Here is a 72,089-nt window from a genome sequence, read left to right on the forward strand (position 1 = left end):
TTCTATTCTGTGTGCCGTCTCCTCATTCTTCGTTTCCTGTGAACCCAGGGGAGTGCCGTCTCCCTAGAGGACTGAGCACCAGATTATTGAATACGAGAAGGCCTGGGAGTGCATACAATTTCTACTTTGACCTGTACCCTGGATCACCGTACCAGAGGCCTCCCCTTTAGACTAGAAGAAAAGAACTTTCATTTGAAGCAACGTAGGGGGTTCATCACAGTCAGGACAGTGAGGTTGTGGAATGCACTGCCGGGTGATGTTGTGATGCTGATTCAGTTAATGACTATAAGAGGGACTTGGATGATTTCTTGGACAGACATAATATCAAAGGCTATTGTGATACTAAACTCTATAGTTAGTATAGGTATGGGTATATAGAATTTAATTAAAAGTAGGGAGGGGTGTGTGTATGGGGCTGGGTTTTCATTTGGAGGGGGTTGAACTTGATGAATTTTGTCTTTTTTCAACCCAATGTAACTATCTAACACTGCTCCAGGGGCTGATATGTGAGGACTGGTGATGTGATACAACACTGACACTGGTCTATTAGTCTCATAGGTTTCCCAAACTGTAGGGTCAGTTCCCAGGAGGGACGAGGGGGAGTCAGAGAAGTGGAAGTATTTAGAAATGTAAAGTTCAGTATTTAAATACCAAGTTGAATTAACAAGCAAAACCGTGTTTTTATATATATATATATGTGTGTACACAACGTTGTTTTGAAGCCCAAACAAACGCCTGACTAAAAAGGTGAGGCTCAAGCTCAATAAAAGTGAAGTTCAGAGAGAAATCTAGTGTTTCCCTGGTCTGTGAATGACAACAACTCTCTCCCCGGCAGCTGTAAGTCTGTAGCCACAATCACGTGTGTAGAATCGTTATCAGCTGTACCCACTGTACATGAGGCAAATGTTTCCCAATCACTCATGGAAAACGCTTCACAACTGCGTTTCAATTCTATTAATAAGGAAAGCGCTCAGCGGCATAAATTCAGTAAAGCTGCTAATTGCGAGGTTTAGTGGTTTGGTAAAACATTTCGTGCTATTTGAGGCGGGTCGCGCAAACACAAGAAGACCCCAAGAAACTACATCAATCTAACAGCGACCCACGCCCAGCACACGCTGACGTATATAATAAGAGCCGCCTCATTAGAATACGGGGCGCCAAAGTTTTACGTTTCCTTGTCACCGCCCACTTCTGAGGGGAACTGAAAACGTCACAGCACCGTCAACCAATAGGAAGTTTTCAACTAGGAAGTGAATGAAAACATACGAGGGTCCTGCTGTGTGCAGTCCAGGAAGCTGAATTAACCAGGTAAAGACGAGTGATTCGCTAATGGTTGTGAGTCGTTTGCTGATACAGAGACGTGTTGTGCCAGTGGATCAGTAGTGCGACTATATGGTCTGTGGGGTATTTGCTGTCTCAGAATTGCTGCAGGGGGTCCAGTTGCAGTTTGTGGCTGAGTTATTTGTCATTAGGCCAATAAATGTCTGTAATTGGTATAAGCGGAGCTGGGGGAGCAATGAATTACATTATTTGTCTGCACTTGTGATAATAACCTGGGGCTTCTCTGTGTAATATCTGACTGATGGGCTTGATCTGGTGGCAGAAATAGATTGATGATCTGTGCCATTGTATGAGTGCAGGAGGGCTGCTCTGTGGCTCAGTATAACTGCAAGAGGGCTGCCCTGTGGCTCAGTGTGACTGCAGGAGGGCTGCTCGGTGGCTCAGTATGACTGCAGGAGGGCTGCTCTGTGGCTCAGTATGACTGCAGGAGGGCTGCTCTGTGGCTCAGTATGACTGCAGGAGGGCTGCCCTGTGGCTCAGTATGACTGCAGGAGGGCTGCCCTGTGGCTCAGTATGACTGCAGGAGGGCTGCCCTGTGGCTCAGTATGACTGCAGGAGGGCTGCCCTGTGGCTCAGTATGACTGCAGGAGGGCTGCCCTGTGGCTCAGTATGACTGCAGGAGGGCTGCCCTGTGGCTCAGTATGACTGCAGGAGGGCTGCCCTGTGGCTCAGTATGACTGCAGGAGGGCTGCCCTGTGGCTCAGTATAACTGCAGGAGGGCTGCCCTGTGGCTCGGTATGACTGCAGGAGGGCTGCTCTGTGGCTCGGTATGACTGCAGGAGGGCTGCCCTGTGGCTCGGTATAACTGCAGGAGGGCTGCTCTGTGGCTCGGTATGACTGCAGGAGGGCTGCTCTGTGGCTCGGTATGACTGCAGGAGGGCTGCCCTGTGGCTCAGTATGACTGCAGGAGGGCTGCCCTGTGGCTCAGTATGACTGCAGGAGGGCTGCCCTGTGGCTCAGTATGACTGCAGGAGGGCTGCCCTGTGGCTCAGTATGACTGCAGGAGGGCTGCCCTGTGGCTCAGTACGACTGCAGGAGGGCTGCCCTGTGGCTCAGTACGACTGCAGGAGGGCTGTCCTGTGGTTCAGTACGACTGCAGGAGGGCTGCCCTGTGGCTCAGTATGACTGCAGGAGGGCTGCCCTGTGGCTCAGTATGACTGCAGGAGGGCTGCCCTGTGGCTCAGTATGACTGCAGGAGGGCTGCTCTGTACCATTGTATCACTGCAGGAGGGCTGCTCTGTGGCTCAGTATGACTGCAGGAGGGCCGCTCTGTACCATTGTATGACTGCAGGAGGGCTGCTCTGTGGCTCAGCATGACTGCAGGAGGGCCGCTCTGTACCATTGTATGACTGCAGGAGGGCTGCTCTGTGGCTCAGCATGACTGCAGGAGGGCCGCTCTGTACCATTGTATGACTGCAGGAGGGCTGCTCTGTGGCTCAGCATGACTGCAGGAGGGCTGCATAGGTGCCAATGAGATATGGCTTCTATTTTCCTCTTGGATACAGGTCGACAGGTACCGAGTGCTTTCTGGCTGACACATCATTTTATGCAGTTGGCCACTGAAATCAGGTAAAACAGATAAGTTGATAAGCCCAAACATATTTCATGCAGTTGGTTATCCTGAAAAACTATTGATAGTTTGTGTAGGATTGTATGGCCATGGTGTATGGTGTAACCCAGGAATGATAAATTGTGCAGTTGCTCATTTGGAAACAGGGAACACATAGAAGAGATAGAAGAGAGGGTGTGGGGTGATTCCTGCCATTGAGATGTGTAAGATATCCCTGAAATACTTGTATGCAGGGCAGTAGGTTTGGAAGCAATAGGTATTGAGTCCTAGCTCTGGGTTGCAGTGAATATAAGCTTCATCATACTGAAATAAAAGCTTCCTAAATACAATCAATTAACCATTCTGTACCATTTCTTAAATAATCAGGTTTATCTTCATTATCCCTCTCTCAGCATCTGTTTCTCTTCATTCTCTCTTCATGCAGCAGTTGGGTGTCAGATATTCATTGACAGTTAGATCCAATATATCTTATAGGGGGCTCCTTTCCTAGCAGATGTATTAGAGCTCACTCAAATAACTGATTCCAGTACAATCAACATCAAACAAAATAACTGCCTTTTGCACAAATTCTGCATGTAGAGAGACATGATGTCTGGTGAGTTTAATAGAGTGAGCTCTAATACATCTTCTAGGCATAAGGAGCCCCCCTATAAGATATATTGGTTCTAACTGTCAGTGAATATCTGACACCCAACTGCTGCATGAAGACAGAATGAAGAGAAACAGATGCTGAGAAATGTAAACTTTCAGAAACAATACAGAATATTTCATTGATTGTATTTGGGAAGTTTCTAATTTTGGATTGAGGCTTATATTAATTTTCATTTTTGCACTAGTTCCCCTTTAAAGGAGAACTAAATCGTAAAAATGAATATGGCTAAAAATGGCATATTTTATATAGTGAACTTATTGCACGAGGCTAAAGTTTCAGCTTGTCAATAGCAGCAATGATCCAGGACTTCAAACTTGTCACAGGGGGTCACCATCTTGGAAAGTGTCTGTGACACTCACATGCTCAGTGGGCTCTGAGCAGCTGTTGAGAAGCTAAGCTTAGGGCTCGTCACTAATTATCCAGCAGAAAATGAGCTTCCCTGGCTGTAATATAAGCTGATGCTACAGGTTTGCTGATTATTAAATTCTGATGCTAATTGCACTGGTTTCTGTGCTGCCATGTAGTAATTATCTGTATTAATTACTAATCAGTCTTATATTGTGACATTTCTATTCTATGTGTACTGTATATTGTGAGTGGCTCCCTAAGCTCAGTAAGTGACAGCAGCACAGAGCATGTGCAGTGAATCAGCAGAAAAGAAGATGGGGAGCTACTGGGGCATCTTTGGAGACAAAGATCTTTACTGCTAAAGGACTATGGTTGCCTGGGGTTGGTACAGAAGCCCAAAACATAACTTACAACATTTCTACCTACTTCTTTAGTAACTTTCCTTGTCCTCTAAAGAGTGATGTAGCTGCATTTGTACAATATAAAATTAAATGGGCATGTTAATATTTCTGCCTGTTGTACCTTACAATGAACAATGTATCCAACAATTCTTAATTGTGAAAAATGCAGCTGTAAACAGAAGCAGAGGGACAGAAAAGTGAATTTCATACATTTTGTCTGCAGTGTATAGTATACAAGAAGCTTTTCCATGCAGACAGATTTCTCTGATCTTCCTGACTCTCTTCTCTAAAGGCAATGGAACATAACCATTTTGAGGGTTTTGGCTTCTTAATGTTTCACTGGTGGGTGGCAAAGGTCCAGAATTTGTTCCCATTCATTGTAATGACAACTGCCTGAACCCATAAAGGTGTAGTGTGTGTAAATGATGCCCCATTAAACGTCGTAGTCATAAATTCTAAACTCTCCTAAGATAACTATAGTTCTGAACATTTTTATTTATATCAAACTCTCCCAATCACTTCAGGAGACCTTAAAGGGAATCTGTCGTCATTTTAAAATTTTTTTTTTTTTTTTTTGCATTTTTATAAAAAACACACATCCATAAACACTGTCTGGCAAATAAAATGTTAATCCACAAATCCATGCATAAGTTATTTTAGTTTGTATTTTGTCATGGGGGCTTCCATTTCTGCTCATTACACATTCATCCTGTGCTGCTCTAACAGCAGGCACAGCATTACCTGTGTGCTTGGAGGCAGCCACTCTGTAATGAAAAGCCAGGTCCCTGCACTACGACATGAGAATCCAGCTGTACACTCCCCCTCCCCTCTCTGCCCATGCCTGTGATGTTTGGAGGAGAGCGGTCACTTATAAAAAAAAAAATATATATATATATATATATATATATATATATATATATATATATATATATATATATATATATTGTGAAGTTTGGGGGGATCACAGCGGGATTGTTAGCATAAATGCAGGCCACTCCAAGGTGAAAAGAAAAACAGTCCGTTTATTTTGAAAACAAAGAGCTTCCAGCAGCAGTCAAAATGTAACAGAAAGAAAACAGCTTCATTCAGCAACATAAAGTCCAGCAATAAACAAAATAGCTTACTTCAGCGTTTTTAAGTTTCCAGTACCCCCAAGGTACTATCCAGGCTTGGTCTGTGGGGAAAACACCAGGAAAATATCCACCTGGCTATCAGGCCCCACAGGTCTCTGAAAATACAGCCATTCCAACCCAACAGCCCAGCCCTCCTGTGCAGCTCCTTCTCTCACACCCTGCACACCTGCTGCTGATTCCCTTAAACACCCCTTGGCTGTCCAGCCCACCTTCTGGCTGCTTAACCCTCTGGTGTTTCTTAAAGGGAACATTCTTAAATGGATGGCTCAGAACCTAAAAACCGGGGATACATATCTGCCATCCACTATAAATCCCGTCCGGCTTGTACATATCCCCCCCCTCTGCCTCAACCCAGGGGAGGTGGAGGCACTAGTAGAGCCTAGACAATGGACTCGGGACAGAGCATCCGCATTCATATGCTGTTTCCCGGGTCTGTGCTCTACAGTATATTTGAACTCCTGGAGTGCCAGGAACCATCGGGTTACCCTGGCGTTTGCCCCTTTTTTCTGTTTCATCCAGGTGAGTGGGGCATGATCAGAGATCAGACGGAATCTCCTACCTAAAAGGTAATAACGGAGGGAGTCCAAGGCCCATTTAATGGCTAGGCATTCTCGCTCAACTATTGCATAGTTTTTCTCCGCTGCAGTCAGCTTTCTACTGAGAAACACTACAGGATGCTCTTCACCATTAATGACCTGTGATAGGACAGCTCCCAGACCTACGTCTGAAGCATCCGTCTGAACAATAAATTCCTTTGAGAAATCTGGTGCCACCAAAATGGGGTGCTGACAAAGAGCGGACTTGAGTTCGAGGAATGCCTTTTCAGCATCCATGTTCCACTCAACTATGACTGACTTTCGACCTTTGGTCAGGTCAGTCAATGGGGTTGCTACTGTGGCAAAGTTGGGGACAAACCTACGGTAGTACCCAATCATTCCCAGGAATGCTCGTACCTGTTTCTTTGTTTTAGGGCGGGGCCAGTTCTGGACAGCATCTACCTTATTTAGCTGGGGTTTTACTAGCCCTCTACCTACAATGTACCCAAGGTATCTTGCCTCTTCCATCCCTATGGCACACTTTTCAGGATTCACTGTGAACCCACCATTTCTCAGGGAGTCAAGAACTGCCTGGACTTTAGGCAAATGGGACTCCCAGTCCCTACTAAAGATGACAATGTCATCCAGGTAAACGGATGTGTACCTCTGATGGGACCTCAAAAGCTTGTCCATTGCCCTTTGAAACATAGCTGGGGCAGTTTGTAAACCAAAGGGCATTCTTTTATATTGAAAATGGCCATCTGGAGTGGAGAATGCTGTTTTCTCTTTTGCCGTCTGGGTTAGGGGTATTTGCCAGTACCCCTTGGTGAGGTCTAAAGTGGTGATATAACGGGCAGGACCTAACCTCTCTATAAGTTCATCTACCCGGGGCATAGGATAGGCATCAAATTTGGAAATTTCATTGAGTTTTCTGAAATCATTGCAGAATCGCAGAGTACCGTTGGGCTTGGGTACCAACACAATGGGGCTTGACCATTCACTCTGTGATTCTTCAATAACCCCTAACTCCAGCATTTTTTTTACCTCCTCTGAGACAGCCTTCCGGCGAGCTTCTGGAATGCGGTAAGGTTTGAGACACACCTTTACTCCCGGCTCTGTAATTACGTCATGCTCTATGACATTAGCGATCCCAGGCAAATCAGAGAAAATATCTTTGTTTCTCTGCAGAAACTCCCTAACTTGCTGGGTCTGGGCTTTTGACAATGCTGTAGCTACCAGGACATTGTCAGCACCAACCTGAGACTCAAGTTTCCCACTAGCCAGTGCTGAAACTGGTTCTCTATCCTTCCAATGCTTTAACAAATTGATGTGATAGATTTGGTAGGGCTTTCTCTTACCAGGTTGGTGAACCTTATAGTTTACCTCACTCACTTTTTCTACAATTTCAAATGGGCCCTGCCATCTGGCCAAGAATTTGCTCTCTACAGTGGGGATCAACACTGCTACTCTATCTCCCACCTGAAATTGCCTCACCTTAGCGGTAGAGATGTCGCGAACTGTTCGCCGGCGAACTTGTTCGCGCGAACATCGGGTGTTCGCGCTCGCCGGAAGTTCGCGAACGTCGCGCGACGTTCGCCATTTTGGGTTCGCCATTGTTGGCGCTTTTTTTTGCCCTCTCACCCCAGACCAGCAGGTACATGGCAGCCAATCAGGAAGCTCTCCCCTGGACCACTCCCCTTCCCTATAAAAACCGAAGCCCTGCAGCGTTTTTTCACTCTGCCTGTGTGTGCTGAAGAGATAGTGTAGGGAGAGAGCTGCTGCCTGTTAGTGATTTCAGGGACAGTTGAAAGTTTGCTGGCTAGTAATCGTTTTGATACTGCTCTGTTATTGGAGGGACAGAAGTCTGCAGGGGTTTGAGGGACATTTAAGCTTAGGTAGCTTTGCTGGCTAGTAATCTACCTTCTACTGCAGTGCTCTGTATGTAGCTGCAGTGGGCAGCTGTCCTGCTTCTGATCTCATCTGCTGACTGCTGCAATAACAGTAGTCCTTGTAAGGACTGCTTTTATTTATTTTTTTGTTGTTTTACTACTACTACTACTACTACTACTACTATAAGAGCCCAGTGCTATTAGTCTAGCAGTGTTGGGGAGTGGGACTGGTGTGCTAATCTGCTGCTCCTAGTAGTTCAGCAGCACCAACTTTAATTTTTTTTTTTTTAATATTCATTTTTTTTTATTTTACTTTTTTTTATTTTACTACCGCTGTAGTAGTGTATAAGTTGACCTTTTAGGCATTATTTGCCCTGTAGGCATTATTTGCACACTGTTTTCTTCAACCCGCCATCTAGCTGTGTGACCTTGTTCACATTCTGTCTAAATATCCATAATATTACCGTCTCCAGAAAAAACACCGGAGTCACTTTTTTCAAGCAGCCATAATATATTTTACGTAATCCGTATCCATCGCTACCTAAGCTAAAATGTCCCTCAAATCCCTGCAGACTTCTGTCCCTCCAATACAGAGCAGTATCAAGCAGATTACTAGCCAGCAAACTTACTATCATCTGTCCCTGAAATCACTAACAGCTCTCCCCCTACACTATCTCTTCCAAGCACACACAGGCAGATTTTTCAGATACATTTTTGCCCTTGATCCCCCTCTGGCATGCCACTGTCCAGGTCGTTGCACCCTTTAAACAACTTTAAAATCATTTTTCTGGCCAGAAATGTCTTTTCTAGATGTTAAAGTTCGCCTTCCCATTGAAGTCTATGGGGTTCGCGAACCGTTCGCGAACCGCTCGCATTTTTGTGCAAGTTCGCGAATATGTTCGCGAACTTTTTTTCCGACGTTCGCTACATCCCTACTTAGCGGACCGGTTGTATACCCGGCGCTGAGCTTCTTGGGCACTTTGCATGTGTTCCTTAACCAGTGGCATCACTCCAGCGATCCTTTCCCTCATTTTAGAGATATACTCCAAAACACTTTTGTGGGGTGTAGCTTCACTCTCCCAAGCCTCCTTTACAATATCAAGCAGTCCCCTTGGCCTGCGCCCGTACACTAACTCAAAGGGAGAGAACCCTGTGGTTGCCTGAGGCACCTCCCGAATTGCGAATAAAATAGCAGGTAACAGACAATCCCAATCCTTACCATCTTTTTGTACCACTCGCTTAAGCATGGTTTTTAAGGTCTTATTAAACCGTTCCACTAAGCCATCTGTCTGAGGATGGTAGACAGACGTACGTAACTGCTTTATCTGGAACAATTTGCACACACCTGACATCACCTTTGACATAAATGGGGTACCCTGGTCAGTGAGTATCTCCTTGGGAAACCCTGTCCTTGAAAACATCAGAAACAGCTCATGGGCAATGGCTTTAGATGTGGCATTCCTTAAGGGAATAGCTTCCGGGTATCGGGTGGCATAATCAAGGATTACCAAGATATACTGATGCCCTCGGGAAGATTTTACCAGGGGGCCTACCAAGTCCATTGCTATACGTTCGAATGGTACTTCAATAATGGGTAAAGGCACCAAGGGGCTGCGAAAATGGGAAGCCGGAGCCGTTAACTGGCAGGTGGGACAGGATGCACAGTAAGTTTTTACCTCGGATTTTAAACCTGGCCAGAAAAAACGGTCTGTGATTCTTGCTTCGGTCTTCTCTGCCCCCAAGTGTCCACCCAGTGCATCATCATGCGCCAGGTCAAGTACCATTCGTCTGTATGGCTTTGGAACTAACAGTTGTTCCACCACCTCCTCACGGACCTTGGTGACTCTATAGAGTAGATCGCCATTTACAGCGAAGTGCGGCCAACGCTTCTCTGCACCTGGTTCTTGGGAAACCCCATTTATCACAACCACTTGTTCTCGGGCATTAACCAAGGTAGGATCCTGCATCTGGGCAGTGCTAAAGGCTCCCCTTGACACATCTATATCAGGAGATACGGGGCTTAATGAATCATCCTCATCATCCTCCCCAAGCATTACCTGTAATGGGAAGAAATCCCCCCCCTCAGAGGACGGCTCGGGCCTCTGACCAGGATCCTCAATTACCTTATTACCCTTTTCCAGAGTTTGGGGCTGTGACACAATATCATTTTTACATTCATGCATTATATCATTTTCAGAACCCCTTGGGTTTTGGGAACCCACCCCCACGTCAGTGGTTTTCTTCTCCATACTGTCCCATAATTCCCAGAACTTTGGAAAGTCACGCCCCACAATAACGGGGTGTAGCAGTTTACTCACCACTGCCACCTCATGCACCACGGATTCCCCATCAACAGTGATGGTCACTGGGACTAGCGGGTAAGACCGGGTATCTCCGTGAATGCAAATTACCCGGAGTGACTTGGACACTGGTTCAAATTTGCCAATAACACTGTCCAATACAAGGGTCACCATGCTCCCCGAATCCAAGAGAGCCTTGACTGGAACCTGATTAATGTAGACAGTGCACTCAAACTGCCCCTCAACTGAGTCAGGGCATGCAGTGCAAACTTTGTGGGCATAACAGGACAGTTGCTGGAGAGCCCCACACTCCATGGGCTCATCCTTCAATGGGCATTGTGCTCTAGTGTGGCCCCAGGTTTGACACCTCCAACATTGCACATTCCCCCCCTTCCAGGGTGAAGAGGTATCTGTGGGTACCCCTTGTCGGGCAGGGGGTGACACGTCTCCACTTTCTTTCACATTGAGCCTAGGACTCTGCGGGGAACTTTTCCGGGCTGGCGTAGATTTCTCTGGACGTGAGCTGGTGAACGGTCGATGACCGGTGGGAGCAAGTAGTTCCTCGGTAGCCGTGTACCTCTCAACCATTTCGACCAGCTGATCCGCAGTTTTGGGGTCCCCATGACTCACCCAACGCTGCAGGTCAACAGGGAGGGACCGAAGATAACGATCTGTCACAACCCGCTCCACCATTTGGGGTCCATTCAGATCCTCGGGTTGCAGCCACTTGGTAACCAAATGGATAAGGTCATGCATCTGTGATCTAGGCGGTAGTTTAGTTTGATACTTCCACTTGTGTACCCTCTGAGCTCTTACTGCAGTGGTTACCCCTAGGCGGGCCAGGATCTCTGCTTTTAGCCGATCATAATTCATGGCGTCATCTGGGTTAAGATCGTAATACGCCTTTTGTGGGTCGCCAGACAGAAATGGAGCTATTAGGCCGGCCCATTTATCTCGGGGCCACCCTTCTCGCTCTGCAGTCCTCTCAAAGGTGGTAAGAAAGGCCTCCACATCATCCGTGGGACTCAGCTTTTGGAGAAAATGACTTGCCCGGGTGGTTACCGGGTTCCCCTGGGCCATGACAATGGACTCCCGTCCAGTAGCAAACTGCTGGACAGCCTCAGCCAACACCTTGGCTTGATTAATTGTAGCCTCTTGTAAGGCAGTTGCCTGTGAAGTTGCAGACTCTCGCAACGCCAATAATTGAGCATCTGTGGAGTGCTGGTGGTTAATGGTAGCTTCGTGTAAGGCAGTTACTTGTAAATTTACAGACTCTCGCAAAGCCAATACTTGAGCCTCCAGGCTCTTTTGCTGGGCCTCTATAGCCTGCTGCTGCACCTCTGTAGCCTGTTGCTGCACCTCTGTAGCCTGTTGCTGCACCTCTGTAGCCTGTTGCTGCACGACCATGCTCTGCTGAAGCTGCACTGTAGCGCGAGACATTTGCTGCAACAGTTCCTCCATCTTTAGCAAAAATAGGTTACTGTCTCTTTAAATGTCAGTTTTCAGAAAAAAACGTTTTCTTTTTTTTTCTTTGGTAGTGCCTGCCCGCATCCGAGCACCAGTTGTGAAGTTTGGGGGGATCACAGCGGGATTGTTAGCATAAATGCAGGCCACTCCAAGGTGAAAAGAAAAACAGTCCGTTTATTTTGAAAACAAAGAGCTTCCAGCAGCAGTCAAAATGTAACAGAAAGAAAACAGCTTCATTCAGCAACATAAAGTCCAGCAATAAACAAAATAGCTTACTTCAGCGTTTTTAAGTTTCCAGTACCCCCAAGGTACTATCCAGGCTTGGTCTGTGGGGAAAACACCAGGAAAATATCCACCTGGCTATCAGGCCCCACAGGTCTCTGAAAATACAGCCATTCCAACCCAACAGCCCAGCCCTCCTGTGCAGCTCCTTCTCTCACACCCTGCACACCTGCTGCTGATTCCCTTAAACACCCCTTGGCTGTCCAGCCCACCTTCTGGCTGCTTAACCCTCTGGTGTTTCTTAAAGGGAACATTCTTAAATGGATGGCTCAGAACCTAAAAACCGGAGATACATATCTGCCATCCACTATAAATCCCGTCCGGCTTGTACAATATATATATATATTTATATATTTATATATTTATATATATATATATATATATATATATATATATATATATATATATATATATATATATATATATATATATATATATATATATATGTGGATTATGATGTAAAACAATAAACAGCGAATTTTTCTTCACATCAATACAGTGAGTGCTGATCCTTCTTATTCTATGTATCCTGAATTAGATCGTGCACCACGAACCATTTGAATGATCGGAGTGCTGGTACTGCGGGACTATATATATATATATATATATATATATATATATATATATATATATATATATATATATATATATATATATATATATATATATATATATATATATATATATATATATATATATATATATATATATATATATATATATATATATATAATTATTTTTTTTTTTTTTTTTTTTTAAACGTAAGTGGGGGCAGTGATCTTATTTCAGTCCTGAAGTGGTGTCAGTGGGAGCTTATCTTGATTCCTGCCTATTGTTCAATTGACAGGCTCAGCAGACAAGGCTCTATTTACATTACAGCAGCTTGTAGGAGGGAGGGGTAATGACATCACTCCAACTTGCAGTGCAGCAGTAAAGTGTGACTGAAGTTTATCAGAGCACAAGTCACATGACCTGAGGGCAGCTGGGAAATGTCAAAATGTCTAGCCCCATAGCAAATTTTAAAATTCGATATAAAAAAAATCCATTTCTTGTTTTGAAAAAACGGATTTCAATGCAGGATTCTGCTGTAGTAGCACTATTAACTGATACATTTTGTAAAAAAACATGTTTTTCCACGACAGTATCCCTTTAATAGGTTAAGTCCTAGGTTTTCTGAAAGTATTGTTTTATTATAAAGCAGCCCAAATATTTCACATTTCAACCCTCCAAACAATAATAATCTGCCCCCCCCCTTAGGTGTCTCTGGATCCAGGTTTGCCCACCCATATTCTCTAGCAATGTTAGTTTGGTGCCCTCCTTACAGGCTGCTAAAAGGAAGCAGCGTATCCTTCCAACACACTTTAAAGATGTGCGACTGCCTAACTGAGAGATTTGACCTTTGGTCACCTCATACTCCAAACTTTTACTGCAAAATGCACTTTTTTGCTCCAGGCCTACAAACTTTAGCCTTTAGTTGGTGGACCAAACTTAACGACTTTTAATGGGCCTCACACCTCACAGACATTGTGAGGACTACTCACCCTGGTGGCCTAGTGGGCCGGCGGGGACGCCCGCCACGAAGGTCTTCTTCATCTAATGTGCTGGTTTCTTAGTACGTGCGGCGCGCCTCTGCTATATTTATAGGCGCATTGGCGCTGGTGTAAGGACGTCAGCGCGCAATGGCGCCAAATTCAAACTGTTTAAAGGGGATTTGTGAGAGTTCCTGGTGCTATTCCTGTGTTCTGATACCTGTTTTGACCCTGCCTGCCTGACTTTTCCTGACTTCTGTGATCCCAACTTCTGCCTGGTAACCGACTGTTCTGATATCTGTATTCCGACCGGTGCCTGTCTCGACCATTCTTGATTGATCTCCCGGCTTTGACCTCCACCTGTCTGACTCTGTTTGAATTCTGCCTGCCCTGACCCGGCCTGATTTGACAACGCCTTCTGTCTACACTTTGTACTGTGACCTTCTGCCCAAAAGACTTTGCTTTACCGTCGTGCCCCTTTGCTCGTCCAGAACCCTTCACTTGACACCTCTCTTATTAAGACCTGGCGGCATCCGATTAGCCGAGGGCTCCTCCCAAGGTGAAAGGCGGCTGTTAAAGGCAGAACCAAGAGCCGAGAACAGGGTGCTTAGCATTGGTTCTGGATTTCGGGTGCTGATTGTGACCGACATTTAATAAAAAAATCATTCAGTGCCAGCAATTGAACAATTTCGATTGCACCAACTTCTGCTCTGTCCTATTTCAATGGCATTTAGAACTCAAAGACCTAAAATCTTCTTTGAATACTGGTGCCTAAAGCTTGGAAGGTTGAACCAGCCCTTGGATATGGAATGCCATTTAGACATGGGTGGAAATCTATCTGGTACAATGTTAAGAGATCTTCTAGAAATGTCACATTAGTAGAAACCAATTATTAAAGGAAAACTATACCCCCCAAACAATGTAGGTCTCTATAAAAAGATATCACATAAAACAGCCCGTGTAAAATCCTGCTTCATGTAAATAAACCATTTTCATAATAATATACTTTTCTAGTAGTATGTGCCATTGGGTAATCATAAATAGAAAATTGCCATTTTAAAAAATAAGGGCCGCCCCCTGGGATCGTAGGATTCACTGTACTCACAAACATACCAACAAACCATACATGTTAGGTCACATGAGCCAATTAACAGACAGAGTTGTGTCTTTTGCTTCCTCACTTCTTCCTGTTACAGTTAGAGTTGAAGTATTTCTGGTCAGGTGATCTCTGAGACAGCACATAGACCACCACGAAATGGTGGCTCAAGGCAAGAGATGTAAAAGGACAATATTTACTTATATATTCCAGTTTGGTAAGATTCTTTAATATGCCACTTAATGTGATATGAACTATCTGTTGGTTAAGTGATCATTTTGGGGGTATAGTTTTCCTTTAAGTCCTACTTAAAGGGCATGTCAACCCCCAAATATTATTTAAAATATTCAGTGCTCTTCAGGTATTTGTAAAAACAATTGCTGTTCTGACGATTGAATCATATATATTATGTTTAATTGCAATCAAACGTATTCAATGGCTGTTTAAATTGATAAACAAAATCAATCCACTGAGATGTAAATGTTGACTATTTGCAATAAAGAAATAGTGAAAGAAAAAAAAAAAACAATTTCTGTTGAAAGTCTTGAGTTCCCCAGCAGCACAGACCATTCTATTAATCAGTTGCAATGTCTTACATTGTATCAACAGTCTGAGCCAGTGCAGATAACAGACAGGGGTAAACACTGCTTTAAGTACACAATAGAAGGAAAGAAATGTGGTGTTTCTTTTGACAGAGGACTCAACAGCATTACTTTGAGGGTTTACTGGTGTATTTATATAGACCTTTCTGATTAATCGTACTTAATTGTAGCCTTTCCTTCTCCTTTAAGGACTGGAGCCCAAAACTGCACTGCATAAATTCATAAATTCAAATAGTTTATATTCCTATTAGGCTAGGGCCACATGGGGATGAAATCAAGGACCTAAAGAGGCAAAATTATTTATTTTCATCCCTTGAGTTATTGCCCTTTTTATGCAAGACTTTATTTACTATTGGCCATAGAATGACACTGCCTGGAGTTACACAGCTGGTTATCTACATAAATCCCCAGATCCTTCCCATTTAGCGTGTAACGTTGTATCTCATTTGCCAGTTTGTTGCCCAGTTTTCCGATTTAATCAAATTGCTTTGCAAAGTGACGGCACCCTGCATGGGACTTATAGTTTTGACCAAAACACCTTTAATAAAAATACCAAAATAAGGCACAATTAATTCATCAAATCTGAATCCTGCAAAAAAAAAACACAAAAAACACTCATTTGGTGCATCCCTAGTATGAGGCATGGCTTAGTAAATATGGTACTGGCTGCCAGGACTGGGGTCATGGAGAAAAATATCTTCAGCTTAGAAACTTTTGGGTTGGTTGTTCGGTGTACATGTTGCCAGGAAGAGAAGTGATCTGATCTAGATATCAAGGAATATTCCAGCCACTGTATTATGCAGGTGTTACAGCATCTGAGCACATTTTTCCTTAAAGGAATTGTTCAGCGTAAAAATAAAAACTGGGTAAATAGATAGACTGTGCAAAATAAAAAATGTTTCAAATATAGTTAGTTAAGCAAAAATGTAATGTATAAAGGCTGGAGTGACTTGCGAGGGGGGCACATGGTTCATATCTGTTGCTTTTGAATCTGAGCTGAATGCTGAGGATCAATTGCAAACTCACTGAACAGTTATGTCCCATGTGGCCCCCCTTATAGTCACTGACTAACTCAGAGTTAGAGAGCTGAAAAGCAGGAAGTAGTGTTCTGGCTATTATGTTACACATCCAGTCACTCCAGCCTTTATACATTACATTTTTGGCAAACTAACTGTATAAGAAACATTTTTTATTTTGCTCAGCCTATCTATTTACCCAGTTTTTTATTTTTACACAGAACTGTTCCTTTAAATGTTGGTGCATGTTTTGATGTTACTGTAAAGTCACTGATTCCTTCATATATAGGTTAGGTGCAATAACTACTGTATTCCTATTTATTTGTCTTATTTCTACATTGCAGATTAGGCTGATAGTTGGTGATTATGGCATCCATCATGTACTTGATTGTCATCTTCATTCTCTCTTCCATCTATAAAGAATCTCTTTCAGGTAAGTGCTTTTTATATACAGAATTTCTTTATCTTAGTAGTAGGTGCTGAATTTCCAAACCTAAAGAGAGAGTTCTCAATAGCAACCTGTTAGTTTTACTCCTTCCCATCCCTACAGCTACAATGCCATTACTTAACCTGAGGTGTGAAATGTAACTTTTAATTGATTGCGTGAAAAAGAAGTCAAGGATAGTGTTAGAATAAAGGAGAATAGTGCAGGTTCTGCTAATATTACTCAATGATTTAGAGATCAGTTATTGAACAAAATCTTACAGAAATATAAAATATAATGTATCATATTTTATATCGTACCGTATATCGTATTATATTTTATATATATTTTTGGCTCTTGGAATCTACTTTCGTTGGATGTTCCGGACTGGTGCCTGCCTAATGTGATGTGTTGCTTTAGTGGAACAGACCAGGTAAACGCAGAAAGAACTCTGCTGCAAAAATTCCTTTTTATTGACGCTACGGGGCACACTTACTTAGCTCGAGTGAAGGATTAGAAGCAAAAATACTTAGAATTTCTATGTATTTTTTTGGCTACTTCGAGCATCGAATTGGCTACTTCGACCTTCGACTATGACTTTGAATCGAATCAAACGATTCGAACAAAAAATCGTTCGACTATTCGACCATTCGATAGTCGAAGTACTGTTTCTTTAAAAATAACTTCGACCACCTACTTCGCCATCTAAAACCTACCGAGCAGTCATTTCTTATCAAAGGAAAATCGTTTGATCGATGGATTAAAATCCTCAAATGGTTCGATTTTCAAGGATTTTAATTTTGAACGAAATGCGGTAAATCCTTCGACTTCAAATATCGAGGGTTAATTAACCCTCGATATTCGACCCATAGTAAATGTGCCCCTACATGTTTCGAGCAAAAATGCCCTATGTCAAGTGGCTTAACAAAAGGCATTTAGGCTCGAAACATGTAGTGTCAATAAAAAGGAATTTTTGCAGCAGAGTTCTGTGTTTATCTGGTCTGTTCCACGAATAGACTTTGAATTTATTGCCAGTACCGAGGACAGGGTACAGGAACTGACCACAAAGGTTACAAAAAGTGACGGGAGAAACATCACATCCAGTGGAAACAAGGAAACTTCTGGCTTGTAAATCCTGTTAGGCTAGGGCCACAAGTAGATTTCCGTTCCTATGTGGGCAGTAGCCTCCTCTTCCTTTCGAATCCGGAACCATTGTGTCGGCTCTTGGCTGATTTTTTCGCAAAATTCAAAGTCTCTTCTTCACCAAAATCGGTGGTGAAGTGTGTTCCTATCAGAGCCAACACAATGGTTCCAGATGGTTCCGACATTAGGGGCTTAAATGGCTCTGCATATTTCAGCAGGCAACTATTGACGCCTACTGACACATTTAGTATTTTACTCTGTAACTTCCCAATGATATTCGTTCTGTTTCTTTCGTGCCTATGAAACAGAAAATAACGTGAAGTTTCAAATTCATTTCTCCACATTTGTTGATAGGGGTAATAATGGAAGTGGGATACATATCCATGGGAGTCATTCTATATAAACCCAGCAGTGTGGGCACACATTTTTATTACATTGCTGCCCTGAAGGAGGATACATTGGGTACAGGGGGTATTTTTTCCTTATATATTTAGTTTATGTACATTCTTTCCCATAAAGGGTTATGCCCAGTTTATAGAGCAGATCAGTGATGCTGTATACATTCTGAAGGTCAGATATTAACTAAATTGTCTGACAGCATTTTTATTTGGTTCTAAACAAGCAGGAGATATTTGTTGATGATTGTATATAGTTATGAGATGAACAAGGTATGGACAATGACAAGAATTCCTCTGCACTTGAACCATAATCAATATGCTGAGGACATTGAGACATTTTGTTCATCAAAGGGGAACTATTGCGAAAATTAAAGTTTCATCATACCGAAATAAATAAAATCAATTAAATATTCTGCAATAATCAAGTTTATCTTCACTATCCCTCTCTTGGCATCTGTTTTTCCCATCATTCTGTCTTCATGCAGCAGTTGGGTGTCAGATATTCATTGACAGTTAGATCCAATATATCTTATAGGGGGGCTACTTTCCTAGCAGATGTATTAGAGCTCACTCATAATTCCAGTACAAACAAAATAACTGCCTTTTGCATAAATCCTGCATGTAGAGAGACATGATGTCTGGCGATTTTAATAGAGTGAGCTCTAATACATCTTCTAGGCAAAAGGAGCCCCCCTATAAGATATATTGGATCTAACTGTCAATGAATATCTGACACCCAACTGCTGAATGAAGACAGAATGCAAAACAGATGCTGAGAGAGGAATAGTGAAGATAAACTAGATTATTTCAGAAACAATGCAGAATATTTAATTGATTTTATTTAAAATGTTTCTTATTTCGGAATAATAAAGCTTATATTAAATTTTCATGAGAGTTCCCATTTAAGACACTAAAAAAACATAACAGAGATTGTTTGTCCATATATTGCAATATATTTAAGCTACAACTACATCACAGTCATCCCTGGTTTGGCCAGTCCTACACTCTCTCTCAACTTTAATTGATTCATTGAGAATTCTGCTGCTTCTTTATACATTTTTCACATTTTACCTGAAACTTTCTTTCTAGGGTTAAAACCCCCCCAAACGTTTGCCCTGAACAGTGGTTTGTACATAATCCCACCATTGGGCAAGTGCCAAACTACACCGGCAAGTCTGTGTTAGCCAATGTAACTTACCCTGTTTTGTGGCTTTGCCAGTGATATGACATTACATTTGAAAATTCTTAGTTTTTTTCATGATTCTTAGTTTTTTTCATGATTTTGTGCTAATTTTAAGCTTTATATTTTACAGTCAGATTTAAGGTTTCTTCAACACAATCAGTTGTTGCTGCATTGGGGTCAGATGTGGTGTTACCTTGTCGTCTGACCCCCGAGATGAACGCAGAGAAGATGGAAATCCGTTGGTTTAAGCCTATGTACCAGCCGTATGTTCATCTTTATATTAATGGGAAAGACGATTACTCGATCCAAATGCCTCAGTTTACTAACAGAACAGAACTGATAAAAGAGAACATCACTAGAGGAGTTTTCCCTTTGAGGATCCGTAATGTCACAGCTCAGGATTCTGGGGAATATTATTGTTTTGTTGAGTCCAGTGACCATCATGGTAGAACAATAGTACAGCTAAATGTTACTGGTAAGTAGAGTTTTATCTTCATTCTTATTTTATTGTGTGAAATAATGGAAACAGTGCTAAGATTGATTTCAACCTTCTGCATCTGTAACTAAATAGTCATGCACGGCAGAACAAGAAAAGTGAATTTTGGCCACCCCTCTGTTAAAGTACCCTTAACATCATATACAATTAAAAAAAAATGTTTTCACATATAGGGGGTTATTTACTAAAATCAAATTATTTTTTTTTTGTAATTTTTAAGAAAAACAAACTCAGCCAAACTCTCATCCTCGAAATTTATCTTATTTACTAGTATTTAACTTGAGAAAAAATATGAAAAATGTGCACATCAGTTCGAATTGTGCAACTTTTTTGGATTGTTGTGCGACAAACTTGAATTTATCGAGTTTGATGCTGGAAACAATTGAACTCTTCGGATTATTTTACAAAATCCACAATAACTTGGATAGGGACATCTGCCATTGTCTTATACATGAACTCAGCAGGTTGTAGATGGAGTAGTTTCAGATTCTGACTTTTAGCAGCCTTGGGGTATAATAAGTCTTGAAAAATTCAAGTTTGCTCACTTAAAAGCCCCACCAGAAAAATTTGAGCTTTAATAAATAACCCCCATAAAGTTTGTAGCGGTTGATCCAGCCCCTACAGGCAAGTTTATTTTTTATTTGAGAACCAATATCCTATTTTATAGGAGAGAGGTTGTCATTCTATGGCTACACAGCTGCTTAATAAATCTCTTGAAATGACTCTGAAGCAAGCAAACTGTTTTTACAGTACACTATATTTCAAAGAATATAAAACATTTTCTTTTTTATTGTTAGCAGGGATTAGACATGATCATAATGGAACTAGAGCTCACTGTTTTCTGGGTCACTAGGGGGCCTATTTATCATGTTGCATAAACATTGGAGACAAATCTTGTCAGAGATGTTGTCCATTGCAATCAATCAGCAATTGGATTTCAACAGGAACCTACAAGTTAGAAACCAAAAGCAAACATCTGCTTGGGCAAAATACCTGGCTATTTGCCTCAAATGTTTTATGCAGCATGATAAAAAGGCCTTATGTATGTAGTAGTTGGCTGGCACAAACCAGACCGCACGCCAATGTTGATGCAATTTAAAATATTTTTTTACCAGAAAAACATCTCAAAAGAGCCTTATGCGTTTCGTGCCTTGTGGGCACTTAGTCATAAGCTTTGACAAAGTGCCTACTATGCACGAAGCGCGTAGGGCTCTATTAAGATATCTAGAAATAAGTCAAATCAACTGGACTTGTGTTTTTTTTCCTTGAAGACGTTTCACCAGTCATCCAACTGGCTTTTTTAATTCGGAATTGAGAAAGCCAGTTGGATGACTGGTGAAACATCTTAAAGGGAAAAAAAAACACAACAAGTCCAGTTGATTTGACTTCTTTCCAGGCCTGTGCCAAGGCAGCCGGCCACTTTGCCCCCATTGACTGCAGAGGCTTCATTGCTCATGCGCGTGCGTCCAGTAGTGCGCATCCTTGTCAGTTTTTTTTTTTCATTCTTGAAGTGGACAGAGAGCGTACATAGAACCCGTCTGGTAGTGCGCATGCGCGCCCGATTTTATTAATTCTTGGAGGGAGAGAGTTGCAGTGGCATGGTTGTCCTCAGTGTTTTGCATGGCATTATAAATAAGCCCCTAGTTGTATTATTGATCCTCTGAGCAGCACCCTTGGGAAATTTTCCTGTGATGGGTAGGTGTATCTGGGCATGGGTGGGTAGTTAAACAGGTGCGGTTATGTTGAATTAACTGTCCACAGCAAAGATGGAGGCAGTTTATTGCCAAAAGATTAACCACAATAGTGCAAGCTACAACACTATTTATTCTGCATAATGCTTTACCATACCTGAGTAAACCGCTCTAGAAGCTCTGTTTGTTTAGGATAGCAACTGCCATATTAGCTTGGCGTGACATCACTTCCTGCCTGAGTCTCTCTCTGCTCACTCATAGCTCTGGACTCAGATTACAGAAGGGAGGGTAGGAGGGAGAAGGAGAGAGGAGCAAACTGAGCATGCTCAAGCCCTGGCCCTGGAGGTTTAAGCTGAAAACAGGAAGTCTGATACAGAAGCCCATGAGTACACAATAGAAGGAAAGAAATGCTGTGTATCTTTTGACAGAGGACTCAGAGCAGCATTACTTTGAGGGTTTACTGGTATATTTATATAGACCTGATAAAGCTTACGTAGTCCTAACCTTTCCTTCTCCTTCAAGGTCTTAATGAAATATGTTGCCCATCGCTTTTTTTTTTTTGGTAACATATTATTCAGTGATTTTGTCTATGCATTCTTACTCCGTTGGCACATCCATGCTGGCACTGCATTAAAGAGGTTGTTCACCTTTAAATTAACTTTTAGTGAAATCATCATTTCTTTCCTAGAAATGTACAGGCAATTGTACAGGTAAATGGTGATCATCCATTGGAACTGAAGAAGGCAATTTCCGCATATGTATAAAAAGGGTTTTTTTCACCAAAAGGGCAGTCATGTTGTGGAATTCATTGTTGAAGGGAGCAATACCGTGTTTTGTCTATAACCACAGATTTGTAATAATTCAATCCCTTTTTTAAAATATAACAATGCTAGAATTCGGATCTGAGACCATATTGGGCATGAAACTCAGGGGCACTTTTTAATACCTTTTTACTTTTCAGTATCGGGTGCATTGTTTATGTATACACAAATGCCTTTGATATTCTCTATATTCTCTATCCTTATCAATTGTGCTTAGTGATGTAATTTGTCGCGTGATTCACTGTATTACATGTCCCTCCTATTGTAAAATACAAGTATATTAGAAGTCACAATCTGAAAAATTAATACATTTGTATCTTAAAGACTTCTATACCATAGATGCATTTAAAGGAGAACTAAAGCTAAACTAAAGAAGTAGCTAGGAATATTGTACATTATGTTTTGTGCTTCTGTACCAGCCCAAGGCAACCACAGCCCTTTTGCAGTAAAGATATGTGTCTCCAAAGATGCCCCAGTAGCTCCCCAACTTATTTTCTGCTGATTCACTGCACATGCTCTGTGCTGCTGTCACTTACTGGGCTTAGGGACCCACTCACAATATACAGTACACATAGAATAGAAATGTCACAATATAAGGCTGATTAGTAATTAATACACATAATTACTACATGGCAGCACAGAAACCAGTGCAATTAGCATCAGAATTTAATAATCAGCCCTGTAGCATCAGCTTATATTACAGACAAACCTAATTTTCTGCTGGATAATTAGTGACGAGCCCTAAGCTTAGCTTCTCAACAGCTGCTCAGAGCCCACTGAGCATGTGAGTGTCACAGACACTTTCCAAGATGGTGACCCCCTGTGACAAGTTTGAAGTCCTGGATCATTGCTGCTATTGACAAGCTCAAACTTTAGGCTGGTGCAATATGTTCACTATATAAAATATGGCATTTTAGCCATATTCATTTTTAGGGTTTAGTTCTCCTTTAAAGACTGTTTTGGACATCACTATGCACCACCTGATGCACTGGCTACACAGTTATAGGCAGAGAGGGGAGAATGTGAGGAGGACAGTCACATCCAGTAAGTGCAAAATATAAAATGAAATCCTACCTCTACAGTGCCATGTTTGGGGCAAATACACCTTTTTCTTTGCTTTACACCCCCCCCCGCTCCTCAGTGTAAAAATTCAGATATCCTTAAACTGCACATTCCAGACTTCAATTTAAAGTTATTTGCATAAATTACAGTTTCACCGTGTAGGAATGACAACACATTTTATACATGCCCCCCCTCATTTCAGGGCACCATAATGTTTGGGACAATTGGCTTCACAGTGTTTGTGATTACTCCGGTGTGTTGTATTGTTGTATAATGCAGGGATAAAATACCTAGGATTGTTTCTACGATTTGGAGTCTGTAATTGACATTGTTCAACATGAGGAGAAAAGCTGTGCCAACGAAAGTCACGGGAGCTGAAAAAAAGTATTAAACCATAAGAGACTTTGATCAAACCTTAAAATTACCAAAATCCACTTCCTGTAATATCTTTAATAAGAAAGAATGCACTGGTGAACTCCAATCGCAAAGGGATTGGTAGACCAAGGAACACTTTCATTGCTGATTGAAGAATCCTCACTGTGGTAAATAAAAATCCTCAAATGCTCAAAACACCTGCCCAACAGATCTGAAACACTCTTCAACTACAAACCAGGATGGCCAGATTCAGTTTGCAAAAAATTACTTAGTAGAGCCTGCAGGCCTCTGGAAAAATGTGTTGTGGACAGACAAGACCAAGATTAACCTGTATCAGAGTGATGGCATCGGAAAGTGTGGAAACGAAAAATATCTGGAAAGATTCACATTCATCCTGGTCATGATATACAGTATCTAGTAGAACTAAGTCAAAGACAACTTGACTTTTATAGTTCAACTGAGTGATAGGGAGTCTCAAGGAAAAGGGACACTATTTGTTGGACATTTTTGACAGAGAAACCAGATGGTTTTAAAGAGGCCATTTATGCCAAAGTGGAGAAACCATCCCTGAACAGAGGAGGGGGCCTACAACACCACTTGTCAAAAACGTAGAATGCTACTTTCACATCTATACCCCGGTGGCTTAACACTAATTCATACTTCCAATCATGTACATTGAAAGATTAACACCTGCCTCAATGAAAATCATTGTGACTGGATCACACTTTCACACATGTGTGAGTTTCAGCCAACACGTTACTAAAGTCCAATGGAGCCGATGTGATTGGATGTCTGTGACTTTAAATGCTGGGGAATTCCCTACCACTCCATTGAACTGAAGAAGCTGATTGGATGAAAACTCTAAAAGACCAGTTGACTTTGACTTAATTCTACTGGATACTGTAAATGTGGAGGCAGCTTATCTGTTAGTGATTGGGTGGTTACTCATACATGAATGCCACACTTATCTTCACTTATGAGAGAACTGCTGATGGCAGTTGCACAATGAATTCTGAGGTGCATAGAAACATCTTATCTGCTCAAGTTCCATTAAATGCCTCCAAACTCATTGGACAGTGCTGCATGATCCAAAACATATTGCTCAGGCAACACGTGGGTTTTTCAGAATGTAAAATTCTTGAATGGCCAAGCTAGTCAGTCACCTGACTTAAATCCAATCGAGCAGTCCTTCCATATGCTGAAGAGGAAACATAAAAGGACAAGTCATTGGAACAAGCAGGAGTTGAAGTTGACTGTAGTAGAGGTTTTATGGAGCATCCCAGGAGAAGATACTCAGTACCTGGTGATGTCTGTGAATTGCAAACTTCAAGCAGTCATAACATGTAAGGGATATGCAACAAAGTATTAATATCACTGCTTTAATATACCTACCGTTACTTTGTCCCAAACGTTATGGTGCCCTGAAATGAGATGATTGCAGAGAAGGAAATTGTTTTGACAAAGTTGAATTTTTAAATAAACATGCAGCCTATAGGAGATGGCCTTCCCATAATATGGAACTTTTTGGAAATAAATAATTCAACTGCATCGCTATTTAATTTCTCTGTTTTCAGCTGTTGGAAGTCTCCCTGTCATCTTCTCCAAAACATATGAAAGTAATGACACTGCCATTTGTGAGTCCTATGGCTGGCTTCCAGAAGCTTCCCTCATATGGACTGATAACCTGGGGAACCAAGTCATCCCATCAAAGGAAAAAGTGTTCAAAGATGAAAATAGTTGTTATTGTATTATGAGTATTATCAGTCTACCAAATGCTTCAAATATCACTTGCACTGTGTCCAATTCTGTAAAGCAGAGTCAGCAAAGCTCCAAACAGATCCTAGGTGAGTTACTAACAGTCATCTTATTAGTCTTGTTTTGTTTATTTGTATTTCTGTATCTGTAGTTTATATGTAATACAGTGTATTGGCTCCATAGAATTCCATAACATGACTGTCAAAATTCATTCTGATTATTTCTCATCTGCAGTCTCTGGTGCATTTACCATGTGCATGGCATGGGTTGCAAATTTGGGTGACAAAGTACTTTAATTGCTTTGCTGTCAGTTAGCGTTTCTGAATATCAGTAGCCTGACCCACAATTTCACCATCAAGCAGGGTTGCCATCTCTTGTGGAAAGGAAATCCTGGCCTTCCTATATGCCTTTATTTCTTTCCTGTTAATAACATTGACATCAAGCATCATTTTTATTGGCCAAATGGCATCCCGAACAGAGAGTGGGTCCAAGTCATTGGCATAGAAATTAACAGGTAGTGATTTCGGGCCTTTAGTGGCCTCCCGCAGAACTATTTTACTTTCAAAGTCAACAAACCTCTAAAAATCACGTTCTATACTCCATTGACTAATTTAGGGAAATAGTTTTATATTTTTGTATTTATGAAACTTGTTTCTTCCTTGATGTAAAGACATCTTGATACCACCTATTCCTACAGAAATACCTGTAGTAATAAGCCTGGGTAAATGATTGTAATCACTGGGTATAACAAACAAGGGAAAGTTATTCTCACCACTAGTTTTTAACAACATTAAGTGGGGTTGCAATGAGGTTGTGACCACAAAATACATATAGACAAATACAAGAGTCCTCTGCACACAACCCATTATCAATATATTAAGACATTGAGACATTTTGTGCTATTGCTACTGAAAAATAATGCCTTACCCTTTAAACAAAACAGGGATTGTTTGTCCATAAATTGCAATATATTTAAGCTGAACAACTACGTCAAAGTCATCCCATATCTGGCCAGTCCTACACTCAAATTTGATCTGATTCATTAAAGGAGTAGGAAAGGTACCAAAGCAGTTTATTGTCAATAGATTAGCCACAATAGTGCAGGCTATGACACTTTTTTATTCTGTAGAATGTTTTACCATACCTGAGTAAATAGCTTTAGATAGAAGCTCTCTCTGTTTGTTTAGGATAGCAACTATCATATTAATTTGGTGTGACATCACTTCCTGCCTGAGTTTCCTTTCATAGCTCTGGGCTCAGATTACAGCAGAGAAGGGAGGAGAAGAGAGGAGCAAACTGAGCATGCTCAAGCCCAAGCCCTGGAGGTTTACACTGAAAACAGTTAGTCTGATACAGAAGCCCATGAGTACACAATAGAAGGAAACAAATGCTGTGTTTCTTTTGACAGAGGACTCAGAGCAGCATTGCTTTGAGGGTTTACTTATGTATTTATATAGACCTTTCTGATAAAGCTTACTGCATTTTAGCCTTTCCTTCTCCTTTAAGAATTCTGTTGCTTCATTATACATTTTACACAGGGACCAAGTTTTACCTGCAACTTGCTTACTCCTTGTTGTAGCTCCCACTGTTCCCAACTATAATCAGGTGATCCCACTGGTGGCTAATAAAAGGGCAACCAAGTTTGGGAGTTTTACATTGAAAGCAGCAAGTAAGTTGCAGGTAAAACTTAGTCCCTTTGTAAAATGTATAATGAAGCAATAGAATTCTTAATGAATCCGATGCAATTTGAGCGTAGTACTGGCCATACCGGGGGGTCGACTATGACGTGGTTGGCCAGCTTAAATATATTGCAATATATGGACAAACAATCCCTGTTTTGTTTAAAGGGTAAGGTATTTTTTGTAGCTGTATGCACAAAATGTCTCAATGTATTAAATATATTGCTAATGGGCTGAGTGCAGAGGACTCTTGTATTTGTGTAATCACTGGGTATAACATCCTAGAGTATATACCTTTCCTGCTCCTTTACATAAACCCAATGGGATTGTGCTGCCACCAATATGGATTCATGCAGCTTTGCTACCATCAAGTATAAGCTACTTAAATAAGAATTATTGCTTATAATACACAAGAGCTATGAATATTCTATAAATTATATTGTCATATGCGGCATAGATTAAAGCACCATTGCTGTTAATTTTACATCTTCCTACACACAAAGGGAAAAGGCTCATTATATTATATTCAAAGGTTTGTCTGTGAAACACATACTTTAAAAAATGGAACAGTAGGTTGTTCCTAATTGCCCGCTGAGAAATTCTATTTCCATTTTTTATTTATGAGAAAAGGCTATACATTGTCTTAAGCAACACTGTCAGACTGGAGGGCTGCAGGTCAGATGTGGATCTGACACTTTATGGCTTTTGCATTCTATGTGTAAATCATCATTTAATTTATAATTATCAAACAAGTGAGAATCTAAAGGTTGTAAGGAGGTTGGGGAACAGGTTTGGCTTTCTTTGAAGCAATGTAATTACATCTGTAAAGTTATATATGGATAATGCCTTGTCTAATGCATGTTGCCATGTTTCCCTCTGTGAGAGGCTCATCCAAATGACCGTTTTAGCTGATAGACTTGTCAGATAAACCTGTTACATTCTTCGCTCTGAAATAAATCATATGTATATTTTTCCTATAGAAACAGGACACCCAGAAACATGCCGAGATCTGTACAGTCGCTATGTTGTGTTCTATCCTTGTCTGGCTGTTATTCTGCTTAGCTGTGGGTGTATTTGCTTGTTATTGAAGAGATTACGTAAGTACCTAAAGTCTGATATTCATGATATGTACAAATGTGATATTTATGTGTATATTTCAGATATAACCAGAACCTGAAATGCTCCCCCTCCCAGTCCCAATCCCATGTCACATCCATTCGAATTGCAACAGACACGCATGCACCCTACCTCTGCTAACAGGAATTTGGCCAAAAAGCTGTAAAGTTGGGGTTAGGACTTGGAAATTTGAGTGAATCCAAACCCTAATTTTCCTTGCTTTTCTACCCCAACATTTTACATTTTCATAGAGGTTCAGGCAGATCATAACGAAAAGATAATTGGACTTCCAAGAGGACATGGACATGTGTATACCTTGGTTTCAGTGTAAAGGATCTATCCTCCCCCACCAGTATGTGGCTTTAAAGGGAGAGGAATTGTCAAAACCAACGCCCATTTTTAAAAGTATAGGGCCCCATTAGTTTAAGGGGGGTATGGGGTGATATTAGAAACCACATGAAGCTCAGCCACAGCTTGGTTTGGACAATTCCTCTCCCTTAAAATCCACATACAGGCGGGGTAGGATAGATCCTTCACACTAAAACCAAGGTTCAGCATACACTGATTCACGGATAATGCTACTATGTAGAGAAGTAAGACTTTTTATACTATGGCCGAAAGGCAAACAAGTTAGGGACCGCCATATGGGGTTTACCTTGACGTGGTATGGTGGCTTTTCAACTTTATGATCATAACTTTGTAACTAAAAACCCCTGTTTTGTAAACTTACTTTTGACACAGGGGACAAGGGAATGTGCATTAAAACTAGCACTTCCATTATACTTAAAAATACTATTACTTAGCCTTTAGAGTGCTTCCACACCCCTATTTTGTACAATAGATCTATGGTGGTGTTTTCAGTCTGTCAAACCTAAAAGCCAGCCATAGACCCATCTGTCATGGTGTTCACTTCAGACAGTAATGAGTTTTCTATTTAAAGGTAATCACGTTTTTATACTATCTTTGAATGTTTTCACGAAATATCTTAAAGGAGAAGGAAAGGTTAAAATTAAGTAAGCTTTATCAGAAAGGTCTATATAAATACATAAGTAAACCATCAAAGTAATGCTGCTCTGAGTCCTCTGACAAAAGAAACCCCACATTTCTTTCCTTCTATTGTGTACTCATGGGCTTCTGTATCAGACTTCCTGTTTTCAGCTTAAACCTCCAGGGCTAGGGCTTGAGCGTGCTCAGTTTGCTCCTCTCTCCCTCCCTCCTCCTCTCCCTGCTGTAATCTGAGCTCAGAGCTATGAGTGAGCAGGGAGAGACTCAGGCAGGAAGTGATGTAACACAAAATCTAATATGGCAACTGCTATCCTAAACAAACCGAGACAGTGTCTAGAGCTGTTTACTTGGGTATGGAAAAGCATTCTAAAGAATAAAAATTACGTTCTAGCTTGCACTCTTGTGGCTGATCTATTGGCAATATTCTATTCCTTCTCCTTTAAGCCAATTACCTGAACTGTTTGAGTCAAAATAATATGGTTGTCAAGTTCTATATTAGAAATATCCTGCCTCACGCTAACATACGAGCCATGTTGTCATAAGTCTATTTCCCTTTTCGTTAAAGATAGAAAGTTGTTTTTACCACATTTCCCAGTGGAGGCTGGAACAGCAAAGTAAAGCTTCTCTGTGTTGTCACACATGAGCAAGTCCAAAAATTGTGAAATCTGCGTTACCGCAGGCAACAGATCTCAGACCCAAAAAAATTGGGTTTGGATTGCCACAAGTAACATAATAATTGTGGAGATCCAGTTTAAAGGACCAGTAACATCAAAAACATTTTTTTTTAAAATGCGTAAAAAAAAAGTGTTTTACACAACGAAAAAAAACACCAAGACAAATTATACTTTAATATAGCAAAGTTACTTTCAATTAAACTGTACACCTGATGTTAATACACAGATTACTTGGGATGCTCATAAAGCCTATGTTAGGGGACTTCTCATACAAGCTGCGTCCTGTAAAAAGAAGGCTAGATTAGTAGCCATTAATACCCTGACTTCGCAATTAGAAGCGGCTGAGCAACTTCACAAAACCAATCCAACATTGGTTAATTACGCTGAGATTACTAAAATTAGAGCATCTTTACATATTCTGTTACATCAGAGAGCCGATTGGTCCCTTAGATGGCCTGGTCAAAAATATTACCATAAAGGCAATAAGGCTGATGCACTGTAAGCAAGAAACTTGAATAATACGTTTTTAAAGGCCCCCTATACCAGGCTTAGGGTTGCAAACAATATCCTTACTGCTAACCCTTGCACTATTATATCCGAGTTTACTAAAGTCTACCAGGATTTATATTCTAAAATGACTCAATTTTCTCCTGATCATGCAGACTCTCTGCTATCATCAATAGCGTTGCCTAAAAACCTGACCAACAAAAGATGCTTTCTGATCCTATTACTCTTCAGGAAATTTTGGATGCTATCAAGGTTTAAAACCGGCTAAAGCTCCTGGCCCGGATGGGTTGACTGGTGCATATTATCAGAAATTCAAGAACATTTTAGCCCCTCAGCTCCTGACATCCTTTACCAATCTCGCAAACTATCACCCGAGGCACTGACAGCCTATATTGCCTTGCTACCTAAACCGGGCAAAGATACAACCCAATGTGGTAATTTTAGGCCAATTATAATACTCAACTTGGATGTTAACATTTTAGCGAAGGTCCTGGTATTATGTTTAAATACGTTTATTGATTCGTTCAATATTTGGTTTGCTCCTCGGTCGAACGCCTCCTCTATGATCTTATCCCTGGATCTGGAGAAGGCGTTTGATTGGGTGGATTGGGAATATTTATTTCATATTTTACGCCATATGGATTTCCCAATACCTTTTTTTCAAATTATATTTCTGCTCTCTATAATACTCCCATGGCTCAAATTGGAACCTTGGGCCTCCTTTCCCAACCATTTAAAATACATAGGTGCACGAGCCAGGGCTGCCCATTGTCCCCAACCCTCGTTCTCTTGGCTATAGAACCGCTTGCAGCTTTAATTAGGGCTTCTTTAGATATATCAGGTATTTCCATTGGAACTAGGGAATATAAATGCACTTTATTTGCTGATGATTTAATACTTACCTTGTCAAGACCCATGACATCCCTCCCCAATTTATATAATCTATTAGGGAAGTTTGGTCGAATTTCAGGCTTCCAGATTAATTCTGCTAAATCTAAGGCTCTCAACATTAATCTCCCCCACCTTTGCTTAAATTATTGCAAATTAATTTTGATTTTATATGGACGTTACCACATTTGGACTATTTAGGTGTAAAACTTAAGCCGCAATGTCATTAGGCGGCTGATGCTAATTACATACCTCTGCTTACTAGAGTGAACTCATCCCTTCGACAATGGAAAAACTTCCCAATATCACTATAAGGCCAAGTCCATGCAGTCAAAATGTTAATTTTGCCATTGGCTGTGTATCTATTTCAAACATTACCGGTAGACCCTCCTACGGGCTTCCTTAAAACACTCAAAATAATATGCTCGAGGTTTATTTGGAAATATAATCCTCCTAGACTTGCCCATAATGTAGCAATTCGACATAGAACAAAAGGGGGCCTGGGGATCCCCTGATTTCACAAAATATTTTCAAGATGTACGTCTGAGTCAATTGGTTAAATGACCCTATCTATTCGCAATGGGCGAATATAGAACAATGCACTATTGCAGAAATTCCATTACATAACTTGCTTTGGCTTTCTCCAAGGGATTCGACCGCCAATATTGAACCCTGTTTTGGCACATTCCCTTAGGGTCTGGGAAAATTGTAAAAGACCTATGAGGCTCGTGTCTGAGCATATCCCTGCTATCAGCTTATTCGGCAATCCTGCTTTTCCCCCGGGTTCTTCACCTAACTCTTTCCAATGGTGGATTGAGATTAACAACTATCTACAACTTTATTTATGAAGGAAAAATTATATCAATAACTAAATTTAAACAATTTAGAAATTTGAGATACCGCAATCTAAACACTATCGTTATCTTCAAATTCGGCACTACATTCAATCTCTCTCTCATATTACAATATTCAGTGCCCCTACTCAATTTGAACTATTTTGCATTAAATATCCCCAATCTAAGAGATTAATATCTATTTTTTTTTATGATTATTGGACCAATACTACTCCTCTTAAAGAGTTAAAATATTTTCAAGCCTGGGAAAGGGAATTGAATTTAACTTTAGAGGAGGATGATTTTTCTCAGTATAGCTTATTGTTCCCTTAGTTCAGATATTCAGGAAACCTCTCTTAAAGTTTTAACCAGATGGTATCTAGTTCCTGCACGAATTGCAAAATGGGTTCCAGATTATAATGCCAATTGTTTTAGGGGGTGCCAAGAAGCAGGTACAATGGCTCATATTTGGTGGAGTTGTTGCAAGGTCAAGCTCCTTTGGTATAGAGTATACTCCATGTTGGATAGCATATTGGGGGTATCTCCTCCCAAGAACCCATGGGAAGCGTTGTTGCATAAACCAATTGAGGGTATTGCCAAGAACGAGCTTCACCTGGTCACATATATATTTATTGCAACAAAATAAACAATGGCAGCAGCTTGGAAGACTCAATATTTACAATTTAATAAAGTCAAAGGATGTTGAGGGTATATCTATATGAGAAATTAACAGCATAATCCTTAGGGAAACATAAACAATTCTGTGACATATGGTGTCCGTGGCAAGTTTATTCCCAACTGGAGGAGTCTTAAATTGTTGATTCTACGTATAGCTGATTACACTGTTAATAATGGTAACTGATGGTTTTGCGAGAGGAAGATTTTCCTTTTTTTTTTTTTCCCTTATCCCCCCTTTTTTTTTCATCATTATTTCTCCCTTGCCCCTTTTGTTTATTGTTATATAATTATAATTGTCAGTATGGTTGTAATAGATAACTTGGATCGGGTATTATTATAATGTGGTGATATATTACTGTACAACTTGCTGGACTAATCCTCTCTTAATTATCTTATATGCTATCTGTAAATGTGACAATTGTACTGAAAAATTTGTTGTTAAAAAATAAAAAAAAAAATTGCAAAGTCTTTATTGAGAAATAACTTACCAAAACCCCTCTTCAGAAAAGGCAACAAGGCGACGATCCATTGAGCGGCGTGTTCTGTTCCCACATGAAGGCGAATGAAGGTATAACTAACAATAGCTGTGTGACTTCCTACCTTCGTATCCAAGCAGTGGGGCAGACCGGACCGGCAGACGCTCAGGTTGGATGGATTCAAACGTAGACACAGGGATGAAATCAGCCTGAGTTTATTTGATCCAGAATACAGCCATATATATGGTGATACAATACTGTTCTGTAGTAGTGGTATCAATACTGTCCTGTAAATGACTTTCCTGAGGCTAACTGCTGGTCAAAAACTGATGCCTTCACAAGCCCAAAATGTCTGAATGTCCAGTCACACAGTAATGAGGCACTAAAAAATGGCTGCTGAAGTGAGAAGGACTGAGCTGGCAGAAAACCACGCCCCTGAGAGGAAAAACTTTACTAACAAGAACAGAGGTGTGCAGCATGCAAATTTTGGCCAGCAGATGGCAGCAGTACAACAATGCACAGAAAATAACATAGATAAAGAAGGATTGATTATAACATATGCAATTAACTATGAGGAGAACAGCACACGGCGCTTGATTTCTCCTCCCTGGCTCTCTGCTGCTGGATCCTTTAGCTCCCACTTTCCGTGCTATCTTTATTTGCAGCTGCACTTCCAGCATGAACCCTCTGGCTGAGCATTAGCCGTGTGTGGGCAGGACCTTGGCTGTGCAGACGATTCGCTCTCCCAGCCCGGCATTTCAGTGGATTTCTGGATACACTGGATTTCAGTGTAAAGAAGATGGCGTCGGGTGCAGGAGTTTTCTTCAGCTGGGCGGTGCAGGCAAGGGCTCAGCGAGGCATAAGGGGAGCTCTCTGGGTCCCAACTCCCCTCCTCTCTGTAGCATTATTATTATTTGCTCCCAGCACTCTCATTCCCAAAGCCTTGCTCACCGGACGAGCGCTGATCAGGGCGTAAGGAAGGCAGCGGGCTCAGAGGAAGGTTTTGCTTTACCGCGACCACTAAAGTGACAGCTCTTCCTAAATAACGGTGTTTCCCTGGCTACCATCTACCTGAGAGGGTCAGAGAACCGGGCAAAAGCGTACCCTGTCGTGATTCGCTGCTGTGACAGAAGTTGAACGGGGGGCGGGGGATGTCGGTGTGAGGAGTAAAGTCACAGCAGCAGCCGGTGTGTCTTGTGTTGTGTGTGTCAGGCACAGGCAGGGAGCATGAGACTGCGGCCTGATACCTCTGATTTTTCACATATCAATAATGCTACAGAAAAAACTCCTGCACCCGACACCAGCTTCTTTATACTGAAATCCATTTTGTTCCGGGCTGGGAGCGCACCAAAATCGTCTGCGCAGCCAAGGTCCTGCCCACACACGGCTAATGCTCAGCCAGAGGGATCATGCTGGAAGTGCAGCTGCAAGATAGCACGGAAAGTGGGAGCTAAAGGATCCAGCAGCAGAGAGCCAGGGAGGAGAAATCAAGCGTCGCTCAATGGATCGTCGCCTTGTAGCCTTTTCTGAAGAGGGGTTTTGGTAAGTTATTTCTTAATAAAGACTTTGCAATTTTAAAGTATAATTTGTCTTGGTGTTTTTTTTTCGTTGTGTACTAAAGAATTTTTTGAAAATTTTTTTGATGTTACTGTGGTGGAGAAATGGTGGAAGTAGTGTTCTGGCTATTATGTTACATCCAGTCACTCCAGCCTTTATACATTACATTTTTGGCTAATTAACTATATGAGAAACATTTTTTATTTTGCACAGCCTATCTATTTACACTGTTTTTATTTTTACACTGAACTTGTGGCATGCTAAATGTTAAGTAATGGAAAGAATTTTTCAGGAGATTTGTTGCCCATTGTATTGCTGATTTGTGCTGGCGAAAAAGCTTAAAATGTATGTTTGTACTGTTTGTATTTGTACTTAGTACTTGTACAGTAGAACACTAAATTAATAGAACAAACAGAGGGTCATTACAATTATTAATACAAAATAAATACAAGTTACAGCTGCATTAAAGATTAAGGGCTACGTATTAAAAAGACAAGAGGATGGAGGCCCCTGCCCCACAGAATTTACAATCTAAATGGAAGGTTAACTTATAGACACAAATAGGAGGATATGAAGTGCTGCAGGTTACAGTGGGTGACGCTGCCATGTAACTTCCAGTTCATAGTTCAGGGGTTATGTGGGTGCTATACCCATGTTTTAATAAATACTGTGCTTAAAGGACAAGGAAAGTCTAAAATAGAATAAGGCTAGAAATGCTGTATTTTGTATACTAAACATAAGCATGAACTTACTGCACCACAAGCCTAATCAAACAAATGATTTATGCTTTCAAAGTTGGCCACAGGGGGTCACCATCTTGTAACTTTGTTTTACATCTTTGCCTGACCCTGACCTTGCACATGCTCAGTGTGGTCTGGGCTGCTTAGGGATCATCATAAACAAAGCTGCTTGAGTTCTGCATGGCTGGGAAGTAAGGCGGGGGCTCCCCCTGCTGTTCATAAGTATGATTGTTTCACTGCTCAGCATTTAGGGACCATCTGACAATTCCTATCCACAGCAATAAATGAAGGGAGAATTTTACTGCATAGAGTCTGGTTTCTTATAAAAACGTTACACATTTTTTAATTAAAGTATATTGGAGATAGGTTTCTTTTTCATTAAAGAAAGTAAAAATTGGATTTTATTTTTTTTTGCCTTTCCTTGTCCTTTAATGCATTTCTTTTTGTTTTTCAGGAACAAAAGATGAAGAGATAAGTAAGTGCAAATTGCTACCTGATATCCTAATGAACTGCATTATGTAGCATCTATTCATATAATATTCTCTGCAACTACCACTGGGTCTCATTTATATACACTTATATCTACTTTTAATCCCTCTCTAGTGGGGCAAAATGGCAGTTTGGAAGGCAAAAAGAAAGGGAGGGATGAAAGAAAATGAAAGAAAGGGAGGGATTCTTTCAATATAAGATCTTTGCATCTATGGGCAGTTTAAAGGTGACAATACACTGGCAGATTAAAGCTGCCGATATTGGTCCTTTACACTAATTGAGCAGTTTATCTCCCCGTGTGTGGGGGCTTCCAACTGGTCTCCCCGATCGATGTCTGGGCAAAAATCTTCTGGATTGGAACATAAGTTGGGTCTGTTCTGTTTATAATGGATCTTCAGGATTCTACTAATGATGGGAAACTACTGAATGAAAGAGGAGACATAACAGCCTGATTATTATGGTTTAGAATCAAATTCCCCATCTTGCATTTGGTCACCTGGGAATACATTAAAGCCACCCCAATAAGTATAGGGATTGTCTGCGAATCCCTAAAATAAGATGGTTTTTGTAATAAATTAATAATTTTTTTTTTGAGATTATGAAGTTATAGGGGTATATTTATCAAAGAGTGAAGTTAATAGTGAAGTTCCGCCACTAGAGTGAAATTCCGCCACTCTCCATTCATTTCTATGGGATTTTTTATAGGCGTTTTTATCAAAGGGTAAACTTTCACTTTCACCCATTGATAAATACGCCTTTCAAAATCCCATAGAAATGAATTGAGAGCTGCGGAATTTCACTTTAGTGGCGGAACTTCACTATTAACTTCACTCCTTGATAAATTTACCCCATTAATGGAAATTCCTCTAGCCAACTCTAGCTTTCCAAGTGTTCTCTGAGCTTACAATCTAAATGGAAGGCTAACTTATAGACACAATTAGGAGGGAATTAAGTGCTGCAGGTTACAGTGGGTGACGCTGCCATGTAACTTCCAGTTCCTAGTTCAGGGGTAATGCGGGTGCTGTACCCATATTTTATAAATACTGTGCTTAATGCATTTCTTTTTGTTTTTCAGGATCAAAAGATGACGTGATAAGTAAGTGCAAATTGCTGCCTGATATCCTAATGAACTGCATTATGTAACATGTATTCATATAATATTCTCTGCAACTACTACTGGGTCTCATTTATATACACTTATATCTACTTTTAATCCCTCTCTAGTGGGGCAAAGTGGCAGTTTGGAAGGCAGATTACGGTAATCTAGTTGGGATAGAATGAGACCATACATGAGAGGCTTAGCTGTAGTACATGAAAGAAAGGGAGGGATTCTTTCAATATCGGATCTTTGCATCTATGGGCAGCTTAAAGGTGACAATACACTGGCAGATTAAAGCTGCCGATATTGGTCCTTTACACTAATTGAGCAGTTTATTCTAATCGTGTGTGGGGGCTTCCAACTGGTCTCCCCGATCGATGTCTGGCCAAAAATCTTCTGGGTTGGATTCCAACTCTTATTCCCAAACGATCCTCCAAAGTGACTTCGTAGTCAGACTCTGCAACAGGTTGGAGGAGTAGCCATCTCCACAGTAGTAACATGAAGTATACAGGAAACTGGAGAGTCTTCAAAAGTGAAAAAGTCGTTTTTATTGACGCACTACATGTTTTGGACCCTTAGGTCCTTCCTCTGGTGCAAGTTACAAATAATGTGAAGAAAATGACTTTTTAAACACTCCTTTACCCATAATCCCAAGTGTGCCCACAGCTCCATCTTGTGGCCAGCGGACAAAATGCATCAGCATATTTTAAAGCCTAAGAATACTATGTTGCCATCTATTCTCAATACACCAACAATACTTTTAGTAGTGTTACAATATAGTATCAATAGTAATAGGTTTTGTCCTCACCAATTCGAATTTTTTACACTGTTCATAAGTGTTCAGAGTCTTCCAACGTGTTTTCCAGTGTGAAAGATAAACACATAGAGTTTAAGCATAAAGTCTACACTATATTAAGCATGTTACGTTAATATTCTTGTATTTTTACAAAAAGCATTTAAGGCTCAAGGCCTCATTTATCCCAAATGGTTCAATGCAATTTAACCTGTTCATCCATTTAGCTTCACGTTGCAATAACATTTTCTTCCTGTCGCCTCCTCTCAGTGGTCTTTCTATTTGCTCAAGTACCATCCACCTAAGACTGGCTGCATTATGGCTGCATTATACTTGGCTGTATTAAAATGTTTCCCCACTGGAATATGTGTTTTCTTTTCCGCTGGATTGAATGCACTTATAGACCTCTTGTGTTCACTTATCTGTACGCTCACATTACGGGAGGTTTGCCCCACGTACAACATACCCAAGGGCACTTTAGGGCATAAACAACCCAATCTGAATTGCAAGTAAAATATTGCTTTACAGGAATTTTATTGCCATTTTGTGGGATATGATCTCCCTTGATGATCGAGTGTCAGCTACTACAATTAAGACAGGGGAAATACAATTTTTTGGTGTGCTGCGAAAGCAGATTTCCGCTCTAACCAAATAGTTAGAAATATTTCTCCCTCTTTTATATGAAAAGAGTGGGCATTCCCGGAATAATTTGCCAAAATTGTGGTCTTGTCCTAGGATGGACCAATGCTTTCTTACAATTTTTTTGATTTGTTTACATAGGGCCCCGTATTCAGTCACAAAGGGTATCCTTCTGTCACCTTTACGTGCTCTCTTTTCTCTCAGTAGTGATGCCCTGGGTAAGGCTAGGACCTCATCCCTTATTCCACACAGTATATCATTATCATATCCTCTGGCTACAAACTTACTTATTAACTTGCCAGCAGCCTCTAAGTATTTTGTATCATCTGAGGCTATTCTCCTGACCCGTAGAAATTGTCCCTTAGGAATACCTTTTATTGTGTTAGGGGCATGAAAGCTATCGGGCCTCAGTATGTTATTCCATTCTAATGGTTTGCTATACAGTTCAGTGGTAATTTATCCATACATATTAACTTTAACATCTAAATAATGGATTCTAGTTGTACTGTACTCCGCAGGTCTGTACTTCAACCATTGTCCCAATATGTTGACACATTCTTACAATGTATTGTTGAGAAAATACTCCAATGTTTAAAAGACACAACTGACTTTATGAACCGCCTGGAAACAATTGGCAACATTGACCCTGAGTGGATACTATGTAGCATCGATGTGCAATCGTTATATACTTCGATTCCTCACGAGGAGGGAAAACACTATACTGAACAAATGCGATTGTTAGAACCTATTGCCCACCACAAAGTGTACTTACTTCTTGAACTGATGCCATTGGTTCTAAGAAAGAATTACTTCAGGTTTGCAGAGAGTTACTACATACAGACACAGGGCACAGCAATGGGGAGTAACCTAGCCCCGAGCTATGCAAACATTTTCATGTGTGTATTAGAAAAAGGCTGAATTTTGGAAAATTTGAGATTCAATGATGAAATTGCCTGCTACTATAGATATGTGGACGGTGTTTTCATAATATGGAAATCCACTGAAAAACATCTTTTGGAGTTCTTGAATTGCTTAAATGAGCAGCACCCCACTGTCAAATTTAGTGCGGAGTACAGTACAACTAGCATCCATTATTTAGATGTTAAAGTTAATATGTATGGTTAAATTACCACTGAACTGTACAGCAAACCATTAGAATGGAATAACATACTGAGGCCCGATAGCTTTCATGCCCCTAACACAATAAAAGGTATTACTAAGGGACAATTTTTATGAGTCAGGAGAATAGCCTCAGATGATACAAAATAATTAGAGGCTGCTGGCAAGTTAATAAGTAAGTTTGTAGCCAGAGGATATGATAATGATATACTGTGTGGAATAAGGGATGAGGTCCTAGCCTTACCCAGGGCATCACTACTGAGAGAAAAGAGGGCAGGTAAAGGTGACAGAAGGATACCCTTTGTGACTGAATACGGGGCCCCAAATAAACAAATCGAAAAAATTGTAAGAAAGCATTGGTCCATCCTAGGACAAGACCACAATTTTGGCAAATTATTCCGGGAATACCCACTCTTTTCATATAAAAGAGGGAGAAATATGTCCAACTATTTGGTTAGAGCGGATATTGGTACACAGAAATCTACTACAAGATTTCTGAGCACACCAAAAAATGGTACTTTCCCCTGTCTTAATTGTAGTAGCTGCCACTCGATCATCAAGGGAGATCATATCCCACAAAATGGCAATAAAATTCCTGTAAAGCAATATTTTACTTGCAATTCAGATTGGGTTGTTTATGCCCTAAAGTGCCCTTGTGGTATGTTGTACGTGGGGCAAACCTCCCGTAATGTGAGCGTACAGATAAGTGAACACAAGAGGTCTATAATTGCATTCAATCCAGCGGAAAAGAAAACACATACTCCAGTGGGGAAACATTTTAATACAGCCAAGTATAATGCAGCCATAATGCAGCCAGTCTTAGGTGGATGGTACTTGAGCAAATAGAAAGACCACTGTGAGGAGGCGACAGGAAGAAAATGTTATTGCAACGTGAAGCTAAATGGATGAACAGGTTAAATTGCATTGAACCATTTGGGATAAATGAGGCCTTGAGCCTTAAATGCATTTTGTAAAAATACAACAATATTAACGTAACATGCTTAATATAGTGTAGACTTTATGCTTAAACTCTATGGGGGGAATTCACAAAAGTGTCGGTAAAAAAAGTGACCCAGAAGTGGCGGTCGACAAATTTGTAAAATGTCGTACGAACGGCAAATTCACAAAGGCAGATGTTACCATCTCTGAATGTCTCGTAAGTCTGACAATTTTTTAAAATGTTGTATATCTTTTCATCGTACAAACAACATTTACCAAGACTTTTTAAACGACAATTTGTCTGACATTTTCATTTTGGAGAGCCTTATATGTCTTAAAAATTGTCGGTAAAAAAAAATGAGTTTACGAGTAATTCCCCGTGTGTGGGGCTTCCAACTGGTCTCCCCGATCGATGTCTGGCCAAAAATCTTCTGGGTTGGAACATAAATTGGGTCTGTTCTGTTTATAATGGGTCTTCAGGATTCTACTAATGATGGGAAACTACTGAATGAAAGAGGAAACATCATAACAGCCTGATTATTATGGTTTAGAATCAATTTCCCCATCTTGCATTTGGTCACCTGGGAATACATTAAAGCCACCCCTATAAGTATAGGGACTGTCTGCAAATCCGTTAAATAAGATGGTTTTTGTAATAAATTAAATTTTTTTTTTGAGATTATGAAAATATAGGGGTATATTTATCAAAGAGTGAAGTTAATAGTGAAGTTCCGCAACTCTCTTATAGACACAAATAGGAGGGAATTAAGTGCTGCAGGTTACAGTGGGTGACGCTGCCGTGTAACTTCCAGTTCCTAGTTCAGGAGTTATGCGGGTGCTATACCCATATTTTATAAATACTGTGCTTAATGCATTTCTTTTTGGTTTTCAGGAAGAAAAGATGAAGAGATAAGTAAGTGCAAATTGCTGCCTGATATCCTAATGAACTGCATTATGTAACATGTATTCATATAATATTCTCTGCAACTGCCACTGGGTCTCCTTTATATACACTTATATCTACTTTTAAAGGACAAGGAAAGGCAAAAAAATAAAATCCCATTTTTACTTTCTTTAATGAAAAAGAAACCTATCTCCAATATACTTTAATTAAAAAATGTACAGTTTTCATAAGAAACCTGACTGTATGCAGTGAAATTTTCCCTTCATTTACTGCTGTGGATAGGAATTGTCAGATGGTCCCTAACTGCTGAGCAGGGAAACAATCATACTTATGAACAGCAGGGGGAGCCCCCGCCTTACTTACCAGCCATGCAGAACTCAAGCAGCTTTGTTTATGATGATCCCTAAGCAGCCCAGACCACACTGAGCATGTGCAAGGTCAGGGTCAGGCAAAGATGTATAACAAAGTTACAAGATGACAGCCCCCTGTGGCCAATTTTGAAAGCATAAATCATTTGTTTGATTAGGCTTGTGGTGCAGTAAGTTCATGCTTATGTTTAGTATACAAAATACAGCATTTCTAGCCTTATTCTATTTTAGACTTTCCTTGTCCTTTAATCCCTCTCTAGTGGGGCAAAATGGCAGTTTGGAAGGCAGATTACGATAATCTAGTGGGGATAGAATGAGACCATACATGAGAGGCTTAGCTATAGTACATGAAAGAAAGGGAGGGATTCTTTCAATATCAGATCTTTGCATCTATGGGCAGATATTGGTCCTTTACACCAATTGAGCAGTTTATCTCCCCGTGTGTGGGGGCTTCCAACTGGTCTCCCCGATCGATGTCTGGCCAAAAATCTTCTGGGTTGGAACATAAATTGGGTCTGTTCTGTTTATAATGGGTCTTCAGGTTTCTACTAATGATGGGAAACTACTGAATGAAAGAGGAGACATAACAGCCTGATTATTATGGTTTAGAATCAAATTCCCCATCTTGCATTGGGTCACCTGGGAATACATTAAAGCCACCCCAATAAGTATAGGGATTGTCTGGGAATCCCTAAAATAAGATGGTTTTTGTAATAAATTATATATTTTTTTGAGATTATGAAGTTATAGGTGTATATTTATCAAAGAGTGAAGAGTAAAATTCCGCAACTCTCTTATAGACACAATTAGGAGGGAATTAAGTGCTGCAGGTTACAGTGGGTGACGCTGCCGTGTAACTTCCAGTTCCTAGTTCAGGGGTAATGCGGGTGCTGTACCCATATTTTATAAATACTATGCTTAATGCATTTCTTTTTGTGTTTTAGGAACAAAAGATGACGTGATAAGTAAGTGCAAATTGCTGCCTGATATCCTAATGAACTGCATTATGTAACATGTATTCATATAATATTCTCTGCAACTACCACTGGGTCTCATTTATATACACTTATATCTACTTTTAATCCCTCTCTAGTGGGGCAAAATGGCAGTTTGGAAGGCAGATTACGGTAATCTAGTTGGGATAGAATGAGACCATACATGAGCGGCTTAGCTGTAGTAAAAGGTGACAATACACTGGCAGATTAAAGCTGCCGATATTGGTCCTTTACACTAATTGAGCAGTTTATCTCCCCGTGTGTGGGGCTTCCAACTGGTCTCCCCGATCGATGTCTGGCCAAAAATCTTCTGGGTTGGAACATAAATTGGGTCTGTTCTGTTTATAATGGATCTTCAGGATTCTACTAATGATGGGAAACTACTGAATGAAATGAAACATCATAACAGCCTGGCTGCTGTGTAAAAGCAAACATACATGGTGCATAAGCTTAGGGGGGCAAAATTGTGGGTGGTCAGTAAATATTGTCACCGCATTACTAACCTGATCTCTCTCCTTCATTTGCAGAACAACTCCGGGCAGCTCAGTGTGACTCAGGTGAGTAATTGTCATACTGTCATGTTAGGATGTATTACTGGGATCTCCCAGGCACAGGTCTCTTTCTATAACGTAGAATCATGTCTTAAAGGGGCTGTTCACCTTCCAACACTTTTTGCAGTTCAGTTGGTTCAGACAGTTCACCAGACATAAATGCTTTTTTCACCAACCTTCTATTTGTGAACGTTTTTCTAATATTGTAGTTTAAAGTTTCATTTTTCTCCTTATGTCTTTCTAAAGCTGCTTGGGGGGGGGGCAGTAACTGTTGTAAACTGATACATTAGTTGATCCCTTAGTTTCATTAAAGGATAAGTAAACCTTTTAAATTAGTGAATGTAAAATTGATGAGTGCTATTCTAAGCACTTTTTGTAATGTAAATTCATTATTTATATTTATTAAATTCCAAAATATCAAGGGATACATGTACTGTTAAAATGAATTCATTTTATTACAACAGCACCACCTGTTGGTCAGTTTCTGACCATTCTGACAACCAAGTAGTCAAGGAAGTTGTCAGGAGAAAGAAAGAGGCTGCTCTGATGTTCTTCTGCTTAGGAAAGATTTGAGAAATGTTTCTTATTTTTTTCCTAAGCAGAAGGAAATTCAAGAGTTTTATATAATATGATAATTTAAAGAGTGAATTAGTAGTGTCCAGGTGTGAATTAAAACAGAACAACTTTGCCAAGCAGATATATATATACCCATAAATTTCTGGGGTGTAGTCTCTTTATCCGTAGGGAATTGAGACAGCTGCTTTTCCTTTGCCTCTTTCTCTATCGACTTCTCATGAGACTAAAGGGCAGCTCATCATTTGCACAGGAGAAGCTGGTTGGACTACTATGTATCTACCACGTCCAGTTAACCCTTAGCATCTAATGAGCTACATACTGATTGGTTGCTATGGGTTACTAAGCAAACGGGCATCTATTTATCATGCTTTGTAAAAAGGGGAGTAAATAATTACCGGTGATGTTGCTCCAAGCAACCAATCAGATCTTTGCTTTTGTTTTTGAGAGTTTTTGCGTCAAATTTCAGGGCTCGGTAAGGCCTTCCAATTAATTGATATGGCCCCTGGTTTTCTCAAGAGCCTTCTACATTAATTAGCATAAAATTATAAGGGTCATTTACAGCATCCCATTTCACAACACAGAGACCAATTCACTGCTGTATGATTCTAGTGCTCTTTAGATCCTAAAGCGGCGGTCGGGAGGAGATGCATACGGTCCCCTCAATCAGGTCCAGACTGAGAATTAAAATAGGCCCTGGCATTTCAGGTACCCAGAGGCCCAAACAGCCCCCAGCAGCCCACTAAATACTGACTGTCAATGGCAACTTATAGCAGCCCCTCTGGCATTTGCCAGAACCCACAGATTGCCAGTCCGGGCCTGCCCTCAATCTGCCCCCTATCAAACCCTAACTTGTGTGTTAGAGAGCAGAAGGAGGTGCAGCGCTGATGTTACTTTCTGCATGAGGCACCATATTATTGATTCAACTTTGGCTCCCGCACACCCTCTGCTAATTAGTAAAACGATACCTGGTGCACAAAGTTAGAGGATCGGCCGCCTCACAAAAGTCTTAGCAAAAAGAATCCAAAGGCACACAGGGTCAATGCGTGTTTATTGCGAAATGCAAAGTTTCAGGGTCACGCTTGAGAAAGTGGCGTAACCCCGAAACGTTGCATTTCGCAATAAACACGCAAGGCAGCTTGCTTGCATTGAACCTGTGTGCCTTGGGATTCTTTTTGCTAAGCACCATATTATTGACCCAGTGTTCTGTGGAGAGAACTACAATTCCAGGGCCAAGTGTTAGTAAATAGTGCTCTTTCACTTACCCCCCCCCCCGTGGTTGTTAAAGACCCCTAATAAGTTTAATAACCCTGCCAAATTCCCTGGAGGTATATCAGATAATTCTACCTCAGCACTGGGAATGTTATATGGCACTGCCAGAGTGCAGCCTATCTAGTTGGTTAAAATACTTAGATCTTGGGGATCTTATATAGATCTGCACAGGCAGGTTTATTGGCTGCTTACACAGAATTTGAAGTTCAATCATTGCTTAATGAAATCTCCTTTTTCATAATTTGTAGTGAATGGAATATCTGCTGCAGGAATCTCCCATTATGGCTGGAATTCATCTGATCATGTCACTTATGGAAATGTTCCCTCAGTCCCATTGAATGGAATATCTTCTGCATGACCAGGCCCAGACTGGGATTCACAATAGGCCCTGGCATTCCAAGTACACAGAGGCCCAAGCAGCCCCCCACCAGCCCAATAAATTGTGTCTATTGCAACTTACAGCAGCCCCTCTGGCATTTACCAAAACCTACAGATTACTAGTCAGGGCCTGTGCAGGACACATTCCTAATGACTGTAACTCATCTGATCATGGGACTCAAGGGAAACATTAGAATTTTTTTCCCACTGTCCCTATCTCAGAGTAAAGGGAGTTTTACATTAGAGCTGGGCACTAAATCATATCTCCCCTTTTTTAAATAAAATACGGACCAGTTTTCAATGGGAAATGGTGGGTGGGGGGGTCACAGCCTATGGACAGAGAACCAGATGGACTTATCAGACCCCTCCATTGCACCTACTCGTCCTCTTTGGGGTAAAGGGGAATTATCAGTTACCACCAGGGACTGAAGGAGGCAAATGAGTCATGAATTTACTCTAATCCCTGGCCAACTTGACCAACATCTGGCCAATAATCAGACAGATATTGATTGGGGAGAGGACAAGCCCCCACGGCCTACATCCCACTGTTGATGGCCAAACTAACGTATCAGCACAACATTGCCCAGCTCATTGTGGACATATTGGGGGGGGAGAGACACTTGTTTGGCAACTCCAGCTTTACATTCAAACCACCAGTAAGTTGAACACGCTTTCAGTAAATACTGACCAAAACTGCACTTCCGTCTAAATAAATTACCCCTTTTTGGGGGTTGTGTGCCAGTCCAAATCTACCCCTGACATTTAACAGGGAAGATCTGTGCCTCTGAAGTTGCCCCTAGTTGCTCCCCATGTTCTGCAGATCATCACATGGGCATTGGAGCCTCACTAGAAGTCTATGCAGGTTTGTAAAGTTTGTAAACTCTATAGACATTCAGCCTAAGTTACTTTTTTTTTGTGTAAGAGCCAATTATTTCTTTGTTTTCCTGTTTTGACTGCATTTTACTTTTACACTTTCACTTACTTATTTTGAATCCATTATTTTTAATAATGTTGAGATGGAAGCTTTTAAAAGTGGCTTGGCTGATTTCTTGGAAAATAACAAAATCCAAACTTATTAGGATGTACAGTTACTATAGGTGTGTTTATATGTATGGGTATAGATTGGTCTGTATATTTACTGGGGTTCACTGGAAAGAGTTCAAAGGAGACGTATTGCATGAATTAATATCTCCCCAGTCTTGTAGGCAATAATGAATTCTATAATGTTTCACTCTGGCCTGAAAATGATCATCATGGCCACTATATTGGAGATCTTTTATGGTCTCTGTGTTCTGTCCTCACTACGTGTTGGACATGGGGTCGTGTGTAGTTTTTACATACAGCTAAACTCCTTCCTTCATTAATCCACCAGACCAGATTAGAGAGCTTCAATTTTATTAACAAGGGGAAGTTGTGAAACTGGGAAAAATAGAAAAAATGACAGTACTTCGTATACAACATATACCATGACAAGGTACATTAAAACACTGTGAATCGTACACTGAACCATATGTAAATATTAGGGATGCACCGAATCCACTATTTGGAATTCAGCCAAATCCCGAATCCTAATTTACATATGCAAATTATGGTTGGGAAAGGAAAAAGTGGGAGATTACTTGACGAAAAGTCATCCGATTTCCCTCCCGCCCCTTATTTGCATATGCGGATTTGGTTCTGGCAGGAACAAGAGTTCAGCCGAATCCGAATCCTGCTGAAAAAGCCGAATCGTGGCTGAATCAGTCAGTGATACGGAGGGGCAGGGGAAATCTTGCGTGAAGCAGGGTGCAAGACTGCCTGTTTTTCAGACTTTTGAAAAATGGTCAGGCAATTTGGAACAGAGGGGGCGGGACTAGCGGGGGTTTTTGCAGAAAATTTAAAAAAAAATCAACCCACAACATTATTACCTTTTTAAGCACATTCCTTCTATATTTAATATATTTTATATTTACTAATATGTAATATATTGAATTGGCATATTCTTGGCTTTTTACACAATATGTCTCCTTTGAACTTGATGAACTCTTGAACAAAGTGAACTTTGCTACAACTACAACTACAAGTGCTACAAGTATGTATGAAACTGTTCTAAATCCATCACGAAAGGCACAGAGTTGGGCACAATTATGCAGCCAATACCTGCCATGTATAAAAGCTTTAAATGATTCTGAGTAGTACTTGGAATTGTCCCTGAGGCATTGAGTATGTGTAAAGCTGTTAACGATTGCATTACAGATGGATACAAGTATTGAAGGTGTGTGTGTGCGTATGGATATGTTTCTTAGTGCTCTTTTTGTTATAGAGAATATATGAATGTGTGAGTATTTTGTATATATTAGATTTTATATTTACGGAAAGCATTACACAGAATAAAGTGTAATTTCTTAAAAGAATACTGGGTGTGTTTGTTCTTTGTTTTGGGGCACAGTGTAACTGAATGTAACATAACCTATCAGAGACAATCCTCTTATAAACAGGAATATCTACAGGTAGTTTTGGTTCAACAAACATGAGTCTTCCTCATACCATGGTCCTGCACATCTCTGACGCGTTTCATGTTACCAACTATATAATTCATCTGGACACCGACTACAACTTGTCAGGGACCACTCTCCTTCCAGTTTTCTGTTGATGGAATTTCACATAGGTTTTGTGGACATTGAACAAACAGGAGCAATAAATGCAGAGCTATCCTTGTGAATACACACAAAGTAACCTAAATGTCAAGTTGTTAATATAGGAGTTGTATATGAAACCTGCAGGATCATCAGTGACACATGTAATTGTAGTAGAACGAATAAAGGTGGCCATATCTGTCCTTTAGACCAATTTGGCAGCTTATCTGCCTGTGTATGGAGGCTTCCAACGGGTCTTCCCCATCGATATCTGGCCACGATATCGGTCGGAAAGTTTTAATTTTTAAACCGTCGCAGCTCATTGCTCCTAGGGCCGAATGTTCGGATTACCCCAATATAGCCCTGCTGTTGGTGGGCATATCAGGGGAAAAGATCCGCTCGTTTGGCGATGTCGACAGACGGGCGAATCTCTTTGTGTATGGCCAGCTTTGCTCTTGTTTGAGGGTAATTACAGGAATATTCTGTTCAGCATCAATTCAGTATAATCATGGAGCCCAAACTTTCTTTGGAGCAAGGCAAACTTCCACCAGGCAGTCAGTTGAAAGTAAAAAGAGTTTATTGTGTCCACAGCCTTACGCGTTTCATGTCACACACACTTAATCATAGGCTATGTCATGTTAATGTCAGCAAATAGTAATTCAAGTAAGTCAGTCTGACCTTTGTATCTCAAGAACCATGAATGTTCTGTAAAGTTCATCCTTATAAATGACATAGTGATGTCATCAGTATAATAGGTGCTTAGTGATGTAATTACTGTCACATGACTCACTGAAACTTGTGAATTATAATAAAGTACCCCCCGTTGTTAAAAATGAGGATATTAGAAGTCGTTTCAGAGTTCCATGACCTGTATAAAAGCACTCCGCTCACTTTATCATGGAACTTTTTGGTGACTTAAATCTTTATATTTCATAACAGGGTGTGAGGAAAGTACCTGGTGGTCTACCGGGGGTGCAACGGGGACACCGCGTCCTCCTTTCTGCGTGCTGATGAGTGATCCGTCGCATCTCTGATAGGAATGGAGCGAACGCTCGGACGTCATCACGCGTCGGCACGAAATTCAAATATTTAAAGGGCCCACTCTGTAGCCCAACGTAGGTACTTTCCAATAGTTCCTGGCTACAATCTCTAGTGTTAATGCACCTGGCTACAATCGCTAGTGTTAATGCACCTGCAATAGGAGTCAGCGCCAAAGGCCCAGGAAATAAACAAAGAGAATATATAGTGAGATATTGTTTGAAACAACACCTCTTTTTGTGCTCAGAGGGAATTATTAAATATACCACGTGTGGAGACCAAATGCACCTTATCCTGAATCTTATCCTGCAACACAACTCACCTTCTGGTGTAGGATAATATGCAGCAGCAATAGTGAAATATTTAAAATACACTTGCATAGTGTCATAGTTAAAAGCATATTTATGCCACGTCCCATTGAAGCTGCCCTTTAGTGTATCACCACCAGGGTCGGACTGGGCCGGCGGGAAACCGGGAAAAGCCCTGGTGGGCCATCACCGGCCCAAACCCACTCCCTGATTGGCTGCCCATAAAGAAAACTGAAAAGAAGATCAGTGTGGTGGCATGTGTGCATGTGCAACGCGGGGGCCCCTGGAGGTGTGTAACCCAGTGGGCCCCCAATCATCCAGTCTGACCCTGATCACCACAGAAGCTTGTCTGTGGGGGCTTCCTGATCATTGATTGACATCATTGGCCTTACGCATTTCGTGGCATTACATAGCGTTGCATGGCAACTGGCGCTCTCCTATTCATATAGCCTTCGTTGGCACGGTAATGCATGAACACAACACTACCCATTTGCTTATTTGTACAGTTCCATTTTCCTGTTACTTAAACTTCGGTATATTTAGCTATAATATCATCTTACTTTAACCCCTTGTTTCCTATTAATCCATGCTTAAATATCGGTGGTATACTGCGTGCAATATATTCATATTATAGACATACAAAAATATTTATACAACATATACACAGTAAATGTTCTATTTTAAAGATTTTTTTTAAAAAAACTCGTAAGATTTACGCAAAAAAAAATTTGTACCACGTTTTCTGGATATTTACAAATATTTATAAACATTTCCATTCATCATAGAAATGACCTTTGTTTCTGTATTTAACCCATTCAGTACAGATGATCCCATGTTATATATCCAATTGCTTTCACATCTTAGGGTAGAACTACACGGACGATTTGGATGCGTTTTTGCCGGATCCTACGCGCTACGCCAAAACGCAGGCGTCAAGTCAGATGCGACAGAAAACAAGGTAAACCAAAGGAATGTCGGATGGTTCATCTGACGTCGGAGGCAGACGCAGAGTGCAGCATTTGCATCTGACAGTCGTGTCGCACCGGACGAGCGCTGCAACGCCATCCGACACTTGTACCTAATACCTTGTTTTCCGTCGCATCCGACTTGACACTTGCGTTTTGGTGCAGTGCGTCGGATCCGCCTAAAACGCGTCCAAATCGTCCATGTAATTCTACCCTTAGAGTCTCATTTATCAAATCAACTAGCCTCCAGTTTCTTTTAACTTGTTCTATTAAATTTTAGGCCGTTTGGGTTTATCATGTGCCACTTGCCACCAATGTTTTGACACACTACAGTATGTGTCTCCATTCCCTTCTCTATATTCCTTATATGTTTTCTGATACAGTCTCATAGTGGTCTATTAGTTTTCCCAATATACTGTAGTCCACATGATACATAACTGGGCCCAGTTACGCTAACCTATTCACGGGTTAACCAAATAAATAAACCAAATAAATACTTGAGATTTCGTGCAAAATCTCTTAGCTATTTATTTGGTTTTAAACTAACTGTTAGAAGAAATTCAATGTGATTTTAGTATAACACCCTGTTGGCGACCCCCCTGGTGCCAAGGTTACCAACTCGGGTCCTGAGTTCCCTTTGCAAGGTGAAAGGTACTGGGAAAACTCTTACTCTAGCAGTTCCTCCACCTAATGGGTCCTGGAATACACCTGAGGATAGTCCCATTAGGAACCAAATCAATCACACACTTTATTATATAACAAATATAACTTTATATAAAATAAGTGCAAGTTTAAAGGGGAAGTAAAAGGTAACTTTTTACACATAAATGTATTTAAAGCATGACCCACTACCTTAGAACATGTTGCAGTCCAGTCCTGGTGATTCCCCACCAGGCAAAGTCCCGCACTACTCCTTTTGGCAGACCAAGAGTTCCATCCCTTGTCCCCAAAAGAGTACAGTTCTAGGTAGCGCTACCTGCCCACATGCTTTCCCACAGGAGTAGTGTTGCTCCCACGTGGCAGGCTCACAAACAGCCTGTTTCCATAAACAGGAGATCGCTGGATCTTCATCCTTTCCTACCCTTCCCAAAGGTAACACTCACCCAAGGGAGTCATACAGATGATAGTCTCACACAGAGCTGATAGGCATCACCAGCGATGAAGGTTCTTTATAAGCTCCAGACTCTCCCAGTCAAGCACACACAGAAACATCCTAGATCCTCTTCCTTTACCATTCCAGGCAGACTCACACAGAGATGAAGCAGGCATCCAGATTATTCCAGCTCCCAACGCTGTCTATAGCGCGAGCTCTCACGACATCCATGCTGAACTGCATCTCTCACCCTCTCCAAAGGTGTATACAGAAATCCGGCAAATCCAAACTCCAAACCATCCTAGTTGAGTTATCAAGGCACTGGAGGATCCTGCCCAGCCTTGGCAAGTCTATAGCACTCTCTCTCATTTTGCCGGTGGTGTCACTATCTCCACAGTGAAACAGAGTTCTGCAGCAGATAACAGTAATCACTGTAAATTGTAATTGTAATCTGACTGAGCGCATGGCATCCCCTTTTATATGGTTGCACAGCACCACCTTGTGGTTCCTTTTGGGATCAGTCATGCTGCACCAATCCAAAGGCTCTGCCCCTGGAAACTTCAGGCAGAAAATCCATATCTCAGGCCACAAGGCTGGAGGGGAAATTAACCCTTAAGGTCCCTACATTAGCAATGGTTTATTAATATATCAGTCTGGAATTGGGGGTTTGGGGTGGCGTTTAAGCGACCATTTGCTCAATTCATTTCAACCTTCTCTCCTTCTACTGCTACTCCAAGGGACCGAGGATTTGTGGTTTTAGAGGATTAGTTCATTCTTCTTCAGTAGTTTAGGGCATATACAATTTGAGACCACAGTCCCAGTTCCCCCGCCTTCTCCAGCTTTGTGGTGTCCCGGGGATAGTAACAATTCAGGCAGTAGTTAACGGCACAACTCCACCCTCTCCTATTTCCTTTTCCTACTATCATATCATGAATTATGGGCAGATTGTCTAATTAATTTAGCCTGGTCACAATTCATTTTTCTTTATCCTTATATAAGTATGAATTTTTAATTATCTGATAACACAAATCAATTGACTACTGCACTGCACTTTAGTTTTATTGAAGTTAATTCATTTATCCAATTGATCTACTAGTAATTATTGGTTGCACTTTATAGGGCAGGACTAAACGCAAACCCAAGTGTTCATCCAGAGAGATATTGCCTAGTGAGAGTGGTAATTATCCTGGTCTATTATTGCTGCTAAAAAGTTACTTGCATTGTGAATTAGCTCACCTGAAGCACCTTGTATTCCCTGGAGGGATTATTGTTGTCTAACACTATCCTGTTACTATTACTCTGTGGACATCTCAGTACATGTGAATTACTCCATTGCACCAGTTTCCTGTTAAATGAACAAGTTGTTTTACTGCAAAGAAACCTGTCTGACTGAATCTCCTGCTGCACCGAACTACGCCAGGTACCGGGAGTTGCAGGGAGTTGCATGTCTACACTGGGGTCCTGAGGCACATTACAAGCAGTTTAACTTGGTCACACTAATCAACAGATCCACAGCCAAGTGCACTCAAGGGCAGGCTACACAAATAATCCAAATTATTTCCTTTTTCTCAGTAATAATAAAAAACTAGCTTGTACTTTATCCCAACTACAATATAATTGATCCTTATTGGAAGCAAAATCAGCCTATTGGCTTTATTTAATGTTTATATGATTTTCTAGTATACTTAAGGTATTGAGTCCCAAATTACAGAAAGATATCTTATCTGGAAAGCCCCATGCCCCAAGAATTCTGGATAACAGGTCCCATACCTGTACCTCCTCAATGACCCTGCCCAATGGTGGCTTTACCCTCCCCCAGAATAATATGCTCCTCACTTCTCTTTTCTCTTTCACACTCCTCCCTGTCTATAGGGTTGGATTTAATTTATGTGCACCCCTAGACTAGACCACTTGTAACCCTGACAGCCTGCAAAATGTCTCTAATACACACCCCTGCTGCTCTTCAAACTGTGTTTTGTATCTACAATTCCCCTCCAGTTTCATTAGAAGGAGTCAAACTGCTCAGGGGACTGTGTAGGCTGGAGATTTGGCAGCTGTTCAGATCTAATCCCCCATTCTCCAAATGTGCATAATCAGGTATAAATGGCTCCTTGATTTTCTACACGTAGAATTCTATGTTTTTGGTTACTTCAAGAAAACACAAAGGTAAAAACAAATTTAAAGCTAGATTTCCAACCAAAATCCCCAAGAAACATGCTAAATATAAATCAAGCTTTCAGGCTCGTGTCACTGGAAACTTGTGCAACTTGGTGGTGCTGGAGTCTCAGGAGCAGAACTGATAATCTCTTGTGTCTTAAAGTTTAGTTGGTGGAAACTCCTGGTCAAGCTTAGCAGGGGCCATAAACTGCACCTTGCTGAACATAAGCGCTTTGTAGCCTCTAGTGGCATCTCTTTAAGTCCTCACATTTCCCAACATATCATGGTCTATAAATACTTTTCCTGACTAATTAAATCTTTTCACTGCTGGTGACATTTTCTTATGATATCACTTATAGGAAGTAGGGTTGCCACCTGCTCGGTATTTTACCAGCCTGGCCGGTTAAAATGATGGTTGATCCCAATGTTATTAATAGGGAAAAAAGATAAATATATAGGAAGGCCGGTATTTTTTTTTCCAGAAAAGGTGCAACCCTAGCAGGAAGTGAGAGGGGCCCTGGACCATTCAAGCAACTTGCTGGAGGATTTCTCTATTGGAGTGGGGTAAGACCCCATTGCTTGGAATTTTGTTTTCATATGTACATCTACAGACATTTGTAACTATGTGGCATTGCTTTTAGGACAGGCAAAAACTAATCCCCAACCCTTACCTTGTGGGGTTTCTTTTTTGTAAACCTGCTGCAGCTTTAAAAATATAAACCAATTTGACAGAAAACACAACCTGACAGCTCTAGAGAAGCTTTTACTGTTGGAAAAAGGCCATGGAAACAGGTACAGACTCATGTCTAGTCTCATTCCTCCTCTGCTGCTGCTGTAGTTGCCAGAGTGTGTTGCTCTGCATATAAAAAGTAACGTATTGAACCTCATGTTCTTCATCTCTGCACCATTGACTCCTAAACCAAACAGCAACTTTAAGCAATAAGAACCTCTGAAAAAAAGAAGCGGAGAAGAAGACTGTTCAGAACAGAAGAGCAGAAGGGCCTTTGGGGAGTTTGTGTAAGAGAATTGAGAAGGTACATGTGGGGTGTTTGCCAGTAGAGGGACCCATAGGAATGTCAGTTCACTTCACAGACTATAGACAAAACATAGAGGTGGTATATTGTATTGTGTGTATATAACTGTCCTACTGACACAGGCTCATCTCATTATTATCTCATTATTCAGGGTGTGTATATTATGTGCCTGCATCAGGGCTGGGACTAGGGGTAAGCAGAAAAGGCATGTGCCTAGGGCTCAGCAGCCAGGGGGCACCACCACGTACCTCTTCTACCACCTACTCCTGTTCTGAACCCTTGTCTCTTCATCGCTTGTCTGCGCAAAAAATACTAGTGTGCATGCGCGAAAAACGAAGGTGCTTTTTTTCGCGCATTCGCACTTGTGTCTTTTCGGGCATGCACACTCACGTATTGGGCGCTTTGCCGGGCCAGGCTGCCTAGGGCGCCTGCCCACATTGGCATGTGCAGTTGCGCTGCATGTATGCACGAGGTGGGGGCAGAGAGCTGGCTGATCAGGTTGCCTAGGGTGCCTGGCTGGCTTGGCCTGCTCCTGGCCTGCATTCGTTTATCCTCTCCATTCTCTTGTCATATTGGGTTGGGTGAGGTTCTGCTTTATAGTTCTGACTTCTGGTTTCTCCCACCCTCTGCCCCAATGTATTCTGCTGTTTTTCATTCTCCATCCTGTCATTTTCATTCATTGTCTCATTTTATTTTCTTTGACATTATCATTTCTTTTATTGGTCCTTCCCCCCCCACCCCCATATTGTAATGTCTAAAAATACTGCTGGTTTCCCATTTCTGGTTTGCCCAGATAATTATGAGGCTTGTCAGTGCTTGTGAGGCTGGGAATGTGCAGCTGAGGGTGTGTGTGTAATGGAACTGCTGATTGTTAGACATTTATGTGTTTAGGCCAGTATGAAAGGTAAAAAAAAATGTAAAGATAGAAAATGAAGACGAACTGTAAATTGCATTAATTCTATAAGTTAATGCTAAGGTGTTCTGCCTCTTAAAGGATAAGAAAACTTTTAAAATAAGTGAATATAAAATTGATGAGGGGCTATTCTAAGCACGTTTGCCATGTACAATTATTATTATTTTTTTTAATTCCAAGATATTAAAGGAGTTGTTAACCTTTGTGTTAACTTTTAGTATGACGCAATGAGTGATATTCTGAGACAATTTGCAATTGGCTTTCATTTTTTATTATTTGTGGTTTTTGAGTTATTTAGCTTTTTATTCAGCAGCTTTCCAGTTTGCAATTTCAGCCATCTGGTTGCTAGAGTCCAAATTCCCCTAGCAACCATGTATTGATTTGACTAGGAGACTGGAATATGAATAGGAGGGGTCTGAATAGAAAGTTGAGTAATAAAAAAATAGCAATAACAATACATGTGTAGCCTTAAAGAGCATTTGTTTTTAGATGGGGTCAGTGACCCCTATTTGAAAGATGGAAAGCTTATAAAGAAAAAGGCAAATAATTCAAAAACTATAAAAAAAATTAATAATGAAGACCAATTGAAAAGTTGCTTAGAATTAGCAATTCTATAACATAATGAAAGTTAACTTAAAGGTGAACCATCCCTTTAAGGGATACATGTACTGTTAATATGATTGAATTTTGTTACAACCGCATGACATGCTGGTCAGTTTCTGACCAGTCTGACCACCAATTAAAATGGCATGTGATCCTCATTAAAAATCCCTTGGCAACTATTATAGCAATCATTTTTGCGACAGCGCACTCCGGATCCCACAAACAGACCGCCGAAGTCAGGAGTTATAGTTAAAAGGTATAAGCTTTATTTGAACATTACATATATGTAAAAGTGTCCGAGGTCTGACGCGTTTCGTGTCTACGTACTTCCTCAGAGACCTGAAGCCTAAAGCCAAGCCAAATACATCAAATAAATAAATTTTAACTGGGAAAGGCTTTTCATGGGGTAAATCAAAAATAGCCGGAGAGCACACCTTTAGGTTTAAAAGGTTTTCATTTTTATTTCGCAGACACTCCTGCACAACATGTTTCGGCTACAACAGCCTTCATCAGGTGCATAAAATACAGTGAAAAAAACAAGATATTTACCCTTTCACCCCACCAACAATTCTTGCACCAGCTCCATAGTCTGGCCAGGTGCAAGTAAACATCTGGATTAAATCAGTACTGCCATCTTGTGGCCTACTTAAAGTAAGCACCATGAAAGGAGTAGCAGTGTAAATCGATACAAAATGTAGCATAATAGTAACCTATAATAATGTATCCAATAGTAATAAAGTAGTTTCCTACCAGTTTAGTAACATTTCGTTCAATGCAGTATAAAGTGAAAATTAGTCGGTATGTAATCCATGTATTGTCTGTGAAGAAAGGAAATTATCATATCAGAGAAACCTCATACAAAGTTTTTTCCTAATTACTTTTATAATGATTATCTTTATAGGAAGCATTTGTAGCTCATAGCCTCATTCATTCCCCGAGGTTCAACAGTGTCCATCCTGTGTATCCATCGTGCTTCAGTTTGTAAGAGAAGATGTTTACGGTCACCACCTCGCTGGGGTGCATGTACCTTCTCTAAAACCAGCCATCTCAGTGTTGCTCAGCTGCATATTCCCAGGCTGGGAATGTGCAGCTGAGGGTGTGTGTGTAATGGACCTGCTGATTGTTAGACATTTATGTGTTTAGGCCAGTATGTAAGGTAAAAAAAAATGTAAAGATAGAAAATGATACAACAACTTATAAGTTCTATAAGTTGTTGTAGCCGAAACATGTTGTGCAGGAGTGTCTGCGAAATAAAAATGAAAACCTTTTAAACATAAAGGTGTGCTCTCCGGCTATTTTTGATTTACTTGGAATCCTTGCAATCTGGCATGGGGACTGCGGCTCGTTGAGAAGCACTGAACACACGGATGACTACTATAAGGACAATTTTATATTTAATCTGATTTTTTCATGGGGTAAGACACAGAAAGAAAATGGAATGTCTTTTTAATGTTGCTTAACAGATATACATGTCAGTATATTCCCTTTGTAAGCAAGACATCTAAAAACAAAACCATTGTGGTTGGATAGAAGCGTTGGTGTTGAGGTGGGTAAGAAAAGACCTGCTTTTAAGGCTTACAAGTTAGCTGGTACAGCCGAATCATTTATAAGGTACAAGGAGGAGGTCAATAAATCATGCAAAAAAAGCTAAAATCGATATGGAAAAGGGTATTGCAGCAAGCAGTAATATGAATCTAATACAATTTTTTAACATATAAATAAGAAAATGAATGAAGCAAGAATGGGTGGGGCAATTATTATCAGAGGGAAGGTCCCCATAGGCTTTCTAAGCTTTTTTTGATCGAAGGAACTTCTTTTGATCGATCGATTAAAATCCTTTGAATCGATTTTTCCTTCGATCGTTCAATTTAACGAATTACGGTAAATCCTTCGAAGTCGAAGGATTTAACTTCGCCCTAAGTAAATGTTGTTTACCTGGAGGTGGGCATTGAAAGTACTGTTTCTATTTGTGCAGATGATACTAAATTGTGCAGAACTATAGGTTCCATGCAGGATGCCGCCACTTTGCACAGTGATTTGTCTAAACTGGAAAACTGGGCAGCAAACTGGAAAATGAGGTTCAATGTTGATAAATGCAGGTTATGCACTTTGGCAAAAATAATATAAATGCAAGTTATGCACTAAGATTTATTAAGGTTTGAGTTGTGTTTTCCACAAAAATTCATGTTTTCGAGTTGTAATTTTTGGTCAAAACATTTCAGTTAAAAAAAATAAAAATGTAAGATTTTTTCACCCCAACCTTGGAAATAGCTTGAATCCAAAAATACACCACCTAAAACCTGTCGAGGTAATTTAGGAGTCAATGGCAGAGGTCCCTTGAACCATTTGAAAATGTCAACAGCCGGCATGATGTTACACCCAAGTGTTTCGCCCAAAAAAACGATTCAACGATTCAAACGATTCAAGTTTTTTCCCAGCGGAAAACTCGATTAATTCGAGTTTTCGGGACTTAAACTTGCAGAATCAGGGTTTTTACCCATTTACATTTTTTCTTAAATAAGATATCATTAGAGTGTGTTCTTTCGAGTTCATTTGAGGTATAAAAAACTCGAGCACTTGACCTTTGATAAATAACCCCCTAAATGTCAGTGTGTTGGGGGTTTCCTTAATTGAGAAGGATCTAGGGGTCTTTGTAGATAACAAGTTGTCTAATTCTGTGCATTGTCATTCTGTGGCTACTAAAGCAAATAAAGTTCTGTCTTGTATAAAAAAGGGCATTAACTCAAGGGATGAAAACATAATTCTGCCTCTTTATAGGTCCCTGGTGAGGCCTCATCTGGAGTATGGGGGCAGTTTTGGACTCCAGTCCTTAAGAGGGATATAAATGAGCTGGAGAGAGTGCAGAGACTAAGTGCAACTAAATGTCTTTTGCTGGAAAAAAGTCACTCGCGAGGGGTCATGATTATTCTTTACAAGTACCTTAGAAGGAATTATAGACTGATAGTGGGAGATCTTTTTTCCATAAAGAGGATCACTGTACCAGAGGCCTCCCCTTTAGACTAGAAGAAAAGAACTTTCATTTGAAGCAACGTAGGGGGTTCTTCACAGTCAGGACAGTGAGGTTGTGGAATGCACTGCCGGGTGATGTTGTGATGCTGATTCAGTTAATGACTATAAGAGGGACTTGGATGATTTCTTGGACAGACATAATTTTAAAGGCTATTGTGATACTAAACTCTATAGTTAGTATAGATATTACGGCCAGGTCAGACTTCAGATCTTAAAGGCAGTTCCCTACAGAATCGTTGCAACCTGACAGAGCTTGAACAGTTTTGAGCAGAAAATATATCAGTACCCAAAAGTTCAAAGCGACCCCCATCCACACCAACTCATGGGTGGGATTTCTAAATACTTAAAAGTCACCACAGAGTTTCATGACAGAATAAAAACAATTTAGGATCATCTAGATAATTATGAATTCTCATTTTTCAGTACATTCAACATAGCTCTGCCTTATTATACAATCCATTCTACATTACAGTTATGGGATAAAGTATCCTCTAGTGCTTGGGACCAGGGTTATCTGTATATGGAGTTTTACCATAATTTGGATATCTCCATATCTCAAGTTTGCTAAAAACCATTTAAACATGAAATAAACCCAATAGGATTGTTTTGCCACCAATATGAATTTATGCAGACGTGTTACTATCAAATACAAGGGAAATAATAAGGTTCACTGAGCAGTTTTATGTCCAATATGTATAGGTTTTCCTAAGCACATGGCATAGAGGGGCCCCAAAATGTAGACTCCCCATATGGTCTGTCATTTCAGGTACTACAAAATCAACACATTTACATTTTTTGAGGGGCAAAGGTAGAAAAAAGTAAGTTCACCCCAGAAAACCAAATATTTTTGGAAAGCACATATTCCCCCGAATCTAAATTGGGTATGCATGTCTTTCTACCCCAAAGCACTAAGCCGCAAACCTTTCCTAAATTTGGCGATTTTGGTGACATTTCCAAAAATCACCTCAAAATTTCCATCATGCAGCATCTTATCTCCCACATACTATTAGGTATTAAGACAAATCACCCCAAATATGAAAGCCTGGGGTCCTCTGAACAGTGTTATGCCTAATAAGTATAGGTGTACCCAAGCACGTGGCATATAGAGGCCCCAAAATTAAGACACCCCATTCGAGCTATCAGTTCTGTAATTACAGATACTGCAAAATCAACACATTTACATCATTTTGGGGAGACAAAGGTAGAAAAAAGTAAGTTCATCCCAGAAAACCATATATTTTCAGAAAGTAAACATTCCCCTAAATCCAAATTGGGTATGCATGTCTTTGAACTCCAAAGCAACCAGCCATATACTTTTCCTAAATTTGATGATTTTGGTGACATTTCCGAAAATCAACTCAAAGCTTCCAACCTGCAGCATCGTATTTTCCACATACTAGTGGGTAACAAGAAAAACGCCCCAAATATGAAAGCCTAAGGTCTTCTGAACAGTTTTATGCCCAATATGTATAGGTGTACCCAAGCACGTGCCATATAGGGGCCCCAAAATGAAGACCCCCCATATGATTTGTCATTTCAGGTACTGCAAAATCAACACATTTACATCATTTGTGAGGGGCAAAGATATAAAAGAGTGAATTCACCCCTGAAAACCATATATTTTTGGAAAGTACACATTCCCCTTAATCCCCTTAATCAATCAGAGCATTTTCCTGCCAGCACCTAGTACCTACATGCTTGGCATTTAAAGGTTTCAAGCATCAATTCATGAAATTGATAAATAGAAACTGAGTCCAATTAATATGAGAGTTCATAATTGTCAACTGTTAAAAAAATGAAGTTTTTTTCTGTGTGAGCTTATTGTTTCAACCATAGTTGAATTTAGTCCATTTTCAAACTTAATTGAGCTGCTTGAAATTATTTCCATAGATAAAACATAATCTGCCAATCACAGGCTAAGAGTTGTCATTGCAACACAATTCAATTCACAGATGACAGGGCTTTAAGAGGCAAATAGAAGATGACGCAAGTGCGCCTGACAAAGCCAGCAATGGTGCAGTGGTGCAACACACGTAGCCGGCGGTGAAATGGAGGTTTAACATGAGCAAAAGGCTATATTGTAGCTTGCAAAAATCAGTAATAAGGAGAGACTGGGACATCCTTTTGGTTGGGCCATTCATAATGTCTAAAGGACTGGTGAGGCGATTTTGTAAGAACCAGCGAAAAAAATTTTTCACAATACTTACTCGGATGTTCATAACCTTATCCATTAACTTATTCACACAACAAGCAATGTGTATTTTGCTATAAGAAGCCTCTGTAAAGACATCATTGGTGGTGATGTTGCTCATTGGTAACTACGCTGCTTATAACAGACCGTGGCTGGTCCAGCTTTACAGCTTTAACAACATTGCTCAAATTTGGAGGCCATTGTTTGTGTAGGAAATTCTGGTGAAACCATTATAAATGCACAATTTTTTTGCCTGATGGTATTTAAAAGGACTCATAGCCTGTTATTGTCAAATTGTGTTTAAGCTATGGAAATAATTTCAAGAAGCTTGGTTAAGTTTGAAAATGAACTACGTTCAACTCTACCTTATACACAGGGCTTATTTCTATCCAGATAGACTGCACAAAATATTCCCCATGTCCTCCTCACAATGCCGCAGATGTTATATGGAACAAGCTTCCTTGGTGTATATGGTAATGGAATGCACGGCCTTGTCCCCATTTTGGTCTCAAGTGCTTAACACAAATTTTGGAGATACAACTTCCCAGAACTCAAAAGGTCTGCTTATTTGAAAGTGGCCTCAATGACACACTATAATTATTGTTCGATTAGGTAACCCAGTCTAGCCATTTGCCCCACACTTTTTGATATTTTTTGGTGCCATTTCTAGCTTTATAAATAAGGGCTTCTACAGCACATAGGTGTTTGATCTCTGAGATCCATAGTGGGACTGTGGAGGGTAAGGGATCCTACCACCTACTAATAAAGTATAATAAAACTAAAAGTGTTATAAGTTTCCTAGTGATAAATAAACATTCTTTAATAAAAGTGCTTTGAAGAAATGTAAGTGTATATCTCTATACTAACTCCACTACCCTAGTCACAGGTGCTAAGTAAACCACTCTTTGGTTATTATCATGGATTGTTACGCTTCTGCTATTGTACAAGGTCAATGCACTGTACTGTTTAACCTTGTAATTAATCTGCTTTTGTTAAACTTTTATTAAAAACTGCCTGAATAAAAAAAAAGAAAACGGACTAAGTTCAACTATGCTCACATAAATACCTCCACTGTTTTTAACAGTTGATAATTATGAACTCTCAAATGAATTGGACTGAGTTTCTATATTATTAATTACATGAATTGATGCTTTAAAATTAGATAAGTGTGTTAAAAGTGTTTATTCAATAACTAATGGGAATGGAAATGAAATTGGGTAATGTACAATGAATTGATATAAATACATTATGAATTGTGTGTTTTATAAATTAATTGGGAGACTTCACGCTAAAAAAGACGAATTTATTGGTAATAATTCTACCGAGTGCGGTTTATGAGATACTTTTGTATTTTACATTATGATATAATGTTTTCCCATCCTGCTGACTGATGAGTATATGATCTGACTGTAAGAAGACAAGAGGACATTTTTTACTATTAAGTCAGGTGTTTATATGTTATATGTTTATTTCTGATTCCTGTAGATTCGGTGTTTGTTAGAGAGGATGTTACCCACAATGCAACTGATTCAGTTGGTTAGTATTGGCTTGTGGTTTGGTTCACCTCAGTCCCAGTCAGGTAAGTCTCGTGTCCTCAATATTATATATTTTATTATGTGTCAGTTTTGCTCGAGGTATTTTCATTAATATTGCATGGCTACATCCCACTTTTTAGAAGTGGAAGCATTTTTTCCTTACATAAATGAATGTGTATGTGCATAGAGGGCAGTTTTAAGGGTAAGTTTATGCACCTGGTATGTCAAATATGCAGCTATTTATACCCTTACGGGACTGCACTAGGCAAATCCATTATTGGAGTCCTTGTAGATAATAAACTTGTCTGTAGCAAGCAATGCCAGTCAGCAGCATCAAGGGCAAATAAGGTCTTGAGCTGTATTAAATGGGGCATAGAGTCACGGGAGGAGGGGGTCATTCTTCCACTGTATAGAGCACTGGTAAGGCCCCATCTAGAATATGCCGTACAGTTTTGGTCTCCATCACTCAAACAGGACATTATTGTATTAGAGAGGGTACAGAGAAGGGCAACTAAGCTGGTAAAGGGAAAATCTTAGCTATGAGGAAAGACTGGCCAAATTGGGGATGTTCACACTGGAGAAGAGGTGCATAAGCGGATAACTGTGTATTAATACAGCAGGGAACCATATAATAAACTATTAAATGCTTTATTTATAAGTATGCCCTTTCACCTGACAAATAGGCACATGTTCCAGTTGAGGAAGGAATGTTTCCCCTCAGTGGCAAATTGGAGAGGCTTAAGAACGAGGTTTTACCATCCTCTGGATCAGCAGTTGGGCAGGTTTCATTTAGATTTTGACTTAAAAGGTTGAACTTGATGGACGTGTGTATTTTTTCAACATAAGTTTCTATGTGCCATGTATGTACAGTATGTATGATGCAGAGTTTTGATTTTTCCTAAATATAAAAATGCTAATTTGAGTTTCAAAGTACTTCTGTATTTTGTTGAATATTTTGTGGAGGATTCAGCATTTGGCCAAATATACAAATTATGGTTAAATGTGACTCCCCATTTATAAATAACAAAAACTACTGGATATTTTAAATTAATGTATAATGGAAGTTTGGTCGTAGTGAGGATATAATGATATCCATATTGAATTTAACGTAAAACTAATTTTCATGTGATGAGTAGGATGTTATTTAAATCCTGTTTTGAAATTGCACCATACGATTTTCAGTTGAAGCCTGAGTCTCTAGGGTATATATTTATTTGCTCCTGGAATCAGCTCTGTTGTTTCACAGTAAGTAAATTGAGCTCAGTGTATACCATTTGTTTGCCTGTCTTCTCATAATATCATCACATGAGCTTGGCAACAATTTATTTGTAATGAAGAACCTTATGTATATTTTTATTTTGACTGACATTTTTATAAAAGTCTTCTGCTAATTATTTTATATATTTTCCAGTCAGATTTAAAGTTGCGTCAGTGTCATCAATGTCTGTTCCTATCGGTTCTGATGCCACTTTACACTGTTATCTGGTTCCTGAGATGAATGCTGAGAACATGGAAATTAATTGGTTCAAACCATCATACATTCCCTATGTGCACATGTACAATAGAGGAGAAGAAGACAAGTCAAAACAGATGGAGCAGTTTGTTAATAGAACAGAATTCCTGAAACAGAACATCACTAGAGGAGGAGTGGCTTTGCTTATCCGGAATGTCACATTTAAAGATTTGGGAAAATATTATTGTTATTTTGAGTCGGATTATCATCATGGCAGAACGATCATTCAGTTAAATGGCACTGGTAAGTTTTATTTTGTGTTGTAAGTTGCATCATACTCAGACTAAGATGCAGACTAAACACTGGGGCTAAAAAAAAACTTTGCTTTGCACCTCACGCAATGCAATTTAACAAGCACAGCCTGTAGAAACAATTGCCCCACGTGCAACATGGGAAACATTTTAAAGAGGAATAGTCATGAAAATGTAACATAAGCTTTATCTCACAGAAGTAAGTGAATATAAGCCTTTTTGTGAATAAATTTACATTCATTATTTATTTTTTTTGAATTCCAAGATATTAAGGGATACATGTACTGTTAATATGAATGAATGAATTTTGTTACAACAGCGCCATCTGCTGGTCAGTTTCCCACCAGTCTGACCACCAAATAGTCAAGGAAGTTGTCAGGAGAAAGAAAGAGGCTTCTCTGATGTTCTTCTGCTTAGGAATAAAATTAGAAACCTTTCTCACATCTTTCCTAAGCAGAAGAACATCAGAGCAGCCTCTTTCTTTCTCCTGACAACTTCCTTGACTACTTGGTGGTCAGACTGGTCAGAAACTGACCAGCAGGTGGCGCTGTTGTAACAAAATGCATTCATATTAACAGCACATGTATCTCTTAATATCTCGGAATTCAAAAATAAATAAATAATAAACTTTCAAGTTCTCTTTAAAGACTCACCTGTTTAAAGAAGCTCATTCAATGTACCTTAATTAATCAGTCATTGCTGTATCAAAAATCACAAAATTGTTTATAAAATCCTAATGTACCCTAACCTTTAGTTTGTAAACTCTCGCATGTAGGGCCCTCTAATCCTATTGTATCTGTAACCCTTGTTTGTTATCTTCCATTGATTCCCTGTTTGCTATAACTAAGGTAAAGCACCGCGTATCTTGTTGGCGCTATATAAATAAATGATGATGATGATGAAATTACAAGTGTTCAAAATCCCCCTCATCAATTTTACATTCACTTATTTTAAAGATTTACTTATCCTTTAATAAAATAGAGATGCAGCAATAATTTTTCTCTATCCAAATGCATTAAAGGACAAGGAAAGTGTAAAATAGAATAAGGCTAGAAATGCTGTATTTTGTATACTAAACATAAACATGAACTTACTGCACCACAAAGTCTAATCAAACAAATGATTTATGCTTTCAAAGTTGGCCATAGGGGGTCACCATCTTGTAACTTTGTTATACATCTTTGCCTGACCCTGACCCTGACCCTGCACATGCTCAGTGTGGTCTGGGCTGCTTAGGGATCATCATAAACAAAGCTGCTTGAGTTCTGCATGGCTGGGAAGTAAGGCGGGGGCTCCCCCTGCTGTTCATAAGTATGATTGTTTCCCTGCTTAGCAGTTAGGGAATGTCTGACAATTCCTATCCACAGCAATAAATGAAGGGAGAATTTTACTGAATACAGTCTGGTTTCTTATAAAAACGGTACACATTTTTAAATTAAAGTATATTGGAGGTTTCTTTTTCATTAATGAAAGTAAAAATGGGATTTTATTTTTTTGCCTTTCCACGCCTTTAAAGTCAATGGGAGTTTTTTCTTATAGCAAATTTTTTCATGGCAAATTTTTACTGCAGTATTGTAAAAAATTTGCTGATGGTGAAATGCCGAATTTACTTGCGAATCCATGGCTGGTGAAAAAAAATCACCATTATCAGTACCACTGAAAAATTTATTTCTGAAAAAATCAAGTCTCATCATCTGTTTCTCTTAAAGAACCTTTTCAGCAGTGAGTTTTCATTGTTTTGTCCAGACAGACAGTGTCAGGCCATGCTGGGCAGGCGCCCTAGGCAGGCCCAGCAGTCGCGGCACCTGTTTAGCGTGTGCATGCGCGCATTTGCGATATAGTGCGCATGCATGAATTGAAGTTTGCACGCATGAAGCGCAAAAAGCAATAAGAAAAGCAGAGTCGGGCAGAGAAGGGAACTTGGGGTAGGCGACAGAGGAGGTACGTGCTTGGTGCCCCCCAGCTTTGCACCCTAGGCACGTGCCTACTCTGCCTACCCCTAGTTCCGGCCCTGCAGACAAATGCAACAGAGACCATCAAAATCTTCATGTAGAGAAACAGATAACTCAAAGGGGGATAGTGAAGAATGAAGTGATTATTTCAGAGAGAGTACAGCGCATTTAAATGATTCAGCAGACAGTTCCTCCATGACATCTATTTCATATTCATTGTTGTCTTTTTGTGAAAGTTTCCCAAAGTTCAAAGACAAAAGTTATAATTGGCTCAAACAAATCCCATGGGTAAAGAACGATCTCTGTACTTTTGCTCTTTTGCTAAAAGACTTATGTTGTATCAGACACTTGTCTAATCAAAATAATATTGTCGCAGCAAATTCATTTTTTTACAAGTTTGGTTTTAGCTGCCATTTAGACGAGGCCGACTGCAATGTCTGGGTTAATTTAAGATTTCTTTTTTTCTAAGCAATTGGTACTGCACCAAATATTTTATATTCGGAACAAAATGACTTTGTGGTGTGTAATTCATCCGGATGGTTCCCCCGACCTCATGTTACATGGACTGACAGTGCCGGAAACCTGTTAAACGCATCCTGGACAGAAGTGTTAAGAGAAGGAGATTTGTTTGGTGTGACCAGCGTTATCCCACTAATACCCGGCTCCAACATTACCTGCACTGTTACAAACGATATAACTGAAAGCAGACAGTCCAGCGCACTCATCCCAGGTGAGTTTCCTTTCCAAGACTAAGGGGCACATTTACTAAGGGTCGAAGTGAATTTTCAAAATTTAAAAATTTCAAATTTCAAACTAATTTTTGGGTACTTCGACCATCGAATAGGCCTAAATTCGACATCGACTTTGATTCGAAGTAAAAAAGTTTGACTTTGAAAATCGAAGAACTGTCTCTTTAAAAAAGTTTGACTTCGACACTTCACAACATTAAACCTGTTGAATTGCTATTTTAGCCTATGGGAACCTCCTAGAACCCATAGCCAACATTTGACTAAGTTTTTAGAAGTCGAAGTAAAATCGTTCGATCGATTGATTAAATTGTTAGACTTGAAGGATTTCAACATACGGTCGAACGATTTTACTTCGACCGAATATGGTCAAATTCAATTTAAAAAACCTTCGAGTTCAACTATCGAAGTAATGCAATTCGATGGTCGAATTTCGAAGTTTTTTACACTTCGAAATTTGACCCTTGATAAATCTGCCCCCCAAAATTTTAATTTGTAATCAAGTTTTTATCGGTGACTTATCCCGATTATTCCATTCAAGTTTTTTTATTAAATGAGTGGTTCACCTTTAAATTGACTTTTAGCATGTTAGAGTGGCTAATTCTAAACAACTTTCCAATTGCTCTTCATTATTTATCTTATCTTTTTTAATTCAGTAGCCTTCTTCTTCTGAATCTTTCCAGCCTTCAAATGGGGGTCACTGACCCTATCTAAAAAACAAATGTGTTGTTATTGCTACTTTTTATTACTCATATTTCTACTCAGGCCTCTCCAATTCATATTCCAATGCATGGTTGCTAGGGCAATGTGGACCCTAGTAACCAAATTACTGATATTGCAAACTGGAGAGCTGCTGAATAAAAAGCTAAATCCCTCGATAAAATCACAAATAATAAAAAAAAGAAAAACCAATTGCAAATTGTCTCAGAATAGCACTTTAACTCAAAGGTGAACAACCCCTTTAAATCTCCTAGTTGGTATAATATTAAATTAGCCTCACAGAGATGATTTTATTTTCTTCCATTTCTTTGCCTCAGATTCTTGATATTACTTTAAAGATTAATTCTTAGGCTGAGAATTAGTGGAGCAGAGAGCAGTCGGAAAACACCTGCTTTCACAGCTTCTGGCCGACCTCCACTCCTTGTCTGTGGCTCCTGCATACTATTTGTTATCATATTGATTTTTATGGTTTATTGTGAAAACCAAATAAAATATTTCAAACACTGTCTGTGACTGCAAGATTGAGGGAGCTGGGGAAGGTGCAGATCCACTTCTCTCAGGCTTCAAAAAAATGCAGACTGAATACAATGGTGAATGTAATGCTCTGTGTGACCTCGGCCTAAGGGTACAACTACATGGACGATTTCCCCCCGATTGTGCTGGATCTGTCGCAATGCGCCAAAACACAGGCATCAAGTGAGATGCGACGGAAAACAAGGTAAGAAATACAAATGTCGGATGGTGTCACAGACTTCATCTGACGCAGACGCAGCCGCACAGACGTGTCGCTGCAACACCATCCAATGTTTCTGTTGCTTACTTTGTTTTTTGTCGCAGCACATTCGGATCTGGCACAATTGCAGGGAAATCGTCCATGTATTTGTATCCTAAGTGTAGAACTACACGATGCGCTAACCTCTGTTCTGACACAACGCAAGGAAGTGCAGGCGTCACGTCGGATGAGCCAAATCTAATGTAAGTAATAGGAATGTCGAATGTTGTCACAGCGTGCATCCAACACTAATGTCGGATGCGAATGCTGCATGTTGCATCTTCATCCGACAGTCGTGTTGTGACGGATGCACACTGCAACAACGTCCGACATTCCTATTAATTGCCATAGATTTGGCTCATCCAACGTGACACCTGCACTTCCTTGCGTCGCGTCAGAACAGAGGTAAGCGCATTGTGTAGTTCTACATTTAGGATTCATATACTTTCTAATGAACCATCATATCAAAGTGTCATTACTTTTCATAGAATAGTGGCCAAAAGTGTTCCGACAATCAAGGTTTAGCAACTGAATTACACGCTGGCTTTATAATCCATGTGATTTTGATTTCCTCCAATTTCAATGACATGAAATGTATATCTCATCAACCAATGCAAATGTAATGAAAATAATCCTAATGTGTTTAAAGAGGAAACTAGGGATGCTCCGTATTCAGTATTTTGGATTCGGCCAAAACTCCAAATCCTTTGTGAAAGATTTGGCTCAAAACCGAACTGAATCCGCACCCTAATTTGCATATGCAAATCAGCGAGGGGGGGGAAAGAGAGCTTTGCAAAAACATTTTTAACTCACTCATTTTGACGAAAATCCACATGATTTTAATGATTTGGATTTGGTTCAACCAGACACAAGGATTCGGCCAAATTCTGCTGAAAACAGCCGAATACCGAAACTGAATCCTGCATTCAGTGCAGCCCTAGAGTAAACATTATAAATAGGAGGCTCTCTATTCAATATACAATAACTCAAACTGATGAGTAATTACAATTTAGGGGAAGAAAGTTTTCAAAAATAACTGCCTATAGACTCCTCCTCATACAGTAGTTGTACTCTTGGGAACAAAAGTAGAAGACCTAACTAAATATGAAAATAAATGTATGCAGATACTGTCTTCGACTTCTATGATATATATTCAAGTATGATATTTAATATTTATTGCGGTATCGCTCGAACTCTATGAAAGTAGCTGAAAACAAATGACACTATGATAAGTGTAAAACTCATATCCAAAACCAAAACTAGCAAGTGTATTAACAAAACCGAATGAAATAGGAAATGTCCAAGTACAGGGCACATATGATTGACAGTGAAGGGAATTAAAATAAAGTGATGTCTGAAAATGGACTGCTTAGTACATGTTACTCATAAGATTCTTTTTTAAATCTGTATAGAAATGAAGCCTTCACCAGAAACAGGCAATTCCTGTTATTACTTCAGCATCATTCCCTGTGTTTTATTTATGTGCTTATTATTTTTATGGTTCCAAATGAAGAAGTTCAGTAAGTATCTAAAGATATGCGATTATACTTTACCTCTCACTGTCATTGTTCTGATAAGTGTCATTATTCTTGGAAGTCAGACCTTCAGCAAGGGGAGCAAATACCAGGAAACTTCAAAAGAGGCTGGCACAAGCCTGGACCCACAAAGTAGTAAAGTCAGAGTCAGATTGTAAAAGGGTTAAAAAACGTACATTTTATTTTCCAAAATTAAGAACCATGGCTTATAACTAAGCCTATGACTAAGTGTCCCTGGTAGACACGAAACGCGCCAGGACATGGTTCTTAGTTTTGAAAAATAAAATGTAAGCTTTTTTAACCCTTTCACAATCTGACTCCGGCTTTACTATTTCATGGGCCTCTTTTGAAGTTTACAGGTTAATTATATATTGTAAATAATGGTAGGGTGACTTCCAAGAGTAATGACAAACTTTATTATTTATCACCAGAGAATGCAAAACCCTGGACAATTTTAGACCACAGCAATTATAATTATAGTATTATCGTGAAGAACCTGTCCTTAAAGGACAAGGAAAGTCTAAAATAGAATAGAATAGAAATACAGCTAGAAATGCTGTATTTTGTATACTAAACATAAGTATGAACTTACTGCACCACAAGCCTAATCAAAAAAAATAATTTATGCTTTCAAAGTTGGCCACAGGGGGCTGTCATCTTGTAACTTTGTTTTACATTTTTCCCTGACCCTGACCTTGCACATGCTCAGTGTGGTCTGGGCTGCTTAGGGATCATCATAAACAAAACTGCTTGAGTTCTGCATGGCTGGGAAGTAAGGTGGGGGCTCCCCCTGCTGTTCATAAGTATGAAAGTTTCCCTGCTTAGCAGTTAGGGAATGTCTGACAATTCCTATCCACAGCAATAAATGAAGGGAGAATTTTACTGCATACAGTCTGGTTTCTTATAAAAACAGTACACATTTTTTAATTAAAGTATATTGGAGATAGGTTTCTTTTTCACTAAAGAAAGTAAAAATGGGATTTTATATTTTTGCCTTTCCTTGTCCTTTAAAATAACTGATAGTAGATTTGGCTTGTTGCAAAATGTTTGATGTAACAATGACCAGCGGCTACTTCTATAGGCCAGTTAGACTGGCTGTGGGAGGATGCTGGGAAATGTACTATAAATGTTGACAGATATGGAACAGTAAGATGTACAGAAGTATATAAGCCCCTTTCTTTCCTTATGCTTTTTAATACAATAATTGATTTCTAGCTGCTTACTTTACTCTGAGTCTTTTTATATCAGATGGTAATACATCTGCCCAGAGTGTGATATTCATCTCCTTTGCAGTTTATACATTTTATTTTTTAAATAAATGCCTTTTTACACTACG

At 40.1% G+C, this 72,089-nt stretch overlaps 2 protein-coding genes across 5 annotated transcripts in view; both read left to right on the forward strand.

The window, feature by feature from the left end:
• The first annotated feature begins 1,205 nt into the window (after positions 1-1,205).
• On the forward strand, positions 1,206-48,175 carry LOC108699408 (putative selection and upkeep of intraepithelial T-cells protein 1 homolog). Of its 2 annotated transcripts, XM_041573594.1 has the most exons (11): positions 1,206-1,308; positions 16,507-16,595; positions 19,441-19,785; positions 25,330-25,599; positions 28,170-28,286; positions 36,118-36,138; positions 37,228-37,248; positions 41,634-41,654; positions 42,958-42,978; positions 43,536-43,565; positions 45,653-48,175. In XM_041573594.1, the coding sequence occupies exons 2-11, from the start codon at positions 16,529-16,531 to the stop codon at positions 45,760-45,762; spliced, it is 1,023 nt and encodes a 340-aa protein (XP_041429528.1). In that variant the 5' UTR covers positions 1,206-1,308; positions 16,507-16,528; the 3' UTR covers positions 45,763-48,175. The 2 variants fall into 2 exon arrangements, with proteins under 2 accessions (XP_041429528.1, XP_041429529.1); XM_041573595.1 differs by lacking the exon at positions 41,634-41,654.
• Positions 48,176-64,115: 15,940 nt separating this feature from the next.
• Positions 64,116-72,089, forward strand: part of LOC121397213 (butyrophilin subfamily 2 member A2-like) — an 11,619-nt gene continuing 3,645 nt past the window's right edge. The window contains exons 1-3 of one of the 3 annotated variants that reach the window (XM_041573600.1): positions 64,116-65,020; positions 67,450-67,710; positions 70,631-70,738. In XM_041573600.1, the coding sequence (XP_041429534.1) occupies positions 64,705-65,020; positions 67,450-67,710; positions 70,631-70,738 (685 nt within the window). In that variant the 5' untranslated portion in view covers positions 64,116-64,704. The remainder of the gene's footprint in view (positions 65,021-67,449; positions 67,711-70,630; positions 70,739-72,089) is intronic. The other 2 variants (XM_041573602.1, XM_041573601.1) reach the window with 2 other exon arrangements.

The sequence above is a fragment of the Xenopus laevis genome, chromosome 8L (genome assembly GCF_017654675.1).
Source record: "Xenopus laevis strain J_2021 chromosome 8L, Xenopus_laevis_v10.1, whole genome shotgun sequence".
In the NCBI taxonomy this organism is placed as follows: domain Eukaryota; kingdom Metazoa; phylum Chordata; class Amphibia; order Anura; family Pipidae; genus Xenopus; species Xenopus laevis.

Excerpts from the sequence above, each read along its gene's own strand:
- LOC108699408 (XM_041573594.1), top strand. The coding sequence starts at position 16,529 with ATGGCATCCATCATGTACTTGATTGTCATCTTCATTCTCTCTTCCATC. Across the intron at positions 16,596-19,440 it reads CTATAAAGAATCTCTTTCAG|TCAGATTTAAGGTTTCTTCA; the intron begins GTAAGTGCTTTT and ends TATATTTTACAG. Across the intron at positions 25,600-28,169 it reads AAGCTCCAAACAGATCCTAG|AAACAGGACACCCAGAAACA; the intron begins GTGAGTTACTAA and ends TTTTTCCTATAG.